The sequence below is a fragment of the Callorhinus ursinus genome, unplaced genomic scaffold (assembly GCF_003265705.2).
Source record: "Callorhinus ursinus isolate GAN/ISIS: 27379988/994484 unplaced genomic scaffold, GSC_fseal_2.0 scaffold133, whole genome shotgun sequence".
Taxonomy (NCBI): Eukaryota; Metazoa; Chordata; class Mammalia; order Carnivora; family Otariidae; genus Callorhinus; species Callorhinus ursinus.
In genome coordinates, this window is record NW_027397195.1 from 393,064 (window position 1) to 459,207 (window position 66,144).

Below are 66,144 nucleotides of genomic sequence, written 5' to 3' on the forward strand. Positions count from 1 at the left end.
TTTAGAAGTGAGGCTGTATTGGGGGAATGGCAGGGGATGGTGTGACTGGGCTGTTTTGCAGGGTCCGGGTAAGGATGAGGGGGAGAGTGAGCGAGGTGAGATGATTTGGGGGTGCAGCCACTTCTACCCTGGATTGCCTCTACTCCCAGGCTCAGGTCCCCTTCCATATCCCTCACCTGGGCTCTGGCTTGGCCTTCCCACCCTCCCCCCCACTGGGTCTCAGGCCTGAGGAAACACCACCTTCCTCAGATCTTCCAGTGAGAGGCATGAAGAGGGTGCAGGTTTTCTTTCCTTTTTGGCCTCAGGGCATCGCGATCTTCCTGCTGAGACCCTCGGATCTGCAGTCCATTCTCTCTGATGCCTGGTTTCACTTTGTCTTGTAAGTAGGTCTGTCCCATTTGGTCCCCACTGCACAGGCAGGGCCGAAGTCCTGTATGGCAGCTTCTGTGTCCTCTGGAACAAGCATCCTCCCATGTCACCATGTCCCAGCTGTTCTGCCATAGTCTCATGGCCAGGGACCTACTCTGTCCCTTCTAGTAAGAGAAGCCCATGGATGCCCATGGAGAGGACCAGAAGACCCCAGCAGAGTGCCCACCGTCAGGTTGCAGTGATGACCGTCTCCACCCTGTCATAGAGCCCTGCGTGGTGGGTGTGGCCGAGAAGGCAGGACAAGGCTTAGTAGTGCTGTCTACTTCTCTATGACGGGGTAGTCCGGGCCCGTTCCTCCTAGTTGTGTGGGGTCTAGAGGTTGCCATCTTGGACTCTGGCGGAGCAGGGCCGGAGAGCCCTAGAGAAATCATCAAGTCTCATCCGCAGGCATGAAACCCGAAGCCCAGAGCGGGGAAGTGAGTTACTCACAGTCTGGCAGAGCCTCAGTGGCGTCAAAGCCAGCCCCAGCCTCCCAGTCATCTTCACCCTATGTTAGGGCACGGTTGCCTACCCTGGAGCCCTGGCCAGAAAGCCCGGCTCAGCAGCCTCGCGGAATGAGGTCATGGGCAGCTAACATCAGAGGCTTGCGTGACGCCTGTCCCTAAATGAACAGAGGCAGATTCAGCATTGCTGCCACGTGAATGGAACAGGACTTGCCGTGTGGAATGAAGGAGGTTGGGCTCCAGAGCTCTATCGATCCCACCAAAGTCCGTCTTCGGAGCATTTGGGAAGCTGGGTCTATAGGACCTGAAATCTTGGCCCAATGTTTCCAAATACCTCGGTGTTTTATTAAGTATGTACCTGCCTTCTAGAGTCGTGAATGGAATTCTTCATCCCTGTGGGCAAGTGGGGTGCCCAGATACTGCAGTGAGTAGATGAACCCCATGATGTCAGCCACATGGGAGTCTCCGCCTTTGAGAAAATATGATAATTCCAGAGAAGAATTCATTTATCCGGCCGCTGGCTTTCGTGCAGACAAAAGGCACCAGCGCATTGTCCTGCTTTTCTGCTTCTTAAGTGTTTTGTTAGTGGTGAGGAAGGTGAACACCTGCTTCCTCACTTCAGTCCAAAAAAATGCATCGATCACCCAAACATTTGCTTTTCACTGCACAAGAAAAGCAAGTTTGCCTGTGTCCTAACTTTAATGAGTTATTTTATAATCATGGAGACTGTGTGATGTTACAAGCAATAGAGCTTTTTATCTAGAGGTCTGCATAACTGATGGTGTAGTAGTCCTGTTTAGCAGTAGATTTTGAGCCTGTGTGTTTGTTATACATGGTACTTAAAAATGTTAATGGTGGTAGAATCTACATAACATAAAAGTTGCCGTCTTAACCACTTTAAGTGTACAGTTCAATAGTGCTAAGTACATTCATACTGTTATGGCACCAATCTGTTTAGGCTATCTATCATTTAGCATATACTGTAGTTTTTAAAAAGATTTTAAAAAGCCGGTTGTGGGGGACTTTTGTTATGACTGGCTTTTAAGTACAGACGTTGTTAGCTTTTGTCATTTTTGTTGAAAATGCAATCGTTTGCTTATCTGCCTTAGTCTACACCAGTGGTTCCCTGACCTGTGGGGGATGGGCTCCTGAGCTGGAGTCTCCTCGAGTCCTGGGGATCTGCCTTAGTCTACACCAGTGGCTCCCTGACCTGTGGGGGATGGGCTCCTGAGCGGGAGTCTCCTCGAGTCCTGGGGATTGTGCTTTTTAAACGTCCCCACCAGCTCTTGCCAGCCCACTGCCGGCTCTGACTCGCAGCTGGGGCTGCCGTCTGCAAGGCTGGGTGTCAGACACTGGCGGCCTCCCCAGCCTGTTCAGCACGACCCATCGGGGTGCCGCTCCGGGGCTTGAGGGAGGCAGGGGCGCGAGGGCCTGCCCCGACGTCCAGGGCTTGAGGGAGGCAGGGGTGGAGGGCTCGCCCCGCTGCCGAGCAGAGGTGAGTAAGGCCCTTGTCCCTGCGTCTCCTGAACAGCTTTGTCCAAGCCGTGCTTGTGGTGCTGTCCGTCTTCTTGTACTTGTCCACCTACAAGGAGTACCTCGCCTGCCTTGTGCTGGCCATGGCCCTGGGCTGGGCAAACATGCTCTACTACACGCGGGGGTTCCAGTCCATGGGCATGTACAGCGTCATGATCCAGAAGGTGCGTTGGAGGCTCGTGAGCATCACAGATGTGCGGGCTCAGCATTGGGGGAGCCTCAGGGAAGGTCCATCTTTCAGATGGAGAAACGGGTCTGGACACAGCAAAAGGGGCTTGTCCCTTGGGCAAGCCTCTGCTCTTTCTACCAAACACCACCATCTCCCTTTGCTTTTGGCCAGGCTTTCAGTTTCCAGACCTTAAAACACCTGGGCCTGTTGGGCACTGGGAAGGAATGGTCTCCCCCCAGGCAGTGGTGTGCTGGTAAATATTTAACAACCAGCTCTCTGGGGAAAATGCACATACACACGCATAGACCCCAGCTACTATGTTCATGATACATTTTTACCACGGAAAGGATGAGTAGTGCATGATTTACAAATAATGAACTATATAATGCTCTTTATTGTAAATCCCACGTAGCTAGTTGAATCTGGCAGAATGATTTGTTGATTTTTCTTGAATTCCTATATCTGTTGCCAGTCTATGGGTGCAAGTGACAGAGAGTGTTGTTGAAACATCGATACCAGTTGATGTTTTCCTTAAGGAGTTAGATGAAAGTGAAACAGTGCAGCCTTCTGTGAGAACTTCCCTTGTTTGTCAGCGATGTGAGCCACTTATTTGCTGACTTGGATCATAGTTTTACAGATTTTGGAAGACTCTTTCATTAATGTTACTATGTTATTCACGACACCTCAGCTACAGATAGGACACATGTTAAAGTTTCATCTGCCTTAACATTGTCTCCATCGCTGTCTTAAATCTAGATCTAGACAATCAGCAAAATAATGAGTCTATGATTTGTCCCATTTACTAATTTCCATGGTGTAAATCCTACCACGGCTGATTTCCAGCTACCGGTATGACAGAGTTGAACACAGAGGCAGGAAGAGATGCATAGTAACACACGATACAGTATGTGTACCACATGGCTGCCAGAGATTAAATAACCTTAATAGCATACGTAATTGTAAAATGAGCTATGAGTTTTGAATATTTATTATCTTTGCTTTTAATATAATTTACTTAATTATAAGTTTATGTGATTTAATTTTTAATAATGGTTCTGTTTAACAGCCGGCTTACAAAATTCATGAAAATGTAACCGTCAGCTCTTAGGAGCTGGCGTCAGCAGGCTCCAGCACACCACTGCCCCCGGGGAGTGTGAGGATTTCAGACGTGAGACACTACGAAGGAAGGTGCTCACGTACAGGGTGGATCATCAGGGACAGAGACAGACTGTGTGCCAGGAGGGAGGAGAGCAGGAACGGAAGCGAAGGCTTCTTGGAGGAGATGGGGCCCAGAGCTGAGCGTTGGAGCATCAGAAGGATTTGCTAGGGGAAGGGAGAATGGTCTGAGGGAAGGCACGGTTAGGGCTGGGGCTGGGTGAGGGTGGGAAGCAGTAAGGAGATCAGGGTCTAGTGAATATGTGCTCAAATCTTACCCTTGAATCATGTTTCTCCCTTTATAGGTCATTTTGCATGATGTTCTGAAGTTCTTGTTTGTATATATCGTGTTCCTACTTGGATTTGGAGTAGGTAATTGATTTATAAATAATAGGGACTCCCACATTTGTAAAGCACCTAATACAGATGTCAAAATGACAGAGCACGCAGCAGCCTCAGCAACTTATGTCACCTGCTGGTGGAGCACTTGCCATGCTTAGCATTTTCCAAGCATTGTCTTTTTATTTCTCTCAATATCTCGACCAAGGGGAAGTCATCATCCCTGATCATAAGGTAACTGAGGCTTAGAACCAGACCTGTCACTCTTGTCTGTCTACTCTGGTCCTGTGGGGTATGCCTCCCACATTGACACCCAGCATCCTACGTGGCCCTCACAACCTGAGAGAGGCTTGGCAGGTGGTTTGGGCTCCATTTTACAGATAGGGAAACTAAAGTTTGCAGAAATATGACTGATGGTCTTTAAAAAATAAGAGTAAATTAATGCATCAAGGTAAGCTCCTTTGACCCCCCACATCATGTTACTTGCAGTTTGCTTCAGATATATCTGTGAGGGCCTCTGCTCTCCTGGGGACTGAGGATGGGGAGGCCCCTCCTAAAGTCTCTTCCTTTGTACAACCTGATTTTATTTCTAGCTTCTGCATAGAGAGGTATCATTGTATTTTCCCATGGCAGCTCTCCATCCCCCCTATGCCCCCCCCCCCCCCGTGATCATTGGCATTTGAAATTAGGCAGGCATTCCCATCTTCTGGTGTCTTTGCTGGGCCACAATGTGCTTATTTATTTGCTTCTTCACTTGCCTGTTTATTCATCCTTTCATTTACTCATTCATTAATTTGACCATTCATCCATTCGCCTGTCTATACATTTAGCAATGAGCCACTGCTGTGGTGTGTTGGAAGGGAGAGAAGAAAGAGGCCCAGGTCTAGGCCAGGGGTTCTCCCCACAGAGCATGAGGAAGAAACTCAGGACCTTACGGTCTTGGAGGAGATGGCCCAGGCTACAGGAATTTGGGAGCCCAAAGCCTGGTTGGGGAGCCAGGGGACGCACATAGATTATAGTTAGCAACTCTGCAAGGCTGTGAGTGATCAAGGGCTGAATGGCAGGGTAGGGGAGGGAGAAAAGAGTGTGGGCTTTGTTAGGCAGGAAGCGCTTTTTGCAGGAGGTCAAGGCAGAGAACCAGCCTGATGAGGCTTCCAGGAGCTGAGGCTGGAGGTGAAATCTAAATGACCAGAGGGGATGAGGCAGTAGGCCTGCAGTGTGTGTGTGGGGGGGGGGGGGGGGGGGGATGTGTGTACGTGCAAGTATGCATGAGCTTGTTGGGCAATTAACCAGGCAGAGCGCCAGAGGAGAACACCCTACTCTGTCCTCCCAGCCCTGGCCTCATTGATCGAGAAGTGTCCCAGCGACAACAAGGACTGCAGCTCCTATGGCAGCTTCAGTGAGGCGGTGCTGGAACTCTTTAAGCTCACCATTGGCCTGGGCGACCTGAACATACAGCAGAACTCCAAGTACCCCATCCTCTTTCTGTTCCTGCTCATCACCTACGTCATCCTCACCTTCGTCCTCCTGCTCAACATGCTCATCGCCCTGATGGGAGAAACCGTGGAGAATGTCTCCAAGGAGAGTGAGCGCATCTGGCGTCTACAGGTGAGCCTGGCAGGGACCGTGGCATGGGGGTCTTCACGGGGACTCAGTTCAGCACGTTGTACCGACAACCGTCTGTCCCAGCAGACCTGGGTGGGGCCTGGGAATCTGCATCAGCTCCCTGTGGTTGGCCAGGTTTGGGGACATCTTAGTCTAGGTTCCTTGAGTATAGGGTCTAGGCAGTGTGACTGGACAGCTGCACAGTTGAGACGAACTCAGGCTATGGGCATGATCTGCTCAGACTCTGGTGTGATGTGTGGATGTTGAACCATGACCTTCAATTGCATTAAGAGGTGTATAGGGCATAGGATAATGGAGGTGACAATTCTGCATGCCTCAATCCTGGCTGCAACATTCCTTACCCGCGGGGGGCCTTACGCACAAGGACACTAACCCACAGGGTGGTCCAGAGTGGGTTACCAGGCTTGGGAGAGGACTGGAAACTGTGCCTCACAAGAAATGGTACTGGGACGAGGGTTGAAGAAGGTGAGAGTTTCTTCAGATATCTGCGGAGCTACTTGTGAAGGGACAGCTTCCTTCTGTGACCCCAGAAAGCAGAACTGAGGTACGTGGGCAATGACAGGGAGGAAAGCTTTGATTTGACACAAGGAAGTTTCTAATTATATTAGAGTCTTCTTAATTGGATTGTTGATTACATTCAGGAGAGATTTGACAAATTATTGACAGTTAAACTGCTGAGGGGTTTCCAAGCCTGGCATGCGGGTGGGATTACATGATGTGTGGGATCCCAGGATCCTAACATTTTCAGTTAGGAAGCTCCTGCACTTCCAGAAACAGTGTTTATGTTGTGTTTCAAGCAATTTGAACACCTTTCCTGAACTTGGTGGTTTTCATTTTTGAATTCTGTAGATCAGCTGAACCCTCGGCTCTGCGCATGAAGCATCCGCTGCAGTGGAGCTGGCTGTTTGGGGGTGTGTGCATGTACTTATGTGCGTGTGTGTGTTGGGGGTGGTGCCTGCACACTCATGCAGAGCTGTGTTCCTGGGCCGGCTCCTCATTGATATGCTTAGGCTCATTTATGTCCCCAGAGAGCCAGGACGATTTTGGAGTTTGAGAAGATGTTACCAGAATGGCTGAGGAGCAGATTCCGGATGGGAGAGCTGTGTAAAGTAGCAGAGGAAGACTTCCGGCTGTGTTTGCGGTAACAAAGGGAGAGGGGCCCCTTGACGGTGGTCTCTGGGGGGCGAAAGAGAGATGAGTCAGGGACTGTCAGAGAAACGGTGCTGCCGCTTGCTTCCCAAACCACAGCCACAGTCGGTTCTGGCCTCCTCAGTGCATGGAATTTCCTCCTCCGGGGTCACCAGCCCTGGGATGAGGCTTTCACCAGCTTCCGAAGGGAGAGGGAAGGAGGCCGCTGGGGACAGTCCCCCCCCCCCCCCACCTGCCCCATGCAGTGGCCTCCGTGACCTCTCCCTGTCCACTGTCTGGTTCAGGAAAGATTTGCCGACCGGGCAGTCCTTGCCCTTCTGTCTGGCCTGCGTGGGTTCATGGGACACCAGGGGGCCTGAGGCATGCCTGTCACGGGCGAATGGACAGGGAGACAGCTACTTTGGACAGATACCAAGCTTTTGGTTTTTAAAAAGTATTTGCACATGCCATGACCAACTTTTCTGATGATGAGTCTACTTCATCCTCTCCCCGTCTGACTGCCTGACCTTACAGACTGCCCTCTGTATAACCTCACCATGCCCAGCTTCTCTGACTGAGACTCCCGCACCATGGAAACAACCATTTCCAGCTCTATAACCCTTATCCTAACAAATATCTCTAACGTTCACACCCTCATTCTAGAGATGTTCCCTGAACATGAACTTCAGCCAAACCGTTGCCTCGAGTTGCAATCTAGCAGCTTAGACTCTGCCCACTCTTATTGGGGTCTGAACCCTAACTGTTTTCTCCTAGTGCAGCCTTAACCCTAGTTTAACCCCAAGCTTCTAAACTTCTACAAGTTTCATCCTCACACTGTCACATCTCTTCAGCCTGGGCTGCCTCTCACCAGAAAGGCCCCAGCCGTTGCTGTCTGAAGATGTCCCTTGACACCTCTCTGAGTTTCTGGGCCCCACACACTGGGAAGGGACTGATCCTTTGAGGTCTGGGAAGATGGGGACTAGTGCAGGGTTTAAACCCCAACACTGCAGACATGACCATGTAAGGCAGGAGTCCCAGATCCCTGGCATGGACAGAAGGGCAGCTGTCTAGAACACCCCAAATGCCAGGCTAGGTGTTTGCATTTAATGAGGTGCAGTTGAGAAGTGGTGAGAATGATTATCACACTCGCAGGATCAATGAGGTGAAGTGGACTGAGTGGAAAACGCATGTCTCCTTCCTCAACGAAGACCCGGGGCCCGTGAGACGGACAGGTACTGTGTTGCCATCAGGAAGTGTGATGACCATGCCTGTCTGACCACATGACCGTAGGCAAACTGCGTTTTGGGGCCCTGATTTTCCCCATCTGCAAAATGGGAGGTTGAATTAAATGGGTTCTCAGGTCTCTTTCAGCTGTGACATTTTATAACCCTAGTTGGAATAACTTTTAAAAATCAGGTGCGGGGAAAGGAATTAGGTGGTGCGCTAGACATGGAACCCCCCATTAGGGAGCACCGCCTTTCTAAAATCGTGGTTTTGGTGTCTGGTTTTTTTTTGTTTGTTTGTTTTGTTTTTTAAAGCAGATTTCAACAAAATCCAAGATTCTTCCAGGAGCAACAGCAAAACCACCCTCAATGCATTTGATGAAATAGATGAATTTCCAGAAACTTCGGTGTAGAAGCAGAATCCAGAGCTGGTGTGAGCATGGGCCACCTGATGCTGCAGGCTGGGTCCCGGACTCCCTGCTGAGGGCTTGTGACGCGATGCGGCCTCACACTTCGTGCCCAGAGGCGGAAAGCACCCTTGTGCTGAGTCGGGGGCTGTACTGAGCGGCAGTTGTCCATCTGCTTGAGTGGGAAACACCCTGAATATTTTTTTACTCAGCAAAGGGTTGGTGTAAACCCATGGCCGGCAGTCCTGAGCCTGGAAGTCCCTGAAGTCCAGGGTGAAGCCCCTGGGCTCACCAACTGCAGGGCAGCTTGGCTGGAGGTGGGGGGCAGGGAAGGGGCAGAGGCCTGAGGAGCAGAACTTCCTTCCAGCCAACATCTCCTCCACAGTCCCCAGCCCTAGCCCACACGTTCCACCATCTCCCTTACCGTGACTGGGTCTCCTGAATTTAAGGGATTCTTGATCCCATCCCAGAACAAACAGGGGACTGAACTAAGTCGGACATCCTGGGGGCAGAGGGGACTGAGCTGTGGAAATGCCCGTCCGGACCCTTCAGGGACCAGGAAACTCCCCTCGGAGCGAGTGCCTTGGTACGCCAAGGTTCCAACTGTCTCAGACTGAGAGACGTTTTCCGTAGAGTAATTAACACAGGGTTTTTATTTTCAATAGAGAAAAGACATTTCAGTTTTGAGTGAAAGTTACTTCAGATGAAGTATGTGATTTTAAAAGCTGAGAAGCAGATTTGGGGATTTGGGGCTGGATATAAGTATTATATACTTGGCCTCAGGGTGGCCAGAGCAGGGACAAGAAGCTTTTCTTTACACACACAGAAGTGCACATGAGACGTGCCAGGCAGGGCCTGCGTGGGCTGCTGTGACGTGGGTGGAGGAGCTTGGCTCTTGTGTTTGTCCTGGCCCTGTCATCATGCGTGCCTCCCAGCTGGGAGCGGGGCTTCATCTGGCACGGAAATAGCAGCTGCTCTGTTTCCACGGTCTTAAATCTCAGAGGTTACTATTATACATCAGTACTTCTCATTGGAGGAATTTAACGAAATACCCGGAATGCTCTGGTATTAAATATTTTTGTTAACTGTGAATTTTGAGGCTGAGAAGGAGTGTGATAAAGGAGTGTTTGCCAAGACATAGGGCTTCTTTTTAGAGCCTCATCCTCTGACTTTTCTCCCCCTGAAATTACGCAGAGTCAGGCTGGGGCAGAGGTGAAGTGGGGATGGGAGACTTCTTCTGGATCACTGGAACCTAAACAACCATAAAAGCCACTCTGCCTTAGGTATCTGGTAAAAGGATTCATGTGGGAATTTTTGGAGGTGGAATTGCAAAGATATTAGACCGTGAGTTTTAATTTTAAAGGGCATAACAATAAATTTGGCCTTTAGACAACTTGGCAATTGGCTAGTGAATGTGACCTGAGGCAAACTGAGGAGTGCGGGCCAAGGAGTCCACTCTGGGCCCGTTTCTCCACTCTGGGCTGCTCTGTGTGCCAACTTCCCTGGGTGAGTGGACACTTGGCCTTTGTGCCCCTGATGGGTCAGGGCTGGGAGAGGGTGGGGTGGGTCAGGGACGAGCCTGAGACCTGCACAGTTTGCTTCAGCCCCTGTACTCCCAGCTGAAGCCGACCAGAGCTCTAAGCTGTGGTGGTCAGAGCAAGCTCTGGTGTGAGCAGGGGTAGCAGGGCCTAGGCATGTTCTCTGGAAAGGGAAGATTGGTGGAGGAGGGTTGTCATGGAGGCAGGAGGAGCACCTGTGTTCCAGAGGGGCAGAAACAGTGCCAAAGGAAATTTCAAGGACAAAGATTTTGGTTCTGTTCCATCTAGCAACTGCTCCAGATATTGAGGATGTTTAAGCAGAACTTATTTAGGGATGTTGTTAAGGAATGATCAGATGGACTTTGAGGTCCTTTTAGCCTGGAGCTCAGCATCCTGTATCTGGAGTTCCCTACTTGTATACATCCAGAGCAGATGTCCTGGTCTGAAGGGCAACCATTTGGATCCATGGTGCCCTGATCTAGGAATTCCAGAATTGTTCTGATTCATATACGAATGGATAAAGTCAGATAGCTCGCCATTTCCCATTTAAACAGAAGCTGGGGGTGAGGTGAATGGAAATCAATAATGGGATCTTGGTCTTCTCACACAACTGGAGAGCTGTTCTCTGTGGATCTGGATGGAATTTGTTGGCAGGGGCATTTTCTGTACCCGTATTCATCCCTGAAAGGCTTTCAGCCTAGATCGTCTGAGCCTGGGTAGGTTTACCAAGGTGAAAGAAAGCAATGAGTCAAAGATCATTGGTTTGAAAGGATCAGTTCCCTTATCTTATACCTGGAAACTAAAGCCCAGAAAGGAAAGTGGATTTGCTTAACACCATGCAGCCACGCAGAAAGTCACATCAGAACTGCTGAAGTTGGAGTGTTCTGACCTCTGGGCCACAGGTTTCTCCCAGCACCATCTGTTTTTTTAGCACAGTTATTCAGTGAATTTGAGCCCACCTTTGTGGTTGCCACATATGTTATGTCAGGGGGCTAAGGCTTTTTGCTCCGATGATCCATGTTGGCAGTCTGCATTGTCCCAGTGATCCCTATGACAGGCACACACACATGCACACACACACACACCACGCCACACTGAATCCAGGGGCATATCAGGACATCTTAAAACTTCATGATTTACATTTCAGTAATGTAAGGGGTAGGCATTTTCCAGGGATGGAATCTCCCGTGCTCAGATAATGGTTTTGGCTGGGAATTTTCCTTTGGCTAAACTGCCTCAGGAGGAATCTATTATTCTAGACGTTATGTGATGTATATATCTGGGATAAAAATAGTGCTTACCTTCCTCTCTGGGATGTAGCAGAAGGTGTACGAGATTGTACTGTGAAGTAATTAAGCTCTTAGAAGGCTCCTGCCTGAGAGAGCCCAGTATTATTAAAGTTCCTCTCCTTCCTCAAGGCCTGGTTGAACTGTGTCCTTTTGCTCTGGGTGGGGCCCAGGTCGATAGGCCGGGATAAGGCCTGTAAGCCATACTTGAGTTTTGCGTTGATTTACATGTTTATTCTGTGATCTTGGTTCCAAACACAGAATTGTCACCTTGTTCTCATGGAATGTGCCTGATCCTTGTCAATTTTAATTCACATACTTGGTCTTAGTATTGTGTGTGTGTGAAACTCTGGGTTTAATTAAGAAGTCACAGAGTAAGAACATTTTAGTGCCATTGAAGAAATGCTTTTATGATTTCTAATAAATATTTATTTTGCCTTGTTAAGATCGTGGTTTATCCTTGTCTTAGGTAAGACACTATGAAGACCAACTAGGAATCCTAGAGTGTTGCTTACTCTAAGGCTAAAGGAAAGCCCACTTTTTGGACCTGAAACATTATTATTGGTCCTAGCTCAGGGACAGAATCAGCACGCCGAGACAGGTCACCTTTGTATGGTGTTTACATCTCACAAAACATTGATGTCCAGTATCCTCTTTGAGCCACTCAACAACTCTGGAACCAGTTTGAGTAAAGGGGAACTAAGGGAGCTGAAATGACATGCCCAAGGAATCACAGCCAGAAACGGTTAGCGGCTCAGGCCACTTGACCCCCAAGCAGTGCTCTATCCAACATGTTCTGCTGGCTATCGACTTATTTTGTGTGGCTATAAAACCATGGCTCCACATAGAGACCAGAAAGTATAAATCCCTTCTGTTCACAGGACCTTTGTGAGGAGGCAATGATACTACTATCATTATTGGCCAACTTCTGTATATTCATTTGTAAAATTCTCTTGCGTTATTTCATAAGGATGGCAGTTTTTAACTTGAATGTCAAGACACTGCTGTGTCTTGATGGGCTGCAAAACTTGCAAACAGTTTATTAATAAGTGATCTGCTGAATTTGGTGGATTATTTACTTAATCCAAACAACCCCTAGAGTAACATCCTTCACTGGGATGTGTCTTCTTGGGTGGCAAAGAAATGGGAATTGTACATAATCTACATCTGAGCTCAGGTAAGCTTCAGCCTATAATCTAGGAATGTGCTTTCCACGGGAACATTCTGGGTGGACGGATAGAAAAACCTGTCATAGGATATATTCTGGGAGTGGGATGCCTAGGTCAATAGATATGAACAGTTTCATGGCTCTCAATATTGCGGAAAGTTACCTTCCAAAAGGTATTTTGCAACTTAAGCCTTTAAGATAGTATGTTTCCTATTTGTAAAGCTTTTCCAATCACATTGGTTATCTTAATAACAGTTTTATAGGTTTGATGAGTATTACATCCCCATTTAATAAGTGGAGAAATTGAGACTTGGAGAGACATGGAATGACACATAAAGGTCACAATGTTTTTTCCTGGGCCAAGGATCCAGGTTCTCTGAGGTTTACTAGTTAGTGCTAGTCAGTAGCGTCCATGACCTTGTATAACAGAGTGGTCTAGCCTAGCCTGAGTCACATTTAAGAATACGTCTCATCCAGGTAAAGGGAGTGTAGGGATGGGATAGGCCTTCAAGAAGAGGGAACAGTGTGGGCAAAGACCTCAAGGTACTAGGGAGCTTAATGCAGTTGAGGATGGAGGACATGAAATAAGGCTGGAGAGGTAGGCAGAGGCCAGAGCACATAGGACTTGTTCAGCTGTGGTGAGGTTTTGAGATTTCATACCAAGGTTAGAGGAAGCTACTAAAAGGTTTTACACAGAGGAATTATTAAATGTGAACATTTCCCTGTTTTTGCAACGGGATTGCAGGCTTAAAAGGGTGTATTTTCCGCCTGCCATCCTTTGGGACACAGTAACATCTGAGGAGTGTAGAATCAAGTGAATTTCAATTGAGAGTGATGGGTGTACTCAGGCAGTGGCTGGGGAGGAAGAAAAGAAGGCAAAGACATTGGTGGAATATGAAGACACTTCAGGTAGAGAAGGGATGTTTAAGTACACTCATTTAGTAGAATACACTTTATTGGGCGCTCATTAGGTTGCAGACACTGAAAAAGATACCAGTAATGTCCTGAAGATGGGATGAAAGCAGAGGGGGGCAAAGGGGCAGGCCCAGAAGGCTTTGAGATGAAACGAGAGTTGAGCATTTTGAGGGAAGAGGAGGAATTAGTTAGAGTGAGGGCTGAGTGGGGGTGAGGGCTGGAGGAAGGAGGGAGAGGACTGTGGTGGGAGGACCAGTCTGTGTGATGGCACAGAGGAATAAAACAATGTGAGATGGGCTAGGACAGGAGGACCTGAAGGCAAAGCATCTAGAAGGTTGTGGGGGAGGGAGGAGCAAATCACAAAAGGCCTCTTGTATTAGGAATTTGAACTTGAATAACTTATTCTGTGCTGGGCACTGTGCTAAGTGCTCGGCTGCATCAGACCACTTATTCTCCACAATAATCCCAAGAGAGGGACACTATTATGATCAGCCCCATTTTACAAGTGCAAAGACCGAGGCTGTAGACTGTTAGAAATAATCAAAAGAGAGTAAAACTGAAAGTGGCTAAAGCCAAACAGCAATATGCTCTAGATTTTTTTTTTAAGATTTTATTGATTTTTGACAGAGAGAGAGAGTGTACAAGCAGGGGAAGAAGCAGGCAGAGGGAGAGGGGGAAGGAGGCTCCCTGCCCAGCTGGGAGCCCGATGTGGGGCTCGATCCCAGGACGCTGGGATCATGACCCGAGCCGAAGGCAGATGCTTAACCGTCTGAGCCACCCGGGTGCCCCTGCTCTAGATTTTTTAAAAAATCATATTTAATTAGAAACTCTGAATTCTGTAAATACTGAGTCAGAAGAAATAGAACTTTACATTGTAAATTTTATAGGTAAACAAAAATTTGATGGAAGAGTAAAAGTATTCTTGCCAACATTTTCATCTGGAAAAAACTGACCCAGAAAAACTGGACTCAGGCACAAAACATGAAGGAACTTTCACAGTGGGAGAAGGAAGATTGGTAAAACTTGTTATGTATGAAAGCTCATTGATAAATTGCACTTTTACTTCAGAATTCAGAAGGAAGAGAGTTTATTCCAATAAAAATCATTTTGGCAAAGTACAAAAATATTGGTGCTGAAAATTTTAGAAACAGTTTACTTGTGCTTTATAAAACACTGAGTATGAAAATGAAATTGTCTTAATGGGGTTTGCTCTGGAAGAATATTTATACATATCTTTGTTTCAGATAATGTTAGTATGATTTTGGTACATACATTTGAAACCATAAACATGGGTTCCTTGGGGTCCAAATCATAGGATAAAAACTCTCTCTGCTTGGCCGCTGGGGCCTAAGAGAGGAGCCAGGGGAGGTTCCTGTAGGGACTGGAGGGAGAGGGAGACTTTTGAGGAAAAGAATCATGAGAGGGGAGAGATTTGGGCTTTTGGTCACGGGCACTTTCTTGAAAGAATGCATTTGTGAACCAGAGATGTGAGTTTGGGTCACATTTCCGCTAGTGTCCACTGCCCTCTGCTATTTCTGTCTTTACCACCTATGCTGCAGGAGCCCAAAGACTTTCTCACATGTTGGCTGGGGACAAGGGCAAGTGCATTCCTTCAAAATGTTAAGTGACAGCTGGAAGGAATATGTCTCTTCCCGATTTTCCCAAGTTGGGAAGGAACGCTAGCTTCCCAAGGGGCATGTGAGATGTCTGGGGGAGGCTCCCTGCTCCCGGAGGTCAGCGCAGAACAAGCGACCATGTCAGAGCACCGGTGCCGTGTGGGGCTTACTGTCTGTCTGTGGATAAAGGTCCATTCAGTTTCTTGATTTACTCTTAATGTTACCTTTCTAATCAGCCCTCATTTCTTGTTCACATTTCATCTTCAAAAGAGCAATTAAAAATCTCCTATGGATATCACAACTATTGGCAAAGTTTACAGATGGGATACTTAATATATTATCATTAATTCAAATGCGAAAAATTTAAAAATAGCATGTCTGCATCATTAGTTCCTAGTAGCATTTATACATTACTTGAAAACACATTTAATTCTATACTCAAGTTAATAACTTTTGTAGATAGTATCCATTTCAATTTTGAAATTTGAATTTAAAAGCTGTTTTATTCAGAATCTTAAACTATCAAAGTAGAATATATAAGGAGCTATACAGAAATAAGAAATGCACCTCTTTGAATAAGCTACCTACCCAATATGATACTTTAGAGATACTCATTAATTTATTCATTCATTCATTCAGAAAATTTGCCTCAATGTCCGTTGTGTGCAAGGCACTGGACCAGGGGCTATGGGTGTGAGGTTGAATAAGGCACGACCCTGCCCTTCAAGAGCTTACAAACTAGTAGACATACTGTACAACCGGTGAGCTAGAAGTGATTCCTAATGTAAAGAGGAGCGAATACTTTTTGCATTGAGTGTTCGTTTGGTTGTCTTTGCGAAAGCTTCTCTCTTTTCATAATATGCAGCCTCATTTACAAACACTGGGTACACAGTACCGTCTCCGCCCAGTGGAATAATCTGTCCATCAAGAGTTAAAAACACAGGATCCCCAGGGTGCAGCGGTTTCCAGTCTTGATCCTCTCAGGAAACAATTAAAATATGTAAGTTACATTGGGTTTTTTTTCCCTGCTTTTAAAGTTTTAAGCCAGGCTCTAGATGACTAATAAATTATAGCATTGTATAAAAAAGGAGATACCCTGAGAGATGTGTTGGGAGGCACAGGAGTGATCTCACTAAACCAAGGCCGAGCCATTACTTTGGGCAGCAGTTTTAAGAGTTCCGCATTTAATTTTTATAACTGATACATGTAATTAGAGTTTGCCTCAATACCAAGTTTGTCTTGAATGTTGACAAGGAGATTTAGAGTATGAAAGGGCAAAACTAAATGCGTATCTCCCTAAGTGTATGTTCAAGTATGTTATACTGCTGGGGATGTGAAAATGAGTACCACTGTACCTGCCTGCAGAGGGATTCTATTTGGATGGGACTCGGGCAGAGAAGGAGGGGGTGGGCTGGGGCAAGTCTAAGATAAGGTGAGTGTACTCCCTAGTAACAAGTGAGTTATCTGAAATGTCCCACATCAGGGATCTGGACCTCTGAGCCCTCAAACCCCAATGCTGTCACACCACAGGAACCCTAAACCAGTTCTTCCCAAACTTTGACATGTTTGCAGATAAGTGTATGGATTTTGTTAAAATGCAGATTTGGATTCTATGAGTCTGGAGCAGGGCCCACAATTCTGCATTTCTAACATTTCCCAGCAGCACCCGGGAGTTTATTAGAAAAGCACAATTTCATTACCCACTGCAAACTTGCTAAATCGAAATCTTCACGTTAACAAATCCCCAGAGATTCACATGCACAACATTAAAGTTTGGGAAGCACTGCATTGTGCCAATTTGCTCAACCGTGACTGCACATTATAATCACCTGGGATGTTTAAAAAGTACAGAGGAGTAGAGGGGCTGGCTGTACCACCACAGATACATGAAATCAGAACCTCAAGGGTGGGCTCAGGCACTATTAATTTTAAAACATTTGTTTCAAAATTTACATACAGTAAAAATTTTTCATTTTTAGGCATAGTTCTATGAGTTCGGATATGCATAGTATAGAGTCAGGTAAGCACAGACTATGGAACGAAGGTGCATGATTCCATCATAAACTTCCCTCACTTCGCTGTTTACAGCTCACTGTTGGCTCTGTTTTTCAAAGCCCCAGGCGATTCTGTAGGATGGCTTGTTGATAGCTACTCCTCTGGAGCAGAGATTTTCAGCCCGAGATGTGCCTCTGGAACAAGGGACGCAGTTTCTTTGCCACGCCTGCAGAGATGCCAGGGTCGAGCAGGGCTACCCAAACCTGAGCCACATGGACATCACCTGGAGACCTAACTGATTTCCTGTGTCCACCTCGATGAATTAAATCTCTGGGTAAGGGACCTGGGAATCAAGATCTTTTAAAAGCTCCTCAGGTGGGGGCGCCTGGGTGGCTCAGTCGTTAAGCATCTGCCTTCGGCTCAGGTCATGATCCCAGGGTCCTGGGATCGAGCCCCCCATCGGGCTCCCTGCTCTGCGGGAAGCCTGCTTCTCCCTCTCCCACTGCCCCTGCTTGTGTTCCCTCTCTCACTGTGTCTCTCTGTCAAATAAATAAATAAAATCTTAAAAAAAAAAAAAAAAAAAACACAACTTAGGCCAGAGGAGAATCACCTGAGGAGCTTTTTTGTTTTTTAAGATCTTTATCTTTATCTTTCTTTCCTTTAATTCACTGCCCAAGAAGGGAAAAATGAAGGATGGGGGAACCGGAGGGGGAGACGGACCATGAGAGACGATGGACTCCGAGAAACAGACTGAGAGTTCTAGAGGGGAGGAGGGTGGGGGGATGGGTTAGCCTGGTGATGGGTATTAAGGAGGGCACGTTCTGCGTGGAGCACTGGGTGTTATGCACAAACAATGAATCATGGAACACTACATCAAAAACTAATGATGTACTGTATGGGGACTAACATAACATAATAAAATAAAATAAATAAGTTATGGGAATGTATTGTACAGCATGATGATTGCGGTTAATAATACTCTATAATATATTTGGAAAGTTGCTGAGAGAGTAGATCTTAAAGGTTTCTATCAGAAGAAAAAATTGTAACTATGTATGGTGATGGATGTTAACTAAATTTATTGTGGTGATCATTTCATGACATACACAAATATCAAATTATTACATTGCACACCTGAAACCAATGTTATATGTCAATTGTATCTCAAAAAAGATTACAAAAAAATAAAGTCTTATCTTTTTAAAAAATAAAAAATAAAATAAATAAATCACTGCCTAAGGCTCCTTCTTCTGGTGTCCACCTTCTGGATCCCAGGAAGGCACCAAGCACCATATGTCCTGCTTGTCTGTATTTTTGGGCAGGCTACTTTTTAAAGTTGTAAGTCTGGATGACTATAATTAGGGTCATTAAATAGGAGGCTGAACTGGATCAGTGGCCCTCCACCTTGATTACCCAGGCCGGTAAAATCAGATTATCTGAGTGGGATCCTGGAATCTCAATCTTCAAAGGCTCTCTAGGCAATATGTAGCGGGAGCTGAAAGCCCACGATTAGATAATCCACCAGGTCTCTTCCATCTCTGATGTCTACGGGTGAGTAGGGTACTCACAGTGGCAATGGATGTTTTAGCTTTTTGGAATCTTTGCTCCTCCTTTTTTCTACCGTTGCTTTTCCCAGATTTAAACTCTCCCAAGAGCCTTTTTTAACTATGCCGTAATTGATCAAACCAGACAAGGAACAGATACCAGCGTTCTGAGGAGAGTGAGGAATGGTGGCAGGAGACATTGCAAAGAGGTTCTGGGAGTTTGCTTTTAACTTATTCAGTGCTGATCACAGGGAGGTGGCAGCAATGTGGTCAACGGCAAAGAACATTAGTTCTGGATCTGCCACTGATAGCTATAGGACTACGGGAAAGATCGAACTTCTGAGCCTCTGTTTTCTTTTTTTTTTTTTTAACAAATTTTTTGAATGTAGTTGACACACAATGTTACACTAGTTTCAGGTGTACAACATAGTTTATACCTTATACTGTGCTCACCCCAATGTAGCTACCATCTGTCACAGTACAACGCTATTACAGTATCACTGACACACAAGCCTGTGTGAACCTAGTTTCCTTATGTAAAAATAGATACAATAATTCCTGCTCCATTGCACTTGGGCAGGAATTTCACCTTCCCTGAGAGGCCTTGCCTGACCCCTTCCTCCTTACTTCATTATTCTGTTATAGCATCTGGCTATCTTCATTTCTTTTTTTTTTTTTTAAAGATTTTATTTATTTATTTGACAGAGAGAGACACAGTGAGAGAGGGAACACAAGCAGGGGGAGTGAGAGAGGAAGAAGCAGGCTTCCTGCGGAGGAGGGAGCCCAATGCAGGGCTCCATCCCAGGACCCTGGGACCATAACCCGAGCTGAAGGCAGACGCTTAACAACTGAGCCACCCAGGCGCACCTGGCTACCTTGATTTCTAAACCACAGGTTAGAGTTTAGTATAGCTGCCCTGTAAATACCACAGAAGTATAGACAATGTTCACTGTATCCCCAAAGCCAGCAGGGGATCTACTCAATAAATACCTATTGAATGAAGGTTTGAATACCCTACCTACACTGCAGTGTTTTGGGGAACACAAAGAGCTAATGTATGTAAAATGGTTTATAAAATGTAAAGTTCTATTTGAAGGTTGGGCATCATCATTTTGAATATTTTTTTATTATGTTCAGTTAGCCATTGTATAGTACGTCATTAGTTTTTGATGATGTAGTGTTCAATGATTCATTAGTTACGTATAACACCCAGTGCTCATCACAACACATGCCCTCCTCAGTATCCATCATCCAGTTACTCCTCTCCTCTGAGACCCTCAGTTCATTTCCCGGGGTCCATAGTCTCTCATGGTTCATCTCCCTCTCTGATTTCTCCCCCTTCAGGTTTCCCTCCCTTCCCCTGTGGTCCTCCGTGCTATTGCTTATGTTCCACATTTTTTTTGAATATTTTAAAGAAACAGCAAATGTTACCTGCAGATTAGGGTGGATAATAGCAGCAATATCTCCATTTTCATTCCTGGGATAATCAACTTTCTCCATTATTTTATAGACTTCAATAGCACAGGGAGGAAATTCTTTTCCTATGGTGAAAACAATATGCATATTTAGTGACTATAAATAACTCTTGAAAAAAAGGAAGTTGACACTTTAAGGGAAGAACAACAACCAAAAAATGAAGACAGTTACAAGAACATACCATCTTAGTTAAGGATATTCATAAACAACATTTGACCAAAAGGAGTTCTCAAACTATTCCTATTGGTACATTGTCCACAAATGCACCGATGAATAGAAGCAGAAAACAGAACTTGAGAAGCCAGTGTAGGAGACACAGAGGCTAGCACAGAATACCCAGGATACCCAGCTCTCAGCTAGCCGTGCAATCTTGAGCAAGATGCTCAACTTTTTGAGGCTCAATTTCTTCACCTGTCAAATGAAGATTTTGAATTACCTTACCTGGGAGGGCCCTTCTAGCTCTGACATTCTATGATTGTGCAACCTCAGGGGGACTTCCGGCAGGTTAGGTGACTTCAGCATTGTGCCCCTTCTCTTAACGAAGTACTGTGAGACCTAGGGACGCAGGCAGCCTGCCAACAGCGGGGTCCTACTTCCAAAGATGCAGCATCATTAGACAGCCCAATGCCCAGAAACTTGGAAAAGGAGTAGTTTACAAGCATTTGACAGGCGGTCGGCTGGAGCTAGGGTGTCTGAGTTCTCTGCCTCATAACCTCCCATTATTCAGCAAGCTAGGCTAGGCTGATCCACGTATTGGCAGTACAGGGTTCCTAAGGGGAGCAAGAGAGCAAGCCCCGGACTGCAAGTCCTTTTCAAATTTCTTCTGTGGCACAAAACACATAACGTGGCCAAGCCAGATTCAGGAGGTAGGGAAATAAACCATTTCTTGATAGAAGGATCTCAAACATCACATTGTAAAAACATGGACGCAGGGAAGGGAAGGGAAGAATTTGTGGACATTTTACATTTTTACAAACGTACCCCATCTTCCAGGTGAAGATGGAAACATCAGGTGTCATCTCTTTAAAGCAGAAGGTCCACTGAGAGGAAAGGAAAAAGTGGTAGAATATAAAGGAGCATGTTTTGCTACTTCGAATCTCAGAGTTTGAAGGAGCCTCAAGCGCCCAACTTCCTCAGTGCTTGAGTATTCTCTTTCCAGCCAAGTGGTTATCTTACTCTGGCTCAGACAGCCTCACAAAGAGTGGTCCATTCCATCGGTGGTCAGCGTTGCGAATTAGAAACTTATGTCTGTAGGTAACTGATTCTATTCTGCCCTCAGAGTCACAGAAAAGATGTCTAATTGCTTTCCAATATAACACTTCTAAAACTCTAATGTAAAGTCTTCTTTTGCCAGTCTAAATATTCTTATTCACTACTCATACGTGGTCACATTCATGAGGTTATATGTGAAGGTACTTTGTAAACTGAAGTTCTTTGTGTGTCTTGGGGATTATTCTTATTTGGTTTTCAAACATTTTAGCATTCTCAATTTTCTCCTTGGCTAATCTCTACCTCATAGATGCTCCTCCTGAAATACGGACTCAGCATTTATTCACAATTCCCCAAGTGGTGTTTATTTAATAACAAAGAGAGACAATCACCTCCCTTATCCTGGGTTTTTTTTTTTAAACATAAAAGCAAACTTCGTACCTGAAATGTATTTAACTTAAAACATTTGCTTCAGGGGCGCCTGGGTGGCTCAGATAGTTAAGCATCTGCCTTCGGCTCAGGTCATGATCCCAGAGTCCTGGGATCGAGTCCCGCATTGGGCTCCCTGCTCCTTGGGAGCCTGCTTCTCCCTCTGCCTCTATCTCTCGGTCTCTCATGAATAAATAAATAAAATCTTTAAAAAAATACTTAAAAAAAAACATTTGCTTCAGACAGTTGTTAAAAGATAGTCAGGACTTTTTGGATCCACCCTCTGACCCCGAATATTTTCCTGCAAGCTTCCTGCCACCTTTCATTTATATATAAGTATGTCACATATATCTTTATCCAAATTACTAATAATTTTGAGTAACACAGAGTCAAGGATAGAGCTCTTCTGCACATTTCTAGAGATTTTTCTCTAAGTGGTTATCTCTTTGTCAGCATTCTTTGGATAATGGTGCTCTTTCCATGATAGTTAGAAATCCACCAGCTCTTCTGCACATTTCTAGAGATTTTTCTCTAGGTAGTTATCTCTTTGTCAGCATTCTTTGGATAATGGTGCTCTTTCCATTTTAGTTAGAAATGCACCAAACTAGAAAGTCAAAATTAATAACGGTTTAACATTTTTGAATTGCAGAATCCTTTGCTTAAGTGAAATCTTACATGGAAGAGCAATAAAGCAGAACTGCTCTGGAGCTACTGTCCTGGAACTGTCCTGGAGCTACTGGGCAGCTAGGAGATCCATACCCCTGGGATAGGATTCTATGGACTCTGATTTGGAAACCATGTTTCTCCAATCGGATTTGTGGCCTTCTACCTGGGCACATCATTTCTTTTTTTTAATTTTTTTTATTATGTTAATCACCATACATTACATCATTAGTTCTTGATGTAGTGTTCCATGATTCATTGTTTCTGCATAACACCCAGTGCTCCACGCAGAACGTGCCCTCCTTAATACCCATCACCAGGCTAACCCATTTACAAATGTAGGGATCCGAAGGGGTACGTGCACCCCAATGTTTATAGCAGCAAAGTCCACAATAGCCAAACTGTGGACTCCCCTCTAGAACCCTCAGTTTGTTTTTCAGAGTCCATCGTCTCTCATGGTTCGTCTCCCCCTCCGACTTACTCCCCTTCATTCTTCCCTTCCTGCTATCTTCTTCTTTTTCTTTTTTCCTAACATATCTTGCATTATTTGTTTCAGAAGTACAGATTTGTGATTCAACAGTCTTGCACAATTCACAGCGCTCACCGTAGCACATACCCTCCCCAATGTCTATCACCCAGCCACCCCATCCCTCCCACCCCCCACCACTCAGCAACACTCAGTTGGTTTCCTGAGATTAAGAATTCCTCATATCAGTGAGGTCTTATGATACATGTCTTTCTCTGATTGACTTATTTCACTCAGCATAACACCCTCCAGTTCCATCCACATCGTTGCAAATGGCAAGATATCCTCCTTTTTGATGGCTGCATAATATTCCATTGTGTATATATACCACATCTTCTAAATCCATTCATCTGTCGATGGACGTCTTGGCTCTTTCCACAGTTTGGCTATTGTGGACTTGCTGCTATAAACATTAGGGTGCATGTACCCCTTTGGATCCCTACATTTGTATCTTTGTGGTAAATACCCAGGAGTGCAATTGCTGGATCGAACGGTAGCTCTAATTTCAACTGTTTGAGAAACCTCCATACTGTTTTCCAGAGTGGCTGCACCAGCTTGCATTCCCACCAACAGTGTAGGAGGGTTCCCCTTTCTCCACATCCCCGCCAGCATCTGTCGTTTCCTGATTTGTTAATTTTAGCCATTCTGACTGGTGTGAGGTGGTATCTCATGGAGGTTTTGATTTGGATTTCCCTGATGCCGAGCGATGTTGAGCACTTTGCATGTGTCTGTTGCCCATTTGGATGTCTTCTTTGGAAAAATGTCTGTTCATGTCTTCTGCCCATTTCTTTTTTTTTTTCTTTTTTTTTTTTAATTTTTTTTATTGTTATGTTAATCACCATATATTACATCATTAGTTTTTGATGCAGTGTTCCATGATTCATTGTTTGTTCATAACACCCAGTGCACCATGCAAAACGTGCCCTCCTCAATACCCATCACCAGGCTAACCCATCCCCCCACCCCCCTACCCTCTAGAACCCTCAGTTTGTTTTTCAGAGTCCATCATCTCTCATGGTTCGTCTCCCCCTCTGACATACTCCCCTTTTCTTCCTCTCCTGTTATCTTCTTCTTTTCCTTTTTTCTTAAAATATGTTGCGTTATTTGTTTCAGAAGTACAGATCTGTGATTCAACAGTCTTGCACAATTCACAGCGCTCACCGTAGCACATACCCTCCCCAATGTCTATCACCCAGCCATCCCATCCCTCCCACCCCCAACCACTCCAGTAACACTCAGTTTGTTTCCTGAGATTAAGAATTCCTCATATCAGTGAGGTCATGTGATACATGTCTTTCTCTGATTGACTTATTTCACTCAGCATAACACCCTCCAGTTCCATCCACGTCGTTGCAAATGGCAAGATCTCATTCCTTTTGATGGCTGCATAATATTCCATTGTGTATATATACCACCTCTTCTTTATCCATTCATCTGTCGATGGGCATCTTGGCTCTTTCCACAGTTTGGCTATTGTGGACATTGCTGCTATAAACATTGGGGTACATGTACCCCTTCGGGTCCCTACATTTGTATCTTTGTGGTAAATACCCAGTAGTGCAATTGCTGGATCGAACGGTAGCTCTAATTTCAACTGTTTGAGGAACCTCCATACTGTTTTCCAGAGGGGTTGCACCAGCTTGCATTCCCACCAACAGTGTAGGAGGGTTCCCCTTTCTCCACATCCCCGCCAACATCTGTCGTTCCCTGACTTGTTAATTTTAGCCATTCTGACGGGTGTGAGGTGGTATCTCATTGAGGTTTTGATTTGGATTTCCCTGATGCCGAGTGATGTTGAGCACTTTTTCATGTGCCTGTTGGCCATTTGGATGTCTTCTTTGGAGAAATGTCTGTTCATGTCTTCTGCCCATTTCTTGATTGGATTATTTGTTCTTTGGGTATTGAGTTTGATAAGTTCTTTATAGATTTTGGATACTAGCCCTTTAACTGATATGTCATTTGCAAATATTTTCTCCCATTCTGTCGGTTGTCTTTTGGTTTTGTGGACTGTTTCTCTTGCTGTGCAAAAGCTTTTGATCTTGATGAAATCCCAATAGTTCATGTTTGCCCTGGCTTCCCTTGCTTTTGGCGATGTATCTAGGAAGAAGTTGCTGCGGCTGAGGTCGAAGAGGTTGCTGCCTCTGTTCTCCTTTAGGATTTTGATGGACTCCTGTCTCACGTTTAGGTCTTTCAACCATTTGGAGTCTATTTTTGTGTGTGGTGTAAGGAAATGGTCCAGTTTCATTCTTCTGCATGTGGCTGTCCAATTTTCCCAACACCATTTGTTGAAGAGACTGTCTTTTTTCCACTGGACATTCTTTCCTGCTTTGTCAAAGATGAGTTGACCATAGAGTTCAGGGATCATTTCTGGGCTCTCGATTCTGTTCCATTGATCTATGTGTCTGTTTTTGTGCCAGTACCATACTGTCTTGATGATGACAGCTTTGTAATAGAGCTGGAAGTCCGGAATTGTGATGCCGCCAGCTTTGCTTTTCTTTTTCAATATTCCTCTGGCTTATCGGGGTCTCTTCTGGTTCCATACAAATTTTAGGATTATTTGTTCCATTTCTTTGAAAAAAGTGGATGGTATTTTGATGGGGATGGCATTGAATGTGTAGATTGCTCTAGGTAGCATTGACATCTTCACAATGTTGGTTCTCCCAATCCATGAGCATGGAACGTTTTTCCATTTCTTTGTGTCTTCTTCAATTTCTTTCATGAGTATTTTATAGTTTTCTGAGTACAGATCCTTTGCCTCTTTGGTTAAATTTATTCCTAGGTATCTTATGGTTTTGGGTGCAATTGTGAATGAGATCAACTCCTTGATTTGTCTCTCTTCTGTCTTGTTGTTGGTGTATAGGAATGCCACTGATTTCTGTGCATTGATTTTATAGCCTGCTACTTGACTGAATTCCTGTATGAGTTCTAGCAGTTTTGGGGTGGAGTCTTTTGGGTTTTCCACATACAGTATCCTATCATCTGCAAAGAGTGAGAGTTTGACTTCCTCTTTGCCGATTTGGATGCCTTTGATTTCTTTTTGTTGTCTGATTGCTGTGGCTAGGACTTCTAATACTATGTTGAATAGCAGTGGTGAGAGTGGACATCCCTGCCATGTTCCTGACCTTAGGGGAAAAGCTCTCAGTTTTTCCCCATGGAGAATGATATTCGCTGTAGGTTTTTCATAGATGGCTTTTATGATATTGAGCTATGTACCCTCTATCCCTATACTCTGAAGAGTTTAGATCAAGAAAGGATGCTGTACTTTGTCAAATGTTTTTTCTGCATCTATTGAGAGGATCCTATGATTCTTGTTCTTTCTTTTGTTAATGTATTGTATCACGCTGATGATTTGCAGATGTTGAACCTACCTTGCAGTCCAGGGATAAATCCCACTTGGTCATGGTGAATAATCCTTTTAATGTACTGTTGGATCCTATTGGCTAGTATTTTGGTGAGAATTTTGCATCCATGTTCATCAAGGATATTGGTCTGTAATTCTCCTCTTTCATGGGGTCTTTGTCTGGTTTTGGGATCAAGGTAATGCTGGCCTCATAAAATGAGTTTGGAAGTTTTCCTTCTATTTCTACTTTTTGGAATAGTTTCAGGAGAATAGGTATTAATTCTTCTTGAAATGTGTGATAGAATTCCCCTGGGAAGCCAGCTGGCCCTGGGCTTTTGTTTCTTGGGAGATTTTTGATGACTGCTTCAATTTCCTTAGTGGTTATAGGTCTGTTCAGGTTTTCTATTTCTTCCTGGTTCAGTTTTGGTAGTTGATACATCTCTAGGAATGCACCCATTTCTTCCAGGTTCTCTAATTTGCTGCCATAGAGTTGCTCATAATATATTCTTATAATTGTTTGTATGTCTTTGGTGTTGGTTGTGATCTCTCCTCTTTCATTCATGATTTTGTTGATTTGGGTCATTTCTCTTTTCTTTTTGATCAGTCTGGCCAGGGGTTTATCAATCTTGTTAATTCTTTCAAAGAACCAGCTCCTAGTTTCGTGGATCTGTTCTACTGTTCTTTTGGTTTCTATTTCATTGATTTCTGCTCTGATCTTTATGATTTCTCTTCTCCTGCTGGGTTTAGGCTTTCTTTGCTGTTCTTTCTCCAGCTCCTTTAGGTGTAGGGTTAGGTTGTGTATTTGAGACCTTTCTTGTTTCTTGAGAAAGGCTTGTATTGCTATATACTTTCCTCTCAGGACTGCCTTTGCTGTATCCCAAAGATTTTGAACAGTTGTGTTTTCATTTTCATTGGTTTCCATGAATTTTTTTTTTAATTTTTCCATGAATTTTTTAAATTCTTCTTTAATTTCCTGGTTGACCCATTCATTCCTTAGTAGGATGCTCTTTAGCCTCCATGCATTTGATTTCTTTCCAAGTTTCCTCTTGTGATTGAGTTCTAGTTTCAAAGCATTGTGGTCTGAAAATATGCAGGGAATAATCCCAATCTTTTGGTACCGGTTGAGACCTGATTTGTGACCTAGGATGTGATCCATTCTGGAGAATGTTCCATGGGCACTAGGGAAGAATGTGTATTCCGCTGTTTTGGGATGGAATGTTCTGAATATGTCTGTGAAGTCCATTTGGTCCAGTGTGTCATTTAAAGTCTTTATTTCCTTGTTGATCTTTTGCTTAGATGATCTGTCCATTTCAGTCAGGGGGGGTGTTAAAGTCCCCCACTATTATTGTATTGTGCCACACACTAGATTTTGGGCGTATTTTGGTCTGTTAGAAAAAAGTGCCTCCTAAAATTTTAAAGGAAGAAAGACATATATGTACAAAATAAGGGTTGATACAATAAAGGGATGGAAGATGACTGTAAAGATGAAAATTATAAAAGATTTTATAAAAGGACTTGATAAGATAAGAAGTTGTTTGAAAAAAAGAAAGAAGATTTAAAAAAAAAAAGGGAGAGAATGTGATCAGGCAGGAGACTGGAACAAAGCCATACACTAGTGATTTAGGGTATATTTTGATCTGTTAGAAGAAACTGTATCTGAAAATTTTAAAGAGAGAACAACTTATATATATGCCAAAAATAAGGGTAACTACGATGAAGGGATAAAATATGACTCTAAAAATGAAAAATAATGTTTTTTTTAAAAAAAGGGATTGATAAGATGTTGGTTGAAAGAGGGAAAAAGAGAAATTAAAAAAACAGTTAAAAAATTAATTTTGAAAAACTAATGAATCATGGTAAAAAAAAGCCATGAATTCTATGTGCAGTATTCCCCTAGCGCTGGAGTTCTCCCCTTCTCCTTGATCGGTAAACTTGGTCTTGGCTTCCTGGCTGTTCGTGCTGATCTTCTGGGGGAGGGACCTGTTGCCGTGGTTCCCAAATGTCTTTGCAGGAGGCGGAATTGCCCCGCCCTTGTCGGTCAGGGCTAAGCAAGCGGCTCGGGTTTGCTCTCAGGAGCTTTTGTTCCCTGCAAGCTTTCCGTAAGGTTTTGGAGGAGGACAGTGAAAATGGCGGCCTCCCAATCTCTGCCCCAGAGGAGGCAAGAACTCGGGGCTCGCTCCTCAGTGCGCCCCCAGAGAAAAGTAGTCAGTCACTCCCATCTCCCTGGTCTCTGGCCGCACTGCGTCCTCACCCAGCCTGTGACCGAGCGTTTCTATCTCTGGCACCCGACCCCGTGTGGAGTCTCCAAACCCAGCAGATCCCTGCGGTGCCCTTCCGCGCCGCTCCTCCCAGGGGAGGAAGGGGAGTTTCCCCGGATCTGCCACTTGTTGGGTCCCTGCTGGAGGAGCAGTGGCCCGACTGGGCCGCGGATCACGGTTTATGGCAACCCCGAGCTGATAGCCCGCGCCTCGGCTCCGTCTCTGCCGCCGGCTTCCCCGCTTGATCCCTGGGAGCTCTGCTGCACTCAGGCACCCCCGGTCTTTCTGTGACCCCGAGGGTCCTGAGACCACACTGTCCCCCGAGGGTTCCACCCCCCGCTTAGCCACTGGAGCAACGTCCCTCAGCGGAGCCGACTTCTAAAAGGTCCGATTTTGTGCTCCGCGGCTCTAGCACTTGCCAGAAGCGGCCGGCGGAGGCCCCTCCCCCGCCGTCTATCCTCCCGAATATCGCCTCGGATTCACTTCTCCGCACATCCTACCTTCTGGTAAGTGGTCGCTTCTCTGTTCAGAGAGTTGTTGCTACTCTCCTCTTCGATCTCCTGTTGAGTTCGTAGGTGTTCAGAATGGTCTGATCCCTGTTCAGCTGAATTCCTGAGACCAGATGAAATCCAGGTCTCCTACTCCTCCGCCATCTTGCTCCGCCCCCTGGGCACATCATTTCTTAACGTAGTGTATGTAGTCCCACACTTATTATTTGAAGGGTTTCTTGTGAATTAGTGGTGACCTTCCCAACACCAGGTCCATTCAATGCTATAGACCCTGTCCTCAGACAAAGGTGATAAAAAGCTGATTTTCAGTCTTTATGACTTCGGAGTCAAAGGATTCCCAAGCACAAAAGAAATACCTGTGATTCCAGTAGGGTGCACAATCTGACATTAAGGAATTATTAAATGCCCCATGACACTGAACTGTTATTCTCCAGCCTTGTCACTATAATGACCCACTTCACAACAATTTCAATTCAGCCTTCTGGAATAGTTATTTAAATAGGATTTTTTTCTCTCTCTTTCTTCTAGGAATTTTTTAAGGTTTTAAAAATTTTATTAAGTTTTTTAAATTTTAATTCCAGGATAGTTAATATACAGTATTATATTAGTTTCAGGTCTCTTTGATTTTAATTATACCTTATTTTTAAATTTTAAAGAAAATCAGAGAGGGAGACAAACCATGGGAGACCCCTGACTCCCCCCAGGAAACAAACCTAGGGTTGCAGAAGGGAGGGAGGTGGGGGGATGGGGTAACTGGGTGATGGGCATTAAGGAGGGCACGTGATGTGATGAGCTCTGGGTGTTATATGCAACTAATGAATCACTGAACATTATAGAAAAATCTAATGATGTACTATATGTTGGCTAATTGAACTTAAATTAAAAAATAAATAAAATATTCTTTTAGAAGAAAAAATACATTTATTTTTTAGCAATTTTAATAATTAATAGTCTTTTTTTGCTGCAGTTTTAGGTTACCAAATAAATGAGCAGATAGTAGAGTGAATGGCTGAAGTGAATAACATTTTTAAAAAACATCTACTATCATGAACATGGCAAATTTGACAATTGCTATTTCAGTGTTTAGTGGTTAAGTCACTATGTGTGCTCATTTCAGCTCCCTTTTCTGATTTATCTATAAACACACACACACACACACACACACACACACACACTAACAAGGAAACAATTCCTACCTCCTACTTACCTTCATTGAAATTCTGTATAAAATCAAGAGCGTGTTTAATCATTTTTCTCATTTGATCCAAAATATCAGCTCTCAGAACCCCTTGAGGCTGGGGACCAACTTCTATACCTCCGTACAAAAGGGGAAATCATCACATTTATAAAACAAGTATTATAATATATTATAAAATTGAACATTTTAATGTATAAAGATCTATAATACCATCATTAAAATAATTTAAAAGGTAGACCATGTAGCATCATGGAAAATATTTGAGACAATGTTATGCAAAAAATAAAAGCAGAACATTTGCATGTACATGTTATAAGCATAATGAATCAAGACTGGGAGAAAACATGGAAAAATATCAAAGAGTGATATTAAAGTAGTAAAATCTTGGGGTCATTTTTCTTTAAATTTCCTTCAATATTGTCAAAATATTTAAATATCATAATATAGTAAATGGAGTAGAAAAATTTATATTGACAAAATAATAGGTGGCCACAAAGAGAAACTGTCATAGACCTAATATTTAGTTTTGACAGGAGGTCAAAGTCATCCATTTAAGTCACAGAAATCTAGAGCCATGGCAGTTAAGTCAATATGACAATATATGTGACCCTAGAGCAACATTCTTGCCCTTAACATAACAACCCCTCCTGACATGATAGTGCAACAGTTTTCGTTTTCTTTAGAATAAATTTGTATTTATTTCTTTTCATACCAGTGCCAATCCACCCTCACACCTACAAAATACTCTCTAAACCAAATATCTAGTCACTTCCCTCCTGTTCCAGTATCCCATACAGTTATACCTCCAATCCTTACCTCCTCCACTTTTAAACCATTTGCCAAGTATAATACCATCCATTCTCTTCCAGCCAATTTATATGCATTCATATACATTCTTTTTCGTCCATTCTATTTTCACCCACTTCTCTTATTTCTTGATTCACAAAATCTTTCTGCATTTAATCTACATTTTTTATTTGTCTTGCTTAGCTTTCTTGTATACACGTTTGGACATATATTTAAGTATGTGGTATAAGTGTGGTTGAGGTAAGCATCTTGTATATAAATTATTTGTACAGACGTGTGAAACATGTTCAAGGATATGTCTACATGTGTGTTGTGGAAGACATTGTTGGCTGCCTATCCAAAAGCCATTCCACTGTCCTCCTTGCTAACAGAGTCCTGATTTTGGTTGGGTATCCAATCATCCAGGTAAGGGAAATTTTCTCTGGCTCAGGTGTAAATGTGGAATAATATAAGTCATCAGAGTACTCCCATTACCCTAGTGATTGATTTAAGAATGGATATGTGGCCCAGTTCTGACCAAGTGGTTATAACAGAAGGTCTGAGGGGGAGTTCCTAAGAATTTTCTTTCACCCACTCGCTATTGTCTTGTTGGCATATGATGCTTAAAATTACAGTGGCCATCTTGCGGCCATGGGACTGCTAAAAAAAAAATGCTAAAGATGGTAGACTAGAAAGATAAGAAGAACCTGGTCCCTCATGATGCTGTTGAGCTGTTATGTAAAATAATAAATTTATCCTATTGCTTAAGCCATTTGAGCTTCTTGCAGCTGAAAAAATATTCTACATATTCTTGTTTTGGAGGGAGATGGAAGGTGTGGTGTGAGCAATCTTATGTGGAGAGCAGCTTTATGGCTAGGAGTGGGTGTTTGACCCAGAAGAGTCAGTTATTGAAGGGTTTTTTCCTTTCTGATTGTGAGTGGAAGATAATAGGGTGGCCTTATTTTCTAAACCAGAAATTAACCTTGACACAAGATCCTGTGTCAGAGAAGAATGTTTAAATTTATAGAAAATGGCCATGGCATAGTCCTAAGTGGAGCCGAAGAAGTAATGGTCATAAAATTAAATCATCTGAGTCTAAAGTGAGGCCATGGTCGATCTGAGACAGTTAGTAGAAAATTCTGTCCAGTTTCTCTTCCATGTGCGGGGAGTCTGCTTCTCCTTCTCCTTTTGCCCCTTCCCTTGCCCGTGCTCTCTCTTTCTGCCCCCAAATAAATAAATAAAATCTTTTTTTTTTAAAGATTTTATTTATTTATTTGAGAGAGAGAGAATGAGAGATAGAGAGCACGAGAGGGAAGAGGGTCAGAAGGAGAAGCAGACTCCCTGCCGAGCAGGGAGCCCGATGTGGGACTCGATCCCGGGACTCCAGGATCATGACCTGAGCCGAAGGCAGTTGCTTAACCAACTGAGCCACCCAGGCGCCCAGTAAATAAAATCTTTTTAAAAAATAAAATAAAATGTTGAGTTGGAGATAGTTTCTCTCTGATCTTAAGTGTTTTTTTCCCTCAATGAGTGGATGGTATAAAAATATTCCAAAGAGCAAAGTTGCAAGGAGAACATACAATATTTCTAATTATTTATGATGATCTTAATACTCTCTCATATTGAAATGTTTGAAAGATTTGGCTCTATTTTTTAGGGCCAAACATACTGGTAGATATTAATTCTAGCTAAGAGCAGCATTGCCCCATAAACATCATAGACCAAGACTGCTTTTTCAAAGTGTGGAAATCTTTTTATTTATTTGGTGTCCCAGAGAAATGGGATCTCTATCCTTTATTGTTAAGCATTTGGTTTGTTTCAAATAATTACCTATACTTGGATATTTAGCCTGCCCCAAGAGATCCCTGATTTTGCACCAAATTATCAACAACTGAAAAACCAAGATAACTTTAAATTTGCTTACATTGTTTGGCAACTTGTTTTTAAATTAAATTGCTCTTGGATAGGGGTGCCTGGGTGGTTCAGTCATTAAGCGTCTGCCTTCAGCTCAGGTCATGAACTCAGGGTCCTGGGAGGTTCAGGTCATGATCTCAGGGTCCTGGGATTGAGCCCCACATCGGGATCCCTGCTTGGCTGAAAGCCTGCTTTCGGCCTCTCCCACTCCCCCTGCTTGTGTTCCCTCTCTCCCTGTGTCTCTCTCTGTCAAATAAATAAATAAAATCTTAAAAAAAAATTGCTCTTGGTTAAAACCATCTGAGATCTAACAAAAAAGGATTTTAAGTTATGACAGCAATTTTAATGATTATAGTATATCTGCAAACAATTATGTTAGTAGGTCACTCAGGAAGACAGTGGAATATAGAAAAAAGAGACTGAGTGTGCAAGCCTCCATGTTGGAAGTTGCTAGAAGGTAAAGATGAATTCACAGCCTAGTAACATTCAGGGCAAATAAGTGAATAGATAGCAAACTATTTATGGGAGACATGAATGTAAAGCAGGTGCTAAGAGGAAGGTTGAGAGAAGATTTTTCATGGGTCTTTGGTGTTTCTGCATGTTTTGCCAGCAAGACACTGACTGCCTTAGTTCCAGATTATTTTTCAAGAATGTTTGTATAGTCAACAGTCTTGGAAGATGGAGATGATCTCTTTCTAGGCACAAAAGGTAAGCATGTTTACTGCTCATTATAAAAGATTCAAGTTCCCTCAGCTCACTGTTTCTCTCCTGGAATGCAGAAAGCTGCTCAATGAAATTGAGGAAATTTGATATAATTAGAGCCTGTCTGGAGTTAGTTTGCTTATTAATTGACAGTTATAAGCCATAATGATAAGCAAGGTAGCTATAAATATTCTTCAAAAAATAATTTTCTCAGAGTTTCACCTAGGACATATTTTGTGCAGTTGTGACAATGGAAATTATGACTTACCAACAGGATACTTGGCTATAGAACGAGTGGTTGCATATTTGAGGGAAGGATGTTCAATAAGATAAATATAGCAGGGTAACGGAGCCAAAGAAGTCTGAAAAGAATTTAAAACATCTTTCTTATTATGTAAAGACCATACACTTTTTTCTCTTTGTTACTAGAGGGTCAATAATGCCTTCAATATGTTTTACTACATCAGCTAAGATTAAAAAAGACAGCTTTATGAAATACTCCAAGATTCAGTGTTATTATTATAGCTTTGAAAACACACCAATGAATTACATATAAAATTGAATTCTGCATATCTTTCTGGGTAGAAGGTACATCAAACAATTCTGAAAGACCATGATCAAAGAACATGAAATAATTTTTCCTTCTGGATGGATTTGGTTATTTTTGTTTTCACCACTGGTTACAGTTACTATTTGGCTTAGGATTGGTCACATAAAGAATTCTGTTTCCACCCCTACAGTCCAGGTCTGTGCAGAGGTTAGGTGACTTACCCCACCTCCACTTATCTGAATGAGAATTCAAGATATGCCTCCAGGTTTTGATGACAATGTCAGCCATGCTGCTTCTATGCCTGGCAAACAGAGCATTTGGCTCTCCCTTCAATGAGCAACAAAAAAATTGCTGCATTATGACCTCCCACCAGAACTACTATCTAGTTATTACCAAAAACTCAAGGGAAACAAAAATAACAATTATTCTTTACTATATGCTAGGTATGAGGCTAAATGCTTTAAATACTTTATCTCATTTAAGGCCATATGGGTAAGTGTTGCTCTTATGCCAATTTTATACAACAAGGAAAGCACAGTTTTGGGAGTGGGCTATCTTGTCCAAGGTTAGTGAGTGAGAAAGCAAGGATTATAAACCTAGGTTCTCCTGCCTACATGGGTCAAACGCTTTTCACTAGATCATACTAGCCTTCTGGAAGGAAGAGCATCTATTACACAGAAATAAACATATAGTTTATTATTTGTGGTTTTGCTTGGTTGTTACTTTCTAGCAATTGTTTCTCTAGCTATAGGCACTGGATTGCTGAATTTTTCATCCTGTAAATTTCTGAGCCTTAAAATGATTAGTTTTATCAAGTACTGGAAGAGCAGATGTGTGTTGGGGTATCTGAATCAAATGCAGACAAGGGCAGAACTAAAAAGAGCCATTCTTTCCATCACTGGCCTTTAGTCAACATTAAATGACTATTTCTTGAGCTTCCTAAAACTAGAATTGAGCTACTTCAACCACACCATTTTAAATTTACCAAAGAGCCTATGATTTGGTGGCTGTCTGGATAAGAGATTTATAATTTTATAGATACAAGTATCCACCACTGTCTCATTATTTTATTTACTGTCTTTATTTTTTTATTTTATTATGTTATGTTAATCACCATACGTTACATCATTAATTTTTGATGTAGTGCTCCACGATTCATTGTCTGCGTATAACACCCAGTGTTCCATTCAATATGTGCCCTCTTTTTTAAATAATTTTTTATTGTTATGTTAATCACCATACATTACATCATTAGTTTTTGATGTAGTGTTCCATGATTCATTGTTTGTGCATAACACCCAGTGCTCCACGCAGAACGTGCCCTCTTTAATATCCATCACCAGGCTAACCCATCCCACCACCCCCCTCCCCTCTAGAACCCTCAGTTTGTTTTTCAGAGTCCATCGTCTAATGGTTCGTCTCCCCCTCTGACTTACTCCCCTTCATTCTTCCCCTCCTGCTATCTTCTTTTTTTTCTTAACATATATTGCATTATTTGTTTCAGAAGTACAGATCTGTGATTCATCAGTCTTCTACAATTCACAGTGCTCACCATAGCACATACCCTCCCCAATGTCTATCACCCAGCCACCCCATCCCTCCCACCCCCCACCACTGCAGCAACCTTCAGTTTATTTCCTGAGATTAAGAATTCCTCATATCAGTGAGGTCATATGATACATGTCTTTCTCTGATTGACTTATTTCGCTATTCACTGTCTTTATTATTTTACTCATTTCCTCACCTTTTTTCCTGCCTGTCAACACTGCCTCTATTCTGGTGCCCTTCCCACTCCCTCATCTTTCTTGGACACTCCCTCATCTCCTGACCCTTTTCTGGTTGTCTTACACCTATAATTGACTTAAAAGTACAGGAACTAGGCTAACTTATAAATTAATAACGTTGACATTACCTTAATATAATGAAACATCTGAATTAAAAAGTCATTCTTGGAATCTTCAAGAATAAGAGTGCATCCCATGTTAGAAGTAGTATTGTGAAGGTCAAAAATAACGTCATAGGAATCTTCATTGTCTTTTGGGCCAAATAAATGATTTATTTCTTGAGCCCTTCTCACTTCATATGGCAAATCCTTTGACATTGTTTTGCTGTTATTAGTAGGAAGAAAAAGATTAACAACATCTGTGGCTAAGATAACATAAATGTATAATAAGAACACAGTGTATAAGGAACGAGTTGCCAAATCTTTAGTATGAAAAATCTGTAAGGGAAGTAGAAACTTATTTGAAAACTTCATAAATAAAAAATTCCTTTTTTCCCCCCTCCATTTGAGTTTATGTAATGGTACATGGGCATGCTCACAAACCATAGTTCATTTATGTGGCTGATCCCAGAAAGGACATTTCAAACAGAATTTACCATTTGACTTCAGTGTTGAGCAAAATTTATTCATTAATTTAATCAATAGTTTTTTAAAAGTTATGTGCACTGGGCTATTTTATGGGGCTAGACCATCAAACGCACACATAAATTTTTTTTGTCCTCTAGCCAATTTTCTAGTGCACAAAAAGTCAAACTTAGGTGATCATGTTATCTAATTAGGGATTCTAATTGAGATCAGGGAACAACTAGTGGTCCAGGGCAAACTTTACAAAGTCTGTAAACTCTTAAGAAAATGCAAAATTTTGTAGGTATTTGCATATGTATTTTTTTCTCAGATAAGTTTTTTTTTTTTTAATTGAATTCTCAAATGAGTCTCTATCTCCCCTTACTCTTTAGGATACTTTTTTTTTTTCTTACTGTACATGATGATGATTTAAGTTTATTTTTCCTCATTAAACAATGGTTTAATTCAATCACTTCTCTATAATTCCAACTATATCTGTTCCCTGACTATTTTTGTTAGTATCTTCAAGGGTCCTACAGTTTGAAACTGGATAATTCCTGTCTGAAATGCAATCAAGAAGGTGGAGTGGCCATTTTTGACCATAAAGCAAAACTATGAGGACAAAAGCTGCATACTAAAGATGGTGCAGTGGGAAGATAGAAGAGACCTGTGACACTAATGATGTTATTGAACCACTGCAACCAGCCCTGGACTGCCAGCCTCTGCACTTATTTGTGAAAAAGAAAACATTTATTTAAGCAACTGTTTTCAGGTTTTTATTATATGCAACCAAACATAATTCCTAATGGATAGATAAGCATTTTATTTTTTTAAGATTTATTTATTTATTTTAGAGGGAAGGGAGGGGCAGAGGGAGAGGGAAAGAGAGAATCTCAAGCAGACTCCCCACTGAGCATGGAGCCTGTTGTGGGGCTCGATCCCAGAACCCTGAGATCATGACTTAAGCCGAAATCAAGAGTTAGCTGCCCAACCAACTGAGCCACCCAGATATGTATTTTAAAAAGTTAATTCATGAAACAGCTCTACAAGTTTTCTCTACCCCCAACTGATTTGCTTCTAATTCTCCCTCATGTGAATAAATGGCATCACTAGCCACCCAATTGCTCAGAGCCTAGGATTGGAGTCCTAAAAGATAATGGACACTTTGATACAAATGTAGGGATCTGAAGGGGTACGTGCACCCCAATGTTTATAGCAGCAATGTCCACAATAGCCAAACTGTGGAAAGAGCCAAGATGTCCATCAACAGATGAATGGATAAAGAAGATGTGGTATATATACACAATGGAATATTATGCAGCCATCAAAAGGAATGAGATCTTGCCATTTGCAACGACGTGGATGGAACTGGAGGGTGTTATGCTGAGTGAAATAAGTCAATCAGAGAAAGACATGTATCATAAGACCTCACCGATATGAGGAATTCTTAATCTCAGGAAACCAACTGAGTGTTGCTGAGTGGTGGGGGGTCGGAGGGATGGGGTGGCTGGGTGATAGACATTGGGGAGGGTATGGTGAGCGCTGTGAATTGTGCAAGACTGTTGAATCACAGATCTGTACTTCTGAAACAAATAATGCAAGATATGTTAGGAAAAAAGAAAAAGAAGAAGATAGCAGGAGGGGAAGAATGAAGGGGAGTAAGTCGGAGGGGGAGACGAACCATGAGAGATGATGGACTCTGAAAAACAAACTGAGGGTTCTAGAGGGGAGGGGGGTGGGGGGATGGGTTAGCCTGGTGATGGGTATTGAGGAGGGCACGTTCTGCATGGAGCACTGGGTGTTATGAACAAACAATGAATCATGGAACACTGCATCAAAAACTAATGATGTAATATATGGTGATTAACATAACAATAAAAAAATTAAAAAAAAAATAAAATAAAATTACAAAAAAAAAGAACTAATGATGTAATGTATGGTGATTAACATAACAATAAAAAATTAAAAAAAAAGATAATGGACACTTTGCATTTTCATGCCTGGAGTCCAGGTCTCAGGAGGAGTCCCAAGGGATGAAGCTGAAACAATAGGTAGGAGCAAGATCCTAAAAGATACAGCAGCAATACTAAGTTACTTAAATCTATGCTGGATAGGAGATTTTTGAAGAATTTTCAGCTGGGAACAGACATGATAAGATTTGCCTGTTAGGATGATCCCTATGGCTGCTACAGAGAGTCAATGGCAGAAAGGAATGGAGTAGGGCTAGATGCAGAGATTCTTTAGGAGGCTACTCTAACTGTCCACAGAAGAAATAAACTAAGGAAGTGAAAATGCAGAGGAAGATTGGATTTGCAAAATATTCAATACTTGAATAAAGGGGAAGATTTTGTGACTTACTAGACATGGGGCTTGAGGAACAGGAAAGGTTCTAAGTTGATTTCCGTAGGGGATTTGGTGGGTAATGGTGACATCACTGAGAGGGTGAATACAGGAAAAGGAACAGATTTGGGAGAGGGAAGACCGGAGAAGGTAATTAACTTAACTATCTTATGAGTTTCATAACCACCCTGAGAGAGAACTGTCTAACCTCTGAAGAGTGTCAAAGTATAAGAACTAGGAAATGAATTTAATTTAAAAGACTGCTCTCATTGAAAATGCATACTATTGAGTGGTCATAATAAGAAGACTCACCCCAGTCCATTTCAGAGTTATCTGAGAAGTTAACATGCTGACTAAAAGAGTTATTCTTCAACAAATTCTTGTAATGTAAGAGTTAGTTAAAAGCTATTTTAGGTGACTAGATAAACCTTAATTGTATCAACATAAGCTCAGTCATGAAGATAAAGCATTCCTGAAATTAAAATGGATACTAGTAAAAATATTATTTGATTCACAAAACATAACTAATTATAATTTTCCCTAGAAAACATCTATTTCATAAAGTGAAGCATATTTGTACCGAAAGTAGTAATCATCTTTTGATCGGCTGTGAGATTAAATTTAAGAAACTCTAAACTGAAGTTAGTCTTTATTAGAAAATGAGTACATAAATCAGTGCTGTGTTAGTTTTTCCTTTGCATGTCTTCTTTCTTAGTAGTCTTCCAACTTGTTGCAGGCAGAAACCATTTTGTACATAGCTTTGTACTCCCACAGTACCTGACACAGTGCCCCGTGAAGAGTGTTTAATAATATTTTTAGATAAAAGAAAGTGGTAAGAAGCAAATACTAAGAGGCCTATATATGTACACTAGGAGCTACAAAGATGTAAACAAAGGAAAAATAATTAATATTATTTATATTATGTATTGTGTTATGTATAATTAATACCTAGAGTGTTACTATTGCATACATTGTGTGCAATATATTATAAACCAGTTGCAAGTTAAATTCAGAACATGCAGATGAAGTCTCTTTAATCTCTCAGCGATCCACCACTAAAGCCAGTACATCTACTCCTCTTTCACAGGGTGGCCTGATTTTTTTGATGAATATTTTTTTGAAAATATTCACATTTTTTGTTAAAAAATATTAATTGAAACATTACAATTTTCTTGACTAGAACTTTATGTACTACCATAAATGCAGTTGCATGAACACATAGTAGTGAACCACATAGAAAGCTAACAAATATGTATGCAAGCATAGTGGCCAAACACAATAAATTATAAGACCATTAAATCTGTTTCTTTAAATATAGGATTTAAAAATAAAAAACCACTGTTATTTATTGTCTCAGACTATACAGAATGCATTTAAAAAGAAAATCAGTTAAGAATAGTCTGATGCTTTAAAAAGTTTATAAGAGAGCATGTGAATGCCCAGTTTAGGTAACTGAGAAATTCATAGTAGAGTATGATTAAAAGTGAAAGTGCTCTTATTCACAACAGCGATTATATGTACAGATTTGTATCTCATGTGCTACACATACATGTTCTCTCACACATACCACTTTTCACACACACACACACACACACACACACACACACACACACACCCATACATGCACCCATGCATACAACACAAAATGTAGTCTTACCCAAGATTTTCAGAGTCAAAAACTCGATTCAGGTCACAGTCAATATATCTGGTACACTTCTTCACTGCTCTTGGGTTGGTAATAAATGGTTTTACTTCCAGCCCTGTTCTCTGAATCTCAGTGCCATTCTCCAGCCAGTGCTTAACTAGAAATACTCCTGTTAACTCATTCCCATGAGTTCCTCCAAAGATAGCAACCTTTTTTATAGGATCTTCAGTAACATGACAAGAAGTCATTTTTATCAAGTTGTTTTATCTGATTTCTGCAATTCAGAAAAGAGGAGATCAAATAAAAATTTCTTTAAAAAAGTTTAGAAATTTAAATTTAAATGAGACTTTAACCAAAGTGCAAAGTGCAGAGTTCTCTTGAGTGGAGTATAATTTAATATTCTGTTACAAGTTCTGAGCCCTGTTTATTATAGGGGCACTCCCTTCTTTAGCCCTGCCCTTTACCATATTTGGATTAAAATATGCAGAGATGAACTAGATACAGCTGTTTAACTTCTTACTCCCTCACATGGTCAGTAGATCTAAATGCAATAATAAATTAGCATCTCATACTAATACAAAAATTCTGTTTTCCTTTCAGCTAGAATATCACCTACTGGTGCTTCTAAGACTACTTGTAATAGTAAAAATAGTTTATACGTTTCTAATCCTCAAAAATATAAAAATTTTAAAAACTATATAAAAATAAGGAAGTGGTTCATAATATGCATGCTATTATTTGATATTTATGTTTCTTCTCTGAAATGAGTTCAAATCCTTTTCATCACTGGAGGACATTTGAATCTCACCTCCAAAAACAGCCAGCCAGACAGATCCTAAGAGACCTCCTGTGGAACCAGCATTGTTTCTTTCAGTAGCTTTTTCATGGTCAGAGACACGAGAACCAAATAAATGATCCCTAGTACTTAGAATGTTACTTTCAAGTATGCTTTAATTTCCTTCTGATGAAGTTTTTGATAATTCTGTCAATTTCTTTAGGAATCATCCTCACTTTTTGCCTTAATACTAAAGGAAAAGCAACTGGGGATAATTTTCAAGTCTTTGTAATGCTTGAAAATGTCTTGGGGCATGCTATATACACTAACCAAATTAAGAATTTATTATAATACACAGTCTGACTTACTGGCCGCACAGACTCTTCATTGGAATGTATTACTCAATAGGGGGCCTTATTAGGGGAAACTATCCAGAATACTAAAGATGATTACATCCTTTTGGAAAAATGACTGAACAAAATCAGGTTTGATTTCATGCTCAATCATCCAGAAAGTCAAGTATGTTCAAGTACTGGAAATACTATGTACTAGTAATGTCAGATTGTTTGATAGGGGTACAAGAGTAATTCATTACAACCACAGAGTAGTTTCATTTATAATTAAATTTCCCACATGTTATATCAGTTTATTCATATATTCACTTTCTAAGATAGGGTGGGTTCCCATTGTAGTGCTAAAGGAAAAATCCCTCAGCTACCAGGAGAAAATTGGGCCTGGGACCCAAGTTTTCTGATTCTGAGCCCAGTGTTTTTTACAGAACAGGGTGCTTCCTGTTATTTTTGGACTTTCCCAAAGTTCTAATTTTGCTCTTTTGGAATTCACATAAACAGTTACTACAGTGTGCTCAGGAAACAAACAAGCATACAAACAAAACATATGTTAGAGAATATAAAATGTGAATGTTTCATAACACTTCATAAATTAATCCCTATGTTCTTCCTTTAAGAGATTATAATGCAGAGATAAAGCAAATAATGAAATCCAAATTTACACATTAAAATTACCGTTCTAACCTAAGAAAAAGCCTCTGTAGCCTTTGATTTTCTATCCACATCAATGTACAGAGAACACTTCAGTATAGAGATGCTAAAAACAAGCCTAAATGTAAACAAATGATAGTTGTATTGTTTACTTTGGTTTTAAGAGTTGTAACTATGGTGAATTATTAACACTTGATTATGTTTTGTTTCTTTTCTGCTGATTGTGGTTAGTTCTGTCCTTTGCCCTAGTCTCTCTGGAAATGCTGCCTCGGTTATTTACTCGTAGCTGGCACAAATTACTTGCATTTCGAGGCTTGTTTTATGGAATTTTAACAGATCAGCACTTCGAAGCACATTTAACATTCATAAATAAAGTTTCCCTTACATGTCAAAATGAATAACTTTTTTGAGAGTTAATGAATTACAGCAATTCTGTCCTATACTTACCTTGTTTATTGTGTACAGAGTTTGTCTTCTGCGGAAAGCTTTATTAGAAAAAAGGAGAGCATTTCCTTAGAACTAGAGCAACAGAGGCTTTTCATACTCTTATACCAAGTTAACTTCCGAAAGATTTTTAACTCCCTGTTTCCCAAAGCACACCAAATTTTTGAGCCCTACAAAATCTACAAATTTTTATTAGTCTAATTCTTTCTTGAGAATTCAAAGAACTGATGATATACAAAGTGGAACTCTTTCTAGTTATCACCATCTCACTATTAGGTTGAATATTTAATGTTCTGAAATATTTAAAAGAATAAGCCTAATAATTTCCAGCACTACAAATGTTTTGTAGGGGTGGTGGTGCCTGATTTATTAGTAAAATAATGTAGTATAAAACATATTCTCCTAAAGGGAGAATAAATTTTTCATTGTCTTGGTCATCCAATAAATTCATGCAAAAAATTTTGTGGGAGACATATTTAAGATGTTGTTTACAAAATAGTATGACTGGGAGATAAGGAGAGTCTTCTTTCCAATATTACATATAAGGAAGGTATCTCATTCATAATGCGATTGTCCAGCAGTCATATAATCAAACTTCTCTATTTAAATTTTTTCCTTCCTTTGTGGCCCTCTTGCTGTCACCCATCCTGACCAACCTTCCAGATGAAAATAAATCAATGTAGCCAGAACAAGATTGGGATAAAATAGGTAAGCTTATACACTGCTAGTAAAGATTCCACATTGATCATGTCTGCGGGCCTGACAGATGTAACACAGCATGTTGCTCATAGTGGATTTAAAGTATTTGGGGTTTTGTTGTTTTTGTTGTTGTTTAAGATTTTATTTATTTTGACAGAGAGAGACAGTGAGAGAAGGAACACAAGCAGGGGGAGTGGGAGAGGGAGAAGCAGGCTTCCTGCTGAGCAGAGAGCCCAATGCAGGGCTTGATCCCAGGACCCTGGGATCATGACCTGAGCCAAAAGCAGACGCCTAACAACTGAGCCACCCAGGCACCCCTAAAGTATTTGTTTTTAATGAGAAATCCATTTTTGGGGTGTGTGTGTGTGTGTGTGTGTGTGTGTGTGTGTGTGTGTGTGTGTTAGTGTGTATCTATCAGGTCAAAATCTGTTTCCCCAACGCTTTCAGTCATATTTAAAAATCTCCTTTTTGGAACCGTGACAACGAACATGTCTTTTCAGACATTTTATTGTGTGAAATCTTCTCTTTTCCAGATTAGATGAAGACACAATTCCTTCAAACTTATTCCTTAGTTTGGCATTCATACTTATTTTCCTCCTTTTTTTTTAAGAGGGGGGAGGAGCAGAGGGAGGAGGGAGAGAATATTACGCAGGCTCCACACCTAGTGGGGCACCTGATGTGGGGCTTGATCTCACAACACTGAGATCACGACCTGAGCCAAAATCAAGAGTCCAACCCTTAACCGAATGAACCACCCAGGTGCCCCTCATTCTCCTTCTTTTGACTTAATCTTATAAAATTTGACCCTCCAACAATGCAAGGTTTAAGAGTGCTGACCTCCAAGCAGTTGAAAATCCTTGTATAACTTTTGATTCCCCAATAACTTAAATTGCTAATAGACTACTGTCGCCTAGAAGACTTACCAAGTCAATTAACACATATTTTGCCTATGTATTATATACTGTATCCTTACAATAAAGTAAGCTTGAGAAAAAAAATATTAAGAAAATCATGACAGAAAATACATGTACAGTACTGTACTCTAAAAAATCCATATATCACTGGGCCTGCACAGTTCAAACCTGTGTTGTTCAAGGGTCAACTGTATTAATATGTCTCATGGTTTCATAGTCTTGGCCTGTACTAATAACCTTCCCTCCGTCTCTAGACCCTCTGCGTTTCTGTTCACCTATCCCAGTCTTCAAATGGTCGGAAGTTATAGTAACAAAAAAGCATGTCTTGGACTCCACAGACAGAGCTAGGATTACTATTTCTGGCCTATAGTAAACATTCAGTAAATAGCAGCTACTGTTATTAAATAAAGGCTAACATTTATTGAGCATTTACTGTGTGCCAGGACTGTTCACTTTCTTTTTTAATACGTTGAGGGTAGTTGATCAGATAGTCATTGCTGTTTTACTGAGAAGGGAAACGTAGGTTTAGAGGAGGTAAATAACCTGCCCAAGACCAGGGGGCCAGGAAGTGACCGTCTGTCGCGGGAGGGCCAGAGCCGTGGTCACTGCACCATTGCGCTTCCTGTTCCCGGCCTCAAGTGCTTGTTCTCTCCACTGAGCTCACGCAGCACAGGCCCAGCCTTCCTGACTGCTCTCAGATTTGCAAGGCCCGCTTCTGAACCGGCCTCAGCTCTCCCACTGAGGGTCCCGCCAGGAGACTTTAATTCCCAGCCCTGACCAAGCAAGGAAGCTAGCCCGATGACCTGGTTTTGAGGCCTGTGGCATTTGAATTATTCTCTTCTAGGTGAACTCCCAGCGTCTCACAGACTGATGCCTAGAACCTAAAAAATATGTGTGCGAGGGGAGGAGGGGGGCAGGGAAGTGTTGGGCGACCAGTCCTGGATACGCCTCAGCAGGGAACAGAAACAGGTTTGTCCCTAGAGCCGTTCCTGCGCCGCGTACTTCACAGTTGTGAACGGGAGGGCAGGTGCGTTAACGTTCCTGAGACAGGCGGCATGTGCCTCTCTCACCGTCCACATACCTGACGACGCCATTATGCCACTGACTGCGCCTGCGCAGTTGGAGGCGCGGGAGGCGGTGCACCTGCGTAAAGCTCGACTTCTCGCGCTTTTTCGGAGGCCGGGAAGTAGGCCGTAGCAGACTGGAGTGTGTCGGCGACGGGTGACAGGGCGGCCGGCGAGGGTTGTTGGAGGCGTGGGAACCTGAAGGTTGAAGTTGCGTGTCGTGTTGGCTGGAGGGCCAAGAAGGGGAAGACGTATTGTCCCAAGTTACCAAATTGTCCCACTCCCTGCATCAGTAGAGGTCGTTGGAAGAGAACTTATCCCTGACTGGACCGCCCAGGAGGAGCCATAATAGGCCCTCCTGGCCTCCATTTGAGGCAGTGGTCTTTGTGGGGGATGCGTGTGTGAGTGTGTGTGTGTGCGTGTGTGCGCGCGCACTGCCAACCACATTACTGCCGTCGGGGTCCAGTTAGAAGCTGCGGTCAGGCAGCTCAGGGTCCTTGACTCCACGGTCGGGGGGGAGGATGTCGTACTTTTGTTGGTTTTGTTTGCGTGGTACTCAGAAACGTAATAGCCCTTGGAAGCCCCTCTCTAGGTTCAGGGTGTGCGTTGCATTGGTATTTCTATGATGAGAAAACGTTGCGTAACCTCTGTTTTGCTTCCTAGGATGACATCAAGAATATTTTCTAAAGGACCTGCCACATCCGGCTTCAAGCCGAAGATGTGGAACCAAAGCAGAAATAGTCCCTGCCCTTACGTTTCCCAAGTTTTATTTCTTTAAATGATATTTGGACATTAATGTTTACCTCAGTATGATTTATATTGTTACTTAGTTGTGTTCATGTCTGTTTTCCTCATTGAATAGTGAATTTAGGAGCAGAAATTAGCTTATTATGTTTGTGTTTTGCCTTTTCATGTAATGATTAAGTGTTTGTTGAATTAAATTGGGATTGAAATATATTAGGAGGCTAAACAGGGAAAAATTTACAACATATTTTGTTGTAGAAGAAAAAACTTGTTTCACTTGTTGGAGTTATATAGACACTAAATAGAAACTTATCATTACAATTATTCTGGATATTGAGGCCTTAGTCTTTGGTATTATATAATATAGGGATCTCAAATTAATGGCCAAAGCAAGTGATCTGCACAGTGTTTTAAAGCGAGATAGAGCATGTTCTCACGTGGTTAGTTCAATTGTTTGTGTTTTCTCTGTGGCATTGTAAGCATACCAGTTTGCCAGTGTTGTAGTCCATTTCCCTCTGTATAAATCTGGTTCAGAACTGTTGTTACTGTGGGTCCTTGGTCCTGGAATACATTGTGTAGAGTGTGTGAAAGTCCATGTATCTTTAGGAAGCAAGGTTATAGCCACCTTAGTCCTAATCAATTTCGAACAGAGTTGGAAAAATAGATTATATTATAAATTCTTATTCAGGAAGCAAAAGATTCTGTAAAGTGATTCCCTTATCAGGTTTGAAACTGTAGTGTTAAATCATAATTTCAGTAATTACTAGGCTGAGAATTTGATTTTTTTTGTCGATACAATTTGAGTTGCAAATTTCTTTCTTTGAAGATTTAGTCAAACAACTTCATTTGTAAATTTGGAATGCACAGACTTTTTTAAAAAATTTTTTTATTGTTATGTTAATCACCATGTATTACATCATTAGTTTTTGATGCAGTGTTCCATGATTCATTGTTTGTTCATAACACCCAGTGCTCCATGCAGAACGTGCCCTCCTCAATACCCATCACCAGGCTAAACCCAACCCCCTACCCCCCTCCCCTCTAGAACCCTCAGTTTGTTTTTCAGAGTCCATCATCTCTCATGGTTCGTCTCCCCCTCTGACATACTCCCCTTTTCTTCCTCTTCTGTTATCTTCTTCTTTATCTTTTTTCTTAAAATATGTTTGGAATGCACAGACTTTGATATTGAAGGAAATGAAGAGAAACCTAAGTGAAAATTCAACTCGAAGTACAGCAGGTATTGAAGAATTTTATTGTTTGATTTTAGTTATTAAATTTTTATTTTAAATTTTGTATATTTTTCTATACCATGTAAACCATGTGTAGTTTATAGATGGAACATTTTGGAAGGAACTTTTTAAAAAGATTGAACATATAGTCTAGCCTCTTTACTTTTTAGGTCCAAGGAAATAAAATAACTTAGTCAAAACATTTAGTGGCAGAGGTGGGAGTAAAATGAAACATTCCTGGATTTACCCTAGTATTCTTTCTACAAACCCTATGTGGTTGACTTGTTTTTCACTTTTAAGCTGAAAACAAAAAAATTGATTTATTTCTATTTGTATTTGTGACTTACTTATTTAAAATATTTCCAGAAGCACTTCTGTCTCCCTAACAATTTCCCCTACCATTTCTGCTTTCCCAATTTACTAGTTAGTAAAAGGACAGAGGGTAAGAATGAAGAGAACCAGGGGAATGGTGATAATACACAGTGTAGACAGTAATAACTTTATGGTGGCTGTACTGTATTCTAGCCATTTAATTTTACATATTAATTTATTTAATCCTTACACCAGCCTTCTGGGATAGTCATTATTATTATCATTCCTGTTTTCCAGATGAGAAACTAAGGCACAGAGAGGTTACATAAGTAATTTATGAAGTAGCAGAGCCAGCATTTGAACCTAGGAATCTGGCTCTAGTGTCCATGCTCTTAATCCCTGTTTTATCCTGCTTCTCTGGGTATGTCATAATAGCACAATGAGTTAAGAAAATTGCCCAAATTTATACTTCAAAGTTGTGATTCAAAACCAGGCAATCTTATTTCAGAGCTCACATAATTTTCCCAACCTTTTATCAGACGGTTATCACAGAGTCTGTGTTTTTCCCATAGTACAAGTGTTGATGGACCAGCTAGAGTATGATCTAGTGGCAAGATACCTGAACTGAGAGTTAGGAAGCTTGGGTCCTATCTAGGCACTGTGCAAGGTTTTTGGACCCTCCCCTTTTTTTTGTCTGAGATCCCTTCTAGTTTTAGTGTTTATAAATTCTGACTTTTGTCTTGACTTGAGATCCCAGGCCTCCCATCTGGAGGGCTTGGAGGTAATATTTATTTATCCCTCATGTGGATTGAATATTATCACTTTAAGCATTCTGAAGATGAGCCACAGAAAATATGCATTACAGACACCTGGAGTGCATGTTAAAATTGCAGAGTTTTGGATTCCAAACTAAATCTGTTGAAATAAAATTTATAAGAGTGGGTTCTAGGAACTGGCATGTTAAGCACAATTCCATGTAAATCTTAGTCAAACTAAAGTTGGAGAACCATGGCCCTAAAGAGTGTGCTGTCATAATCCAAAGAGTGGTTAGGATTTTGGAAAGCATGGGTCAGAGTTTGGTTCTCCCTCACCTTTATTGTACTTGAAGGGCCCCCTCCAGTTGACATGGTAATAAGCAAGCACAGAAAGGAAATAAGGAAAACAAAAAGTGGATTTGGAAATGGTTGGGGGGGGTGAGGAAGGAGATGGGAATGACTTCCATGTAAGAGGAATTAAATCAGTGTTAATGTAGAACAAGAAAGGAGTTTTTATAGAGACAAATGAGGTTATTTGGGACCTTAAAAAGAACGTAAAAATCAATCCAAAGATGTAGAAATATATCTGTAATAAATATAAAATTAACATATCGAAGTAGACAAATTAAAGTTGTTATTATATACAGTTATTCTATAACTGGATCTATTTGCTATAATGTACTAATTTATTGGTACATTCAATTTAGGCTGTTTGCCTGTACCATTGTTCAATCAGAAAAAGAGGAATAGACAGCCATTAACATCCAATCCACTTACAAATGATCCAAGTATCAGTACTGCTTCTGACAGTTATGATTTCCCTCCTCTACCACCAGGTAAGAAAATAAGGTGAAAATTTTCAGAAAATAGGAATTAGGATTATAGAAAATTATCATTTTTATTTTATTATAATGGAAATAGAAAGTTTATTTTTTTTTCTTCTTTCCCCTATCCAAATATAGGGATTACTTGGCTCTTTCTGAACATTCCAGTACAGTAGTTTGAGTTTCCTTGTCTACAAGGGTGGCTTAGCATTTAAATGGAGTATCTTAGATCTGGAGCCTTTGTTCTAATGAAGTTGTAACCCACATTATAAAGATTTGTTTTTTCTTTTTCAAGATATATGGATATTGTGACTTAGGCATGTGGTGATAAAGAATGGGAAGCTCAAGTTGCCTCAGGAATTGGGATATGTGTACACATGAACACAGGAAAAATGGGAGAAAATTTAGACCTTAGGAAGGGTAGAAGCCTAAAATTTCTACTGCTTGGCTTTTTTCTCTTCTGATAGCATTTTGCCTTTTTTCATTTGTTGCTTTATTTCTCTCATCCAGTTGGCTTCCTTATAGCTTTAACTAGCCCATGAACTAAATTGTCCTTGCTGGAAGTTAACATAGCCTTTTAGTTCTAGTTCTCAGAGTCCACTGTTGACTGCCTTCTGTATCTGTTGATTAAATTCTAAAGATAGCCTTTGGTTCAGCACATCTTTTATTTTTTTTTTAATTTTTTTTGTTATGTTAATCACCATACATTACATCATTAGTTTTGGATGTAGTGTTCCATGATTCATTGTTTGTGCATAACACCCAGTGGTTCAGCACATCTTTTTAAGTAAGGTCACTAAAATTCTGGTTTAGCTTTATGATTAGGCCTCTCATCTCTGCAACAATTAGCTGTGGTGGTGGGTGCTGAGCGGTCTTAATATTTGCTGACTTTTTATTTCTCTTCAGAAGATGGCACGGACAGCCAGGCATTCTGAAATATACTTGGTATATGCTGGTTATATACATTTATATATTTTTGAGGCTACTTTAAAAATCTTTAATAGGATTTTTTGCAACTAGAATTTTAAAATTTCTCTCTCTCTCTCTATATATATATGTTTGTTAATTTCATCCAGCATGCAACCATAGGCCTTAGTCTGCTTGTAAATCTATAATTATTTTCTTTTCTTCCACATTTGAGGAATTCAAAGTAGGAATTTTATATTATTTTCATTTTTATCTATAAAAGATAAAAATTCACATGGATGTACATAAATGGGCATTTATCTGGTCATCCTCTGCCAGCTTAAAAAATTCTCTGACATTTAAAATATTTTTATAAATAGCATGAATGTTGGCTTTGAAAAATAACAACAGTTGGAGCTACTCCATAGGGGAATGTTCATCCTCCTGAAGTACGGAACTGTCCAAGCTCTGAGCAAGATTACTATCTGTCAGAGACATAATAAGATTCTTACACTGGGTAACAGATAGGGCTAGATCAGTGTTTTTCAAATTTTTGTCTTGATCCATTAGTCTGGTTGAGAACCAATCTTTAAAGAAGGAAATAGAAGTGAATAGAGTAGAGTAGAAAATGTCAGGGGGCATCACACATGGTAAGGATACAAATTGATGTTGCAGTTTTGTTATGTTCTCTCTCCTTTGTCTTTCTCTTTCTGTCATGCACACCACGCATGTGTGTGTTGTGTGTGTGTGTGTGTACTGGGCTATGATGTACTTTTTGCTGTGGGTTGGGATCAAAATATTTAAGAAACATTGATTACACTGAATTCATGCTACAAAGTACAAGGTACCACACTAGAATTCATCATGGAAAAGATACAGATTAACTATTACCTTTGTTTAAAATACAATGGGAAAGAAAGACATCTATAAGAATTAATAAGACAAATTCTACAACAAAGTGCTGTTGAAGAACATATCCATATCTTCCAAGTCCTTTTCTTCTGCAGGCTTTTAGTTTTCTACCAATTAAATAAGTATGAAATAATTATTTTTTTTAAAGTGCTCCCTATCTTACTTTTTGTCTATGCTATCTGTATCTTTTGAGATTGGGCCTGGGAAGCTGTGGATCCAGAGTTGCCTCCTTTAATGAAAACAGTGAACACAGGGTAGGTGGAAAAATATACCAGTGACTGTAGTGTCTGTTACTGACTGATGTTATTCTTCATTGTATATTTTACATTTCTCACTTTGGAAACAAACTATTAATATTTAATAAGACATGTTTCCTTGAAAGGCAAATACCACATTCAGTTTCTCATCCTCTGAGAAGTCAAGATTCTGTGTCTAAATCTATTCAATCAAATACTGAAAGAAGCAAGAGTCATTGGAGGTGAGTTTACTTAAGATTTTTCTTTCTTCTATTCCTTCTCTTTCCCCTCTTTTTCTCTCCTCCATTCCCTCCTCCTCCATCTCTTCTTCCTTTCTCAGGCAAAATTACATGTAGGAAATTTTTATACTTAATAGTATAAAAACATAGTATTAGCTATGTTTTATAAAAGAAGTTTAAAAATGCTATATAAAACCTTAAAAATAGGCAAATTTGTCAGTGAATATGTTTCCAAAGAATTCCTCATTTTATAATGAAATTTCTGCCAATATTTATCATCATGCTTTGGATCATTAATAATCTAATTGACAGTAGGTGAAGAGTCAGGAATAACTGACTCTTTTATTTTAGTGTTGGATATATTTAGGAATTGACAACCAAATAGAATGGTCAATCTCACCCTAGTAAGACAGTCAGCTCCATGGTAAACAGAACAGAGTAAGAAAGAAAGATGATGACCAAAATGCATATGCATAAACAGTGATAGGTGCTCAAGAAATGAAGATGACTGTCAAGGAAGATGGTGAGGATGCTTCTGGATCATTGCCATAAGAATCTAAGTTTAATCCCTAAATATGATGAAAAAATAAATAGGGAAAGGACATGGATTATTTGTTAGAATGGATTTTAGTATTCTTGAGTAACTATTAACTGCTGAAGGAAATAATTTTGGGAACAAAGTATTAGAAAAACAACATCAAACACATATCATGTATCAGCCTTGTTTTGTGCTTTGATATGTTATTTTAATAATCCTTACAACAATCCTGTAAAGTGAGTATTACCTTCACTTTTAGTAGAGATACCATTTTTTTTTAAAGGGGAGAAACTTTTAATAAAGTAGCTAATAAATACATCAAAATAATATATGTATTTTAAAATTAGTTTTGATCATGCTAGTTTCCTCAGAACCAGTTAGTTAGTTTCTTTAGGATCAGGGCTTATTACCTAGGCCATTCAGTGGTTTGAGATGTCCTCAGAGGCAGTTTCAGCTGCAGGTGCTGTAAGAAAATCTGTTCTGACTAGCATTAGAGAATTAGGTAACATTGTAATCAGGACAGGCAGTCAGTATTAGATATTCCAGTTTGAAATCATAGATAATCTATCAGATAGTTGGAATATAACAACAGAAAATCCAGGGGCAAAAACCATTTGAAAACCCAAGTAGGCAGCTGAATCTGCTGAAGCTCTTTTAACTGGTTCTCTGCTTAGCTTTAGAATCTCTGCTTTACCTTCACATCCATGTAGCCTCAGTAAGAGCTTGTTCTTGGGATCTCATTGGACACCTAGATCCAAGGAGAAGGATCCAAAGCAGACACTACTCTTCCCTTCTCAGAAGCCACTACAACTTAAGCACGTTTCATGGTTGATGCTGAGGACCTGGCTGAGCTGGATTGGCTGCTGAAGCAGCTTCTTTGTGTGGGCTCATCCAGGAAGGTCAAAGGACTATGGTTCTTCCAGGGCTTGTCCCCAGGCCAGGAGCACCTCCTAGACAAAAATGTGGGAGGAAGTTGCAAATGCGTTGTTTATCAATAAGGAGTTGTGAAGTGGAAAGAAACTTTTCTAAACTGAATAATAAATGTGATTTCTATAGCCATGAGAGAGGAAAGGCAAAATTTGGTTTCTGTTCTCTCTATTGAAAATAAAATTGCTGTCATATGAAGAGGCGATCAATGTAGGAAAAATTTTATGGAGGTGTATCAGGCAGTTAATAAAAATACTAGTAATGTTTCTTCCTGTATATTGTGATGTTTATGATACTTACCAACTTTTAAAAGTTCGAAGTTATTCATGATTTCTTTTCTCATTAATTTCATACCTAATTTCGTACCTGATTTACTTAAGAAGGCTGCCCACATTATGCAAGCTTCAGGCCCCATACAGTCTGGACTTGTGCCTGGTCACTAGGGAATGTGGACTTTTCTTTGAATTATTTTCTCTAACAAGGGATGAGTTGTATTATTTGCCCCCTTGTAATACTGGTGATATTTTCAGGAAAATTATCCAGAAATAAGAATTTGTGACCTGGACTAGTTTCTCCCCGTGAACTCTTAACTGGTCTGCTTAGAAATTATACTTTTGATTTTGGCTTCATTAACATCATGTTCTCATCAGCTAATATAATTCACTTAGATTAATGTGGCTACTAAAATGTTGCAACACATTCATAAATTGGGCTTTTAGGTTATGTAGTAAAAGTACAAAATTTCTAATCAAATAGTTATCTACACTGCCTATATTTATTCTCCTTGTGATTTAAAAACACCTATAAGCCATAGTTTAACTTGTTAAAATTTTACTTTGTAGAAAATTTAAAAATAAATGTATAAAGAAGCAGGCAAATGTCCTCAGAATCTTACCATTCAGAGACAGCCACTGTCGTTTGAAAGCTTATATAGTTTAAAAATATACTTTATAGCACTGGACTCTGAGTTGGGAGACTAGGATTCTCTGGGTTCCAGATTGACAGTAACATGTTGTATAACTTGAGGCAAGTTACTTCCTCCCTCAATTTCATCACCTAAAAAGAGAGGTATAATGTATTGTAGTGTTGTTGTGATAATGTATTTGGAATTTCCAACTAGTCAGTAGTTACAAAGTACTTTATAAACCATAATTTTTCACTATTAATTTTTTAGAAGAAAAAGTATATAGAAACAAAAACTAATACTAATAAAAAAAAAACCTATTACAGCTACGAGGGCAACAAAAATACCAGCTGGAAAGCTTGGGATAGAAATGATGTTAGGCCTCAGTGCAAAAGAACAAACCTGGTGGCAAATGATGGAATAAATTCTTGTCCGAGGAGTTGGGGAGCTCAACAAGGGAAACAATTAAGAATATCAGAACCTCCTAACTCATCTCACCAAAGAGAAGCTGAAGTACTCAGACAAACACATTCGTCAAAAATACCTGGCTCCACAATGAGAGGTCTAGACAAAAACAGTGAGTTACAGGCATTTAAGCCTAATTTTCAACAAAATCAATTTAAGAAGAAAATGTTGGATGATATTTCAGAAAAAAGCACTCTCAAGGTAAACTTTTAAATATGGGACATTTACATTTAAAAATGAGATAAATATTTAGATTACAGAGATGAGAGCATTTAAAATCAATCTTATGGCATGCATTACATGGTTAACACAAATATCTAGTCCCATTGGCGTATATGAATGTTTCCAAAATATTTTCTTAAGGATTGTGAATGGCTGCTCCTTTTCATAGTTGCCTTAGAGTGTCCTACTGGGTTCTGAATTTCACTGTTGACTGATTATTGAGATGATGAGAGTTTATCCAGTACTTACAGAAGTTCTCCCAGTTTTTCATGTGTCAGTCTAAGTTTTTTATAACAACGGTCAGCAAACTCTTTGTAAAGGGCCAGATAGTAAATATTTTTTTACCTTATGAGTCATATTGTCTCTCTTAGGTATACCACCCAACTCTACTATTGTAGCTTGAAAGCAGCCATAGACAGTTCATAAATGAATAGGTTTGGCTGTGTTCCAGTAAAAGTTTACAAAAACAAACAACAGGTTAGATTTGGACTGCAGGCCAGAGTTTATTTTACCTTTCCAGCTTCATATTCTACCATCTACAAATTGTAGTCAAAAATGGCTCTATACTAGCCATTTCAGACCCTTCACAATTCTCTGAACATGATATGCCGTCTAATAGGACTCTGCTTTGGTTTGTATTTTTCCCTATACCTGTACATCAGACTTACTTCCTCCTTTCACCACTCCTTGCTCTAATTGTTCTTTGTAAATATCTTTTATATATTTTGTGTGCTGGTTGTTCACTACCTTCCTTTCCTTGTCCCCTGGTCCAGTAGATTCTTTACTCTCCACTCTTCTCTGTGCTCTGGAAGGCTAAGTTGTCCTACATATTGCAGCATCCTGAGGTCCCTAGGCTAGCTCTTGTTAGGGGTCAGCCAGTGGGAGTCACTGGCAGGAAATCAGACGGTGGAGAGAGAGGTTGGGTTTTCCCATTTTCTCCCTGTTTAAATGTTGTGTTGTAGGCGGTAGCTGTCCCTAAATGATACAGCTCTTCCATGAGTCCAGCTTTCACAGGTTTGGTAATTTTATTTCTTTCCCTTGCCCTTTCAGCCTAGGATGACAGAAATCTCTTATTGTTGTTAGTCTTTGAGGGCTTAAGTACCCTGTTTGTTCTGCCCATACACCTGTAAGAAGTCTTTTCAACAAGCCATTGGGGTAAATTTTTTTTTTTGCTAAAAATCTGACTAATGCAGCATATATCATAGTAGCTTTCTTTCTTTCTTTTTAAAGATGTCCCACTTTACCAGTAATTATTATTTTTTTAAAGAGCAGGGGGAGAAGCAGAGGGAGAGGGAGAGGGAGAAGCAGGCTCCCCGCCAAGCCAGGAATCCGATGTGTGCTCGATCCCAGGACCCTGGGATCATGACCTGAGCTGAAGGCAGATGCTTAACCATCTGAGTCACCCAGGGGCCCCTCATAGTGGCTTTCAACCTATGTTTCCTTGTACAAAAGAATGATATACTGTAGTTACCTTAGTAACTTTATGGCAGTAGCTCTCAATGGGAGGCATTCATATTTTGGTTAGGAGGGGGAGGAGAAGGGAAGGTAATTGTAGTTAGAAAAAAAATGTCCCATCAAGTGTTCTTTGATGTGCTCCTACCCCCACAAAGGAAAGTGCCCTCTTTCCCCCTGGGAAATTAGTACCTTGACGTACTGTATTCTAAGTTGATCTTTAAAAATGACAGACACATTCTCATCTTAGGGCCTTTATACTTTGCTATTCCCTCAATACTCACTTAACCTATTTAAAATAATAATTCCTGTTTCTCTTTATCCTTTTACCCTGTTTTTTTTTGTTCATAGAATATATCAATTCCTGACATTCTATTATGTATTTATTTGTTTGTTTTCTGAATACTCCATTAGAGGGCAAGATCTGTGAGATATCTTGTCTGTTTTATTCAGTGTTGTTTTCTCATTAGCTGTATTTGGCGCATAGTAAATGCCGGTAAGTACTTTTGGAATGAATGAGTGAATGTGTCTGGCTCCACTCTTAGAGTGTGAACATATTAGGGAAAGGAACTGTGTTTTACTCCCCTGTGTTTATCAGAGGATTAGCACATGATGCTTTAAAAATATTAAATGAATAAACAAATGAGTGAGTGAATGTCCATACAAATAATTCTCTTCTTGGTTTATTGTCTCCAAGTACATCCTAGTTTCTCCTCCTATAAAGTGCTAATGATGTCTTTAGGGGAATAACTGTACTAAAATTTTCATATTTTTTTACATATTTTATACATAAGGACCTAGAATCTTTTCATGGAAAGTGAAAGCGTATGATGAAAAAAATGAAAGGTTTTTCTAATGCTATGTTTTTATTTTTCAAAAGGAAGGCTCATTGTATCAGTTAAAGCTTAAGGAAAAAGATAATTCTTTAAGAATTATATCTGCAGTTATTGAAAGCATGAAGTACTGGCGTGAACATGCACAGAAAACTGTACTTCTTTTTGAAATATTGGGTAAGTATAGTACTTCAGAAAACCTCAGTAATACTATTTGGACAATAGTTTTGAATGTCTATAGGAATACCTAGGGGATCTTAAAAATAAAATTTGCAAAAGGAGATTATGGTTTATGAGGATTTTCTTCACTTCCTGGATTTGTTACTGATTTGTGTGACTTAAGATATATTTGGTTATTTATGGTAGTATTCTTCTGATTTATAATGTTAAAACGTGGAAGACTGTTTCAGGGGCTCTGACTTAACCCCTGAGTTGGATAGGGCCAGTTTTGTTTTTCTTAGCATAAAACAGCTTCAGAGATACTATTCCCTCTTACGATGTTGTCTTTATTATTGTATAAATAAAACTAGAAGAGCTTGGTGTAGGAATAAATATTACTTCCCACTGTTAAATTTTATTTGCATTTTACTAGCACTGATTTTCTCCCCTATTTTAATGTTGCTTAGCTGTTCTCGATTCAGCTGTTACACCTGGTCCATATTATTCAAAGACTTTCCTTATGAGAGATGGGAAAAATACTCTGCCTTGTGTATTTTATGAAATAGTGAGTATTTGTTTAAATATTCTTTGCAAAGCGTGTGCCAACAAAACATGCAAATGCGGGCTACAGTTCCATGGTAGTAGAAATTCTGTTAACAATTTGGTAATACTTTCAAAATTCTGTTTGGTTTTAGTTCTGACTTATAAAAGTTTATTTGTTCAGCTAATATAGATAACCTACTATGTGCCAGGTGCTGTGCTAGATGCAAGGGATACAAAGTGGAATGTAAGTGCTAAACAGCTCTTTCTCTCAGAGTTTATTATAATCTCAGAAAGAGTTACATAAGTGTTACACTGTGGTATGATAAATGGTAGAGTACAGGTATGTACAGTGTGCTATAAAAGTAGATAGGAAGGATGGGGCAGATCAGAGAAAGATTTTTGAAGAATGTAGTAACCTATCTTATCTTATGTATTTAAAGAGGAATAAATGAAGCCAAAGTGTGTTGGGAGAGGGGAGAGGTGGGAGGAATGCATTCTTAGGTGAGAGGGCAGCATATGCAAGGACATGAAGCTGAGAGCATAGATTTTTTTTTAAATTTTTTATTGTTATGTTAATCACCATACATTACATCATTATTTTTTAATTTTTTATTGTTACGTTAATCACCATACATTACATCATTAGTTTTTGATGTAGTGTTCCATGATTCATTGTTTGTGCGTAACACCCAGCGCTCCACGCAGAACGTGCCCTCTTTTTTTTTCTCCTCTTTCATACATTTTTTTAATCTTTAAATTTTTTATTATGTTAATCACCATGCATTACATTATTAGTTTGTGATGTAGTGTTCCACGATTCATTGTTTGTGCATAGCACCCAGTGCTCCATGCAGAACGTGCCCTCTTTAATACCCATCACCAGGCTAACCCATCCCCCCACCCCCCTCCCCTCTAGAACCCTCAGTTTGTTTTTCAGAGTCCATTGTCTCTCATGGTTCGTCTCCCCTTCCGATTTACCCCCCTTCATTCTTCCCCTCCTGCTATCTTCTTCTTTTTTTTTTCTTAACATATATTGCATTATTTGTTTCAGAGGTACAGATCTGTGATTCCACAGTCTTGCACAATTCACAGCGCTCACCATAGCACATACCCTCCCCAATGTCTATCACCCAGCCACCCCATCCCTCCCACCCCACCCCCACTCCAGCAACCCTCAGTTTGTTTCCTGAGATTAAGAATTCCTCATATCAGTGTGGTCATATGATGCATATCTTTCTCTGATTGACTGACTTCACTCAGCATAACACCCTCCAGTTCCATCCACGTCGTCATATGCACACATTTCTGTTGAGCATATACCTAGAAGTAAAATCACTGCATCATAATGCATGTGTATGTTCCAGTATAGTAGCTATTTACCAAAGAATTTTCCAAAGGTTTGTACTTATTTACCCTCTCACAATTAGTGTAGGTGAGTTACAGTTTCTCTGCATTCTTATCAACACTTAGTACTGTCAGTCTTTTTTATTTCAGTTATGTGGGTGTTTAGTGCTATCTTACTTTTCTACAGTTCCCTGGTGACTAATGAGGTTGGACACCTTATATGTTTACTGGCCACTTAGATACCTTCTTCTGTAAAGTCTGTTCAGGCCTCTTGTTCTTTTTTTTCTATTATTGTTTTATCCTTACTGATTTATTGGAGGGATTTTTTTCATGTGACTATTTTGGGTACAAGTTATTTGTCCATTATTTGTATTACAAATTTTTTCTCATACTCCATAGTTTGCTTTTTTAGTCTTAATGATGGCTTTTGAGGAATAGAAATTCTTCTTTTTAATATAGTCTTTTTAGCAATTATCAATACTACCTTTTGTAGCTAGTGCTTTTTATGACCATTTGGTGAAAGCAATTCCAGAATATGTACCTTTAATTAATGATTGAGAGGATTTGATGCTGGCTGGTCTTTTTCCATTTTACTAGTCCCATGAAAGGCATAGCCCTTTTGGGTCCCAACCCTAAGCCAGGGGTGAGGGTGGGAATGGTGACCAGAATCTCTTTTCCTTGGGAGCCTCTGATTCCATTTTTTATCTCCCAGTCCTAGGAGCTTGTCAAAAGCTCTGCTCAGTTTCTTAGACTCTCAACTGCCTTGACTATTCTTGACAGATAATCTCAAGGGGAAACATCCCTAAATGTCAAGCCCCACTTTGGACTCCTGTCCTCTCCCAGATGGTAGTCTCTCTACTCCCTCACTGCATTGGTATCTCTAATGTCTACAAGGAGATTTAAAAATGTTTCATCCAGCTATTCTAGCTGTTCTTAGCTAGAGAGTTGGTCTGAACTACCTGTCTGCTGTCTACTGGAAGTGGAACTCTAGCAGTCTAATAAAGTGAATAATTCATGTGCCATTACACTGGGAGTTATTCAGTCTTTTAAGAAGCAACAGCTCACCAGCTTGAAAGAAGCCCTACCCAAGTGAAGGTCTTTCCTCTGTGATAGGCACCCATATATGCCTAGCTATCATGGTTTTACCAGTGGTGGGGCCCTAAATCAGGTGAGGGAATTACAGCTTTTTGGGGTGATTCATATTTAATTGGTCATGATTAGTTTTAAAAAACTGAAATTCAGATGAAGTAAAAAAATAACTTCTTTGATATTTATTTTTTTAAAAACAGGATCGTGAACTTCCGAGACTGATAAGAGGCCGGGTTCATAGGTGTGTTGGAAACTATGACCAGAAAAAGAATATTTTCAAATGTGTTTCTGTTAGACCAGCATCTGTTTCTGAACAAAAAACTTTCCAAGCGTTTGTTAAAATTGTAGATGCTGAGATGAGGTATTATACTGATACAATGAATGAAATTTAAATAGTGATAAGGGAAGTTTAAATAGTATAATTTAAAGCATTTTCCTATTATTGTTTAAATGATCATCTCCATGGTTATAGCTACTGTTTTGTATTTCATTTGTTGAATTAAAATATTTCAATTCTTTTAAATGTGGAAAGTTTTTTCTATGAAAATAGTACATTTACTAAAATGAAATAACGATTTCTAGAAACAAATGCTCAAAATAATAGGAATAGATGCTTATTTAACATGATGTAATAATATCTTCGAGTCAGCCCAAAAGCCAACATCAAGCTTAATGGGGAAATATAGACATTCTCACTAAAATCAGGAATAAGACAAGGGTGCCCACTCTCAGTACTGTTATCAAGCATTATACTGGAGCTACTAGTCTATGCAGTTCATTTAATTATTTCAAATATTTAGTGAGCATATGTAATATATATGTATATATTTATGTATAATTTGCATTTAATTCTCTATTTCCTTATATCTGTCCTTCTAAAATGCATCTGCACTCTGGTCTTTCCTCTCTACATCCTCTCCCTGCCCTCATTTTAAGATCTCAATTGCTTACCACTCTATGAAACAAATAAGTGGAGGAGAATGATTGTCTCCAGCTTCAAAAACAATCAATCAAGATGGAAGAATCCCTTGGAAGGTACATGAAAGGAGGATGGAGAGGATGATAGCAAGTGTTTTTTTCTGGCTTTGCAGTTATCCACTGCCTTATACCAAATACTCAGTTGTGATGGCAGTTGGGAGATGACATCCAGAAAGATTGGTGTACACTTCTATAGAATATGGTATATACTTTGAACCAAGAACCCATATATTGTGCTGTTTCTCCCATAGCCATGATTTAGGAGTCTGGGAATCAAGAGGTGGTAGCAGGACTGACTCTTGTCATTATTAGACCAAATAATGTACTCATAAAATTTTTGCTTCCCTGACAATTTTAGCCTGCTTGTTTAGAGATCTTACTTTCTGTTGTAGTCTGAGTTGCCCAAAATGTAGACAAAATCTTATTATTTGCTAGTAGTTTATTTGGGACCGTTACCTCACAGGAAGAGACAGAGGGATGTAAATAGCCAAGAAAGGAGTACCAATAAGTGGGGTGGTTTATTAAGTTGGCTACTACTGGTGGGAATAAGGCTTGATGAAATGCATCATAGAACCGTCCACCTTAGTGAAAATGGGGAGCATATATTCCTTAGCTCCCTACCACTTGTTTTTTTAAGAGTTGGAGCATGGGTCCCAAACTCCCATTTTCAGTGTGTATGTATCAGTATTGAACTGGCTACCCATGACATTCTACTCCATGGAAGCAGAAAAACCGTATGACAGGATGCAATAAGCAGGTGGAGCAGACCTGAGGTAATACAGTTAGGTTGTATCTCTGTGGAGCTGATTGAAGTCTGCAGAACTGGTTACTGCAGCTGTAGCTGGAATAAAAGAAGATGTCTGAGGGATTCTGAAGTGGAGCACAAGAAGTTTCTGGTACAGCTCCTAAGGAATGTTTCTACCAGGATTGCTTTAATGGTTCTATTCTACGGGAAGCTGAGACTGCCACTTGACCATTTTAGGTTTTCTGTGTGTGTGTGTGTTACTGAACCACCAGGCAAAGAAAGGAGTTACCATACTGTCTGGGGTAATTCAATCCAAATTAACAATAGAAAATTGAATTTCTCTACACAATGTGGAAAGACTATGCCTGATATCCAGGAGGTTCTTTGGAGTACTCCTTAGTAAAAGTTAATGGTTAACTATAATAACCCAATAAAGACCTTAATACTGAGCATTCAGACTCCCAAGGAATGAAAGTTGAATGTAAAGAAACATATGTATTTCAGAATGTAAAGTTGAAGTGATACACATAGAGGAAATAAGGAAGAAGGAGTTATAAATATTACCTATGGCCTTATGATCAGTACAGAGTAAGAAACAGGTGGAAACAAGGTAATCTGACACATGAGATGAGTGGTGGCAGGGTGCTATTAAGGCTTCCTACAGAGGTAAGAAGCTAAACATACCTCAATGGAATGAAAATCTGGGTTTCTTTTCTATCTCTGCTTGAGGAAAAATTGAAAATAATCTGGGAGAATTCTCTTTTATTCCAGTACTTTCTATACATCTGCATGTGCTTGGGTCATAGAGATCTGATCTTTGTTAGCTGCAGGTTTCTCTCTCCCTTTGAGTATGTTTATCAGAAACTGGATCATAGTGAGAGATTATGCCACCCTGGTAATCTTTCCAAAATATGTGTCTTTCATGGCACTTTGTTCAAAAACCACTGATGACTTCTTGCCCACAAGATAAATCCTCTTACACTGTAAGATATTTTAGAATATTCATGGCCTTGTCCCTGTTCCTTTCTATGGCTTCTCCAACCATTCTCCTTCACCTACCAAAATGTGGGCTCTAGCCCCATGGGACTACTGTCCATTCCCTAAACAGGCAGTGATTAAGCATCCATATATGAACTTCTCTCCTTTCCCACCTTCTCCCCAAAGTATAGTCGGGTGTTATCAGTGATGTAATAGTCACTGCTCCAGGACTCAGAGCATTTGTCCTAAGGATCCTGGGTAACTTCTGTGTTTTTAATGAGTTCCTTTAGGACCTAGACTCCTCTGGGATCCAGGACCCCTCAGGCCCAGGGATGTGTAGAATGGGAGATGTGAGAAGGGATGTTGCGGACACAGGTGACAACTACAGAGGCTGTCACTTCATATGTCTTAGTAAATAAAGGGAAATGGGAACTTACGTTAGTGTGCTGGAGTCATCCTCAGACACACTGGGTAAGTTCGGCAGAAAGGGAATGAGCTGGTCCCTTAGGGTCCTTCCAACCCAAGGAGCTTGCTTTCCCAGGTTGTGTGACGTTCTGCAGGATAGTTCCTCAGGTATGATAACCCTTGTCGTCTTCACCTCCCTGCATCCTGAGACTTCCTCAAATTCTGGAAATATTTTTGACTGCTGTTCACAACAGTTGCATTTAGTCTTTTTTTTTTAATTTTTATTGTTATGTTAATCACCATATATTACATCATTTATTTTGGTGTAGTGTTCCATGATTCATTGTTTGTTCATAACACCCAGTGCTCCATGCAGAATGTGCCCTCTTTAATACCCATCACCAGGCTAACCCATCCCCCTACCTTCCTCCCCTCTAGAAACCTCAGTTTGTTTTTCAGAGTCCATCATCTCTCCTGGTTCGTCTCCCCCTCTGACTTACTCCCCTTCATTCTTCCTGCTATCTCCTTCTTTTTCTTTTTTCATAAAATATGTTGCGTTATTTGTTTCAGAATACAGATCTGTGATTCAACAGTCTTGCACAATTCACAGCGCTCACCGTAGCACATACCCTCCCCAATGTCTATCACCCAGCCACCCCATCCCTCCCACCCCCGACCACTCCAGCAACCCTCAGTTTGTTTCCTGAGATTAAGAATTCCTCATATCAGTGAGGTCATATGATACATGTCTTTCTCTCATTGACTTATTTCACTAAGCATAACACCCTCCAGTTCCATCCACGTCATTGCAAATGGCAAGATCTCATTCCTTTTGATGGCTGCATAATATTCCATTGTGTATATATACCACCTCTTCTTTATCCATTCATCTGTCGATGGACATCTTGGCTCTTTCCACAGTTTGGCTATTGTGGACATTGCTGCCATAAACATTGGGGTGCACGTAACCCTTCGGAACACTACATTTGTATATTTGGAGTAAATACTCAGTAGTGAAATTGCTGGATTGTAGGGTAGCTCAAATTTCAACTATTTGAGGAACCTCCATACTGTTTTCCAGAGGGGTTGCACCAGCTTGCATTCCCACCAACAGTGTAGGAGGGTTCCCCTTTCTCCACATCCCCGCCAAAATCTGTCATTCCCTGACTTGTTAATTTTAGCCATTCTGGCGGGTGTGAGGTGGTATCTCATGGAGGTTTTGACTTGGATTTCCCTGATGCCGAGCGATGTTGAGCACTTTTTCATGTGCCTGTTGGCCATTTGGATGTCTTCTTTGGAAAAATGTCTGTTCATGTCTTCTGCCCATTTCTTGATTGGATTATTTGTTCTTTGGGTGTTGAGTTTGATAAGTTCTTTATAGATTTTGGATACTAGCCCTTTATCTGATATGTCATTTGCAAATATCTTCTCCCATTCTGTCGGTTGTCTTTTGGTTTTGTGGACTGTTTCTTTTGCTGTGCAAAAGCTTTTTATCTTGAGGAAATCCCAATAGTTCATTTTTGCCCTGGCTTCCTGTGCCTTTGGTGAGGTTTCTAGGAAGAAGTTGCTGTGGCTGAGGTCGAAGAGGTTGCTACCTGTGTTCTCCTTTAGGATTTTGATGGACTCCTGTCTCACGTTTAGGTCCTTCAACCATTTGGAGTCTATTTTTGAGTGTGGTGTAAGGAAACGGTCCAGTTTCATTCTTCTGCATATGGCTGTCCAATTTTCCCAACACCATTTGTTGAAGAGACTGTCTTTTTGCCACTGGACATTCTTTCCTGCTTTGTCAAAGATAAGTTGACCATAGAGTTGAGGGTCCATTTCTGGGCTCTCGATTCTGTTCCATTGATCTATGTGTCTGTTTTTGTGCCAGTACCATACTGTCTTGATGATGACAGCTTTTTTTTTTTAATTTTTTTATTGTTATGTTAATCACCATATATTACATCATTAGTTTTTGGTGCAGTGTTCCATGATTCATTGTTTGTTCATAACACCCAGTGCTCCATGCAGAACGTGCCCTCCTCAATACCCATCACCAGGATAACCCATCCCCCTCCCCCCCTCCCCTCTAGAACCCTCAGTTTGTTTTTCAGAGTCCATCATCTCTCATGGTTCGTCTCCCCCTCCGACATACTCCCCCTTTCTTCCTCTCCTGTTATCTTCTTCTTTTTCTTTTTTCCTAAAATATGTTGCGCCATTTGTTTCAGAAGTACAGATCTGTGATTCAACAGTCTTGCACAATTCACAGCGCTCACCGTAGCACATACCCTCCCCAATGTCTATCACCCAGCCACCCGATCCCTACCACCCCCAACAACTCCAGTAACACTCAGTATGTTTCCTGAGATTAAGAATTCCTCATATCAGTGAGGTCATGTGATACATATCTTTCTCTGATTGACTTATTTCACTCAGCATAGCACCCTCCAGTTCCATCCACGTCGTTGCAAATGGCAAGATCTCATTCCTTTTGATGGCTGCATAATATTCCATTGTGTATATATACCATCCCTTCTTTATCCATTCATCTGTCGATGGGCATCTTGGCTCTTTCCACAGTTTGGCTGTTGTGGACATTGCTGCTATAAACATTGGGGTACACGTACGCCTTCGGGTCCCTACATTTGTATCTTTGGGGTAAATACCCAGTAGTGCCATTGCTGGATCGAACGGTAGCTCTAATTTCAACTGTTTGAGGAACCTCCATACTGTTTTCCAGAGTGGCCGCACCAGCTTGCATTCCCACCAACAGTGTAGGAGGGTTCCCCTTTCTCCACATCCCCGCCAAAATCTGTCATTCCCTGACGTGTTAATTTTAGCCATTCTGACGGGTGTGAGGTGGTAGCTCATTGAGGTTTTGATTTGGATTTCCCTGATGCCGAGCGATGTTGAGCACTTTTTCATGTGCCTGTTGGCCATTTGGATGTCTTCTTTGGAGAAATCTCTGTTCATGTCTTCTGCCCATTTCTTGATTGGATTATTTGTTCTTTGGGTGTTGAGTTTGATAAGTTCTTTATAGATTTAGGATACTAGCCCTTTATCTGATATGTCATTTGCAAATATTTTCTCCCATTCTGTCGGTTGTCTTTTGGTTTTGTG

General features: G+C 40.8%; 3 protein-coding genes across 7 annotated transcripts in view; 2 read left to right on the top strand and 1 right to left on the bottom strand.

Moving 5' to 3' along the window:
- Window positions 1-11,708, top strand: part of TRPV3 (transient receptor potential cation channel subfamily V member 3) — a 40,734-nt gene extending 29,026 nt beyond the window's left edge. The window contains exons 13-19 of the mRNA XM_025851399.2: window positions 306-379; window positions 2,404-2,569; window positions 4,035-4,101; window positions 5,402-5,676; window positions 6,723-6,835; window positions 7,975-8,054; window positions 8,361-11,708. Coding sequence (XP_025707184.1) covers window positions 306-379; window positions 2,404-2,569; window positions 4,035-4,101; window positions 5,402-5,676; window positions 6,723-6,835; window positions 7,975-8,054; window positions 8,361-8,458 — 873 coding nt within the window. The 3' untranslated portion in view covers window positions 8,459-11,708. The remainder of the gene's footprint in view (window positions 1-305; window positions 380-2,403; window positions 2,570-4,034; window positions 4,102-5,401; window positions 5,677-6,722; window positions 6,836-7,974; window positions 8,055-8,360) is intronic.
- A 2,170-nt stretch (window positions 11,709-13,878) lies between these two features.
- Window positions 13,879-40,787, bottom strand: ASPA (aspartoacylase). Its single transcript, XM_025851316.2, has 6 exons — window positions 40,419-40,787; window positions 35,987-36,182; window positions 33,793-33,886; window positions 30,132-30,239; window positions 19,946-20,055; window positions 13,879-15,952 (listed from the first exon to the last, which is right to left on the bottom strand). The coding sequence occupies exons 1-6, from the start codon at window positions 40,652-40,654 to the stop codon at window positions 15,755-15,757; spliced, it is 942 nt and encodes a 313-aa protein (XP_025707101.1). The 5' UTR covers window positions 40,655-40,787; the 3' UTR covers window positions 13,879-15,754.
- Window positions 40,788-43,173: 2,386 nt separating this feature from the next.
- On the top strand, window positions 43,174-60,459 carry SPATA22 (spermatogenesis associated 22). 5 transcript variants are annotated; one of them, XM_073890204.1, is made up of 10 exons: window positions 43,174-43,334; window positions 46,874-46,900; window positions 47,210-47,284; window positions 49,051-49,179; window positions 51,179-51,239; window positions 51,368-51,463; window positions 54,156-54,495; window positions 56,849-56,978; window positions 57,428-57,525; window positions 60,137-60,459. In XM_073890204.1, the coding sequence occupies exons 3-10, from the start codon at window positions 47,242-47,244 to the stop codon at window positions 60,326-60,328; spliced, it is 1,089 nt and encodes a 362-aa protein (XP_073746305.1). In that variant the 5' UTR covers window positions 43,174-43,334; window positions 46,874-46,900; window positions 47,210-47,241; the 3' UTR covers window positions 60,329-60,459. The 5 variants fall into 5 exon arrangements, with proteins under 5 accessions (XP_073746305.1, XP_073746303.1, XP_073746304.1 ...); XM_073890202.1 differs by lacking the exon at window positions 43,174-43,334 and adding an exon at window positions 45,386-45,513; XM_073890203.1 differs by lacking the exon at window positions 43,174-43,334 and adding an exon at window positions 45,404-45,507.
- The last annotated feature ends 5,685 nt before the right edge of the window (window positions 60,460-66,144 follow it).

Bases quoted from the DNA above. Each gene is read 5' to 3' on its own strand.
- ASPA (XM_025851316.2), bottom strand. From the start codon at position 40,654: ATGACTTCTTGTCATGTTACTGAAGATCCTATAAAAAAGGTTGCTATC. The intron at 30,240-33,792 runs GTAAGTCATAAT...TTTTGTACGGAG, and splicing joins TATAGCCAAGTATCCTGTTG to GTATAGAAGTTGGTCCCCAG. The intron at 20,056-30,131 runs GTAAGTAGGAGG...TTTTCACCATAG, and splicing joins TATACAGAATTTCAATGAAG to GAAAAGAATTTCCTCCCTGT.
- SPATA22 (XM_073890204.1), top strand. From the start codon at position 47,242: ATGAAGAGAAACCTAAGTGAAAATTCAACTCGAAGTACAGCAG. The intron at 49,180-51,178 runs GTAAGAAAATAA...GTATCTTTTGAG, and splicing joins TTTCCCTCCTCTACCACCAG to ATTGGGCCTGGGAAGCTGTG. The intron at 56,979-57,427 runs GTAAGTATAGTA...AATGTTGCTTAG, and splicing joins ACTTCTTTTTGAAATATTGG to CTGTTCTCGATTCAGCTGTT.